This window comes from Micromys minutus (genome assembly GCF_963924665.1).
Source record: "Micromys minutus genome assembly, chromosome: 2".
Taxonomy (NCBI): Eukaryota; Metazoa; Chordata; class Mammalia; order Rodentia; family Muridae; genus Micromys; species Micromys minutus.
In genome coordinates this window covers 59204986-59269035 of record NC_137971.1, presented here as the reverse complement: position 1 = coordinate 59269035, position 64050 = coordinate 59204986, and the positions used below count along the sequence as shown (strand labels likewise).

Genomic DNA, 64050 nt, shown 5'->3' with positions numbered 1-64050 from the left:
CCAGAGTGTCTCTGGTGATACATGTTCCCCTGACCAGGCAAGCACTGTGGGAACCTCTTGAAGGCGCTTGGGGAAAAAAAGAACCCACCAGCTGGGGGATTCTCTTGGTTAGGAAGGGTGAATCTAAGGCCAGATAGAGTCCCCGGCTCCCCCAAATCTCACGGTTCTTTTGGTTTAAAAACAAACAAACAAACAAGGAAAAAAAAAAACAACCAACTAACCAAAAACAAAACACGTTCTTCTATGCTGCAAAGCCAACTATGGCACTATCGCGCTGCCGGAAGAAACTAGGGCTTTGATTTTAGAACACATCCGGAGATTGATTTAGAAAATAAAGTCTGATTAATATCCTAGAGCACAAAATCAGCAATCTAAATCTCTCAATAAATTTGTTTAAGACAGTCAAAAGTACTTAAATAGAGTACAGCTTTGGAGCTAAGTCTAACTGTTGAGCTCAGCCAGAAAAATTAATTAAAAAGTTCTTTTTTTCGTGTAAATTTTGAAGCTGTTTAAAGGGGCTAGCAGAAGGGTCCTGGCTGGCTAGGCCTGGTGTCGCTTTAATTCTTCTATATTCCCAGACTGACCGCTGCTGTCGTGGAAGGCAGCTGTACTCACCATTACGCTACCAACACTTAGCGCTGCTCGATAATGTAACAAAGATGCTCTGAGTTGATTGATAATTGCATCATCAAAACACTGGCAGGAATGCATAAAGAAGATAAACAAGCAAAAGGAATAAAGGACAACATGTTTGGGTTTGAGCTATGTCCCCAAAGGTAGCCTCTGACTGGGAGGAAACCAGAGACTGTACTTAGGTCTCGCCCAAGGAAAGGGACAGGGTTATGGGCCAGGAGCAGGGCTACTGGACAGGGTCCTTCCTGTTAACCAGTGTATAGTCTGACCTTAAGTTCTCACCCTCCCCCAATTCCTAGAGGAATACCGATGTCAGTTCTGAGCAGCTCTGTCCAGTGCAAGCCAGACTGGCTCCCAACTGGTCAAAGCACCAGCTTGAAGGCAAAGGAGGCAGGAGAGAAGCAGAAAGAGACAATCAGAACAGAGGCAGGAAGGAGGGAAGGTGAGGAGGGATCTCTTCCAATAGACATGGAGACCTAGACCTTAGCACAGCACAAACAAGCCCTCCTCCCACCCCCAAAAGGGAAATCTGCAGTTCTTTCTCTCCCACCCCATACACAAATGATCTGACTAGAAAAGAGTCTGGGCTATAGGGTAGGAGTGGTAATGTGAAGGAATATTTTCTGCCAACATAGTGGATGTTCATGTGGGAACTAAAATCTCATTTACATGGGGAGGGATCATTGTCTCTGGCCAGTGGAAAGGATGGAGATGCCTGTGAGCACCACACTTCCCAGCAAGGATGTTCTGTATGCACACATGAGCACTTATAACAGGGTGCCCGAGCACAGACACTTCCCAGCTGTGCCCAAGAGTGTTGGCAAGCCCTCCAGCCTCCCCTCTCTTCTCTTTCACTATTTCAGCCGTGCACTTTCCTTCCTGTGTTGGTTCCTCTGGAGGCTGCCTTTGGAGAGAGAGAATGATCTTCCAGATAGCATGGATCAGAAGGGCTTTCCAGTGAGGGAGGTTTCTGAGGAAGAGCTTGCTGCAGGGGTTGTGCAGCCACCTCTAGCACTTGACAGGATTACAGAAGTGCTCCTCCCACATGCCCCAGACAGAAATAACAGCTTGATACTGCAGTCCAGCATGAATATTAGGTCCACATCGGATGATCTAATTTGTATGGTGGAAGTGAGGACTCAGCCCCCGTCGGACATCAGTGACTTATGTCCAGTCCTTGATGGCATCAACCCTGCATGGTTTTTCTTCCTACTACCTTGCAGCCAGTCATATGCAGCCATTAGTTTGTGGACAATGGGGCCATTTCTGGGCAGTCCTTGTCCAGACAGCTGACTCTCATGCCCCTGTAATGAGTCAACTTCTTCCAAAAGCCTTGGTTACCAGACCCGGGAAATCCCCAAGTCAAATGGGAAGCCAGCAGCAGTCTGTGCCTTCTAAGTCACTGCTGTTGGTTGTGGCACTGGATGGTACTACTCCATAGCAAGAGCCATGCAGTTCCCAGGGACATATTTATTGGAGATTTCCTTCACAACTTGTTAGAATTTTGCTCCAAACACAAAGGTGTATGGTCTTAGTCAGGGTTTCTATACCTGCACAAAACATCATGACCAAGAAGCAAGTTGGAGAGAAAAGGGTTTATTCAGCTCACACTTCCACATTGCTGTTTATCACTCAGAGGAGGTCAGGAAGCAGAAGCTGATGCAGCGACCATATAGGGATGTTATTTACTGGCTTGCTTCCCCTGGCTTGCTCAGTTCGATTTCTTATAGAACCCAGGTCTACCAGCCCAGGGATGGCAGCACCACCCACAATGGGCTGGGCCCTCTCCCCTAGATCACTAGTTGAGAAAATGCCTTACAGCTGGATTTCATGGAGGCATTTCCTCAAATGAGGCTCCTTTCTCTGTGATAACTCCAGCTGTGTCAAATTGACACAAAATCAGCCAGTAAAACTGACCCCTTGACAACTTGACACACAAACACAACACTATTAAGCATTAATCCTTAATTTCTTATCCATCCCCAAGATCTAAATAACCTTAAGAGTTCCACAGTCTTTACAAAATCTTACATATTAAAATTTCAATCCCTTTAAATTATCCAATCTCTTAAAATTCAGAGTCTTTTTTTCAATTCAAAGTCTCTTAACTGTGGGTTCCACTAAAATACATTTTTTCTTACAACTTTATTTTTAAAAAGAGATACATGTACAGATTTTAAAAAGCATTTTGGCATAAAACTATATGAATATATAAAAAAATTAGTATTTGATTTTTTAAAAAATGTTTGATAGTATGCATTGAAATCTTACTAGTTACCATAAGCATAAAGTACATGTAAAACAAAACATGGAAATAGTCAAAGTTTTCTTGATGTGTATAGATTAAACTTAAATACCAAAAATTGCCACAAGGCTATCTTCTTAGCTCTTGAGTTATTAATGATTTAAGGTCTAGGTGTACCCCACTCTGAATGGCTGCTATAAAAATACATTCTTTCTTCAAGAGGGAAGAAAAATATTAGGGCATAGTCACAATCAAAAGCAAAATCGAACTCTATCCAGTGTGTGGGATCCTCTCATGAACTTCTGGGTTCCTCCAAGGGTTTGGGTCACTTTTCCAGCTCTGCCCTTTGTAGCACACACCTTGTCTTCTAGGCTCCAGCTGCCTGTTCTTTACTGCCGCTGCTGTTCTTGGTGGTCATCTCATGGTACTGGCATGGCTTTAGTAGTTCTGATATCTTGTTGATCACAGCTGATTCTTCACCTCCAGCTAACCAAAACCACAGAATCTTCACAGTCAAAACAGCAACAGCCCTGACAAGAGTCTTTAATCTTCCCTCTGAAATTTTACAAGCCAGGCCTCTATCTTCTGCACTGTTCTCAACATTATCTTCCAAGGTCCTACAGAACATCCCACAGAGCTCTTAACATCCCAGAGGTTCTTCTAGCTCAAAGTTTCAAAGTCCTTCCACAGTCCTCCCCAAAACATAATCAGGTTGTCACAGGAATACCCCACTATACTGGTACCAATTTGTCTTAGTCGGGGTTCCTATTCCTGCACAAAACATCATGACCAAGAAGCAAGTTGGGGAGGAGGGGGTTTATTCAGCTCACACTTCCACATTGCTGTTTATCACCAGAGGAAGTCAGGACTGGAACTCAAGCAGGTCAGGAAGCAGGAGCTGATGCAGAGGCCATGGAGGGATGTTACTTACTGGCTTGCTTCCCCTGGCTTGCTCAGCTTGCTTTCTTATAGAACCCAGGTCTACCAGCCCAGGGATGGCACCACCCACAACAGCTAGGCCTTACCCCCTTGATCACTAGTTGAGAAAATGCCTTACAGCTGGATTTCATGGAGGCAGTTCCTCAACTGAGGCTCCTTTCTCTGTGATAACTCCAGCTGTGTCAAGTTGACACAAAACCAGCCAATACGGGTATTTTACTCAGAACTCTGAAAAGACAGAGATCAGTTCAGAGGAGCTCTGGAAGCTAGCAGCTGTGATTAGGAACTCATTGGAAAATTAGGTACATTAGTAGGATCTAAAATGCACAGATAAGGCACAGGACAATAATGAATTCAGGTTTACAAGATCATCACATGAAAAATGGATTTCTAAGAAATAAGTGTTGAGGAGTGAAGAGTTGAAGATGCCAACTTGGGAAAGAGCAGACTTTGAATCACTGATTTAAATTTTTTTTTAACAAAAAAAAAAAAAAAAGATTTATTTATTTTATGTATATGAGCACACCATTGCTGTCTCAGACACACCAGAAGAGGGCATCAGATCCCATTACAAATGGTTGTGAGCCACCATGTGGTTGCTGGGAATTGAATTCAGGACCCCTGGAAGAGCAGTCAGTGCTCTTAACCACTGAGCCATCTCTCCAGCCCCACTATTTCAGATCTTAGGGGAAATGAAGATATTTATGAATCAGGAGCAACAAAGATCAGTAGTAAATCTTTCCCCAGATCTTAAGTCTGGTGTTAGCTGAAGGTAGCAAATTTCTTGTATGACGTTCTCTTGAGATCACAGTGGTCCGGCTTTGAGTCGATTCTAGGGTTAAAAATTGATTTCCATGATCAGATCAGAAAACAAGCAAGATCACAGGGCTATAGACAACTCCTGGGAGCCAGAAAGAGAAACAGGAGCAAAGCAAGATGGAGCCACTGGTGGTCACAGCTCCCTCGTTGGCCCAAAGGAGGGCTGTGAAAGATGGAGGCACAGGAGACTCCTCAGTCCATTCCAGTGACTATTCTGAGGCTGAGATTGATAATAGCTGTGGGTCTTCAGGACGGGGCTGTCTGATGCATCCTGAAGGGTGGGGCCTGGGATTTGCGTTTAGTTTTAAGTCAATTTTGTTCAAATTTTATTAAGGAATATGTTTTCTTACTTCTGCATACTTGTGATTTTTGGTTTGTTGTTGTTCAGTGTTATATGATAAGTGAATCACATTGTTCGGTACTAGATATTTTTGTATATCTATAAGTGATTGGTTTCATTCAATACACTTCTTAAGGCTTGTGATCTTTTTAGAGGTCTGAAATTCTCTGCTGTCTTGACTCTATATAGGGAGTGGCAGCTTGGGGAAGATACACATTCTAAACAAACATCAAGCATTAGCTCAGAGGATGTTTTGAAATAAATAGTTCTGGAAGGTATCTCTTCTCTACGATGCTCTGTGGTGACACATATGCCAAGGCATCAACCATGCACGGTACTTTCAAGCAAAACTCCAAGTTGAAGAACTTCAGTTAGCAGCAAGTACTTCAACAGCCCCTGAAGACATGCTATCAAATCATTTACTGGTTATATTGACTTGTTCTTTATTTATTCATTATATAACTTTTTCATACAATGCATGAAGAAATGTATCCTCTGGCAATTCCTCCCAGATAGCAATCTTCTTGCTCACCCAACTTCATATTCTTTCTCTCAACAAAACGAAACGAAACAAAACCAGGAAAACCAGCAAAGCATCAAAAGCCAAAACTCAAGACAAACTTAAACAAAGAAAATCAGTAAGAGAAAAAAAAAGCCAAAACCAAACAATAACAGTACAGAAACACTTGTGTTGCTCAGCTACTGTTGGGCATGAGGCCTGCCCTGGGGTGAGGAGGACATATCCAGTTATACTCCACTGGAGTACTCCTGTTCCCAACAGGTATGAATTGCAAATAGCTCCTTGATTAGGCATGGTACTTCAAGTCTATTTTCCCTTTTCAGTGCTGGGATTTTTGTCTGGTTTGAACCTGTACCAGTCTTGAGCATGCTGTTGGAGTCTCTGTGAGTGCGGATGTATATCAGTCTGGTTGTATCTAGAAGACACTCTCTGCTTGGAGTCATTCACTACTTCTGGCTCTTACAGTCTTTCTGTCTCCTCTTCTGCCTATGTTCCTGAGCCTTGAAGAGATTTGATAAAAGGATTCTATTTAAGGCTGAGTGTTTCAAAATCCCTCTCTGCACAGTGCCTAATTGTGGGTCTCTTTGTTAATTAACATGTACTGGAAGAAGATGCTTCTCTGATGAGGGCTGAGTGATGTTCTTTTCTATGGGTATAGCAATATATCATTAGGAGGCATTTTGTTGCTATGTTCCTTTAGCAGACTAATAATAGTAGGTCTCCCTTAGGTATATGTCCTATCCAGTCTCAGACTCTTGGCCACATTAGCATTGTCATATATGGGTTTCATCTTGTGAAGTAGGCCTTAAATTCAATCTAAAAGTGTTTGATTATTGCTATAACAATTGTGCCACTATTACATATTTGGTTTTTTGAGACAAGTTCCCTCTATGTAGACCATGATGACCATTAATCCATAAGATTTAATCTTAGATTAAAGGCACGAACTACCATGAACAGTTCCTCATTTACTTTAAAAAACTTAGTTTACTATTATTGTGCGCACGACTGGGAATCAGCATTTGCCAGGGCATAGAGATGGAGGTCAGAGGAGGATTTTGTGGAGTCAGGTTCCCATCTCTGTCTGCATTCCTTTGGTTGTCGGTACCCCTGAGCCTTCTTGCCACGTACTGCTCCACCCCCATTCATTTTATTTTAAAAACAATTGTAGTTTATTTTATAAAATTTTAAAGCTTTTGCTTTTTTGTGGTTTAAACACAATCTATGGGGGAAGTAGATATGCATAGAAATTTTACAGTTGGCAGCTTGGGTCTTCTTCACACTGTATTCTCAGGTCTGGTCTGCATTCTTTTTGTTTGTAACAGAAATCTTTCTTGTACCCTGTAACTCTAACTTCTGTAGAGCCAGCCCTGTGAATCCATCTGGGCTATTGGGCTCCAGCATCTATTCCAGGCATCTTCAGATTGTTTAACTCTTGCTGGGCCAGTTCTTGCACACAGATGATGCAAATTATCAGGATTATTCTTGGGTCTGTAAGCCCAAAGAGAAGTTTTGTTGTTGTTGTTGTTTTGAGGCATTGCAAGACAAATACATTTGTGATCAGGGCTTGAAAAATGGAAACAAGGACATATTTGTGGTCATAGTAGATGACAGTCCCACCCATAACCCCGATGAGTAGGAAGCCTTAGGGCTGGGCTAGGGTAATAACAGGTTAGGACATCCCTGGAGAGCCTGGAGATCCCTCACCTGGATAGAAGCAGTGTTGCCTTTCCCAGGGATGGGGAGGAGGAGCATGCAGCCCCTAGTGTGATGGACAACACAGATCCTCCCATTCCTGGACCCCCAAAGTTCCCATAAGCTATGGCCCCCAGGTTGGTTTGAACTCTACCCTTCTCCGGACTCCTTGAATCTCAAGAGCAGATTCTTCTCGGGGACTGCAAAGAACGACCCCAAAGCCTGCTCCAGTGCACAGGCACGGTCGTGAGCCTCCAGGCGTGCCGGACATCAAAACCTGGAGTCAGATGGGCATGAGAGCTCCCAGGCTGAAGGACAGGGGAGATGGCGCTGTTCACAGAAATTTCTGTAGCATCCTGGAAGAGGTTGCTTAGTCCTATGGGTTAAGGGTGAGGGTGCTTGTGTCATAAGTGGGGACGAAAACAGGGCTCTTGAGTTGGCGATATCCCAGACTCATGATTGACTAGATGCTGTGGGTCCTTCCCTTCCCTTGCTAACGTGGGGTGCTCTTAGGTCAGCTGAGAACAGGGTGAGGAGGGGTCAGAGGACACCCTTTTGATTCAGCCTTCTCACTGTCAAGGGAGCTCCCCAGCATATCCGGTCCTCTTCCCCAGCCCCTCCTCGGCCTGCTATGGAGCGGTAAGGGGGGGTGGACAGTGCTCGTCCCTCCTACTGTCAGCTCTATCAACCAGCCCGCCCTAAGATCTTCGGCTCTCCTTCCATCCACGTAGAGATAGTCCCAGTGGTCGCCGCACCCTGCCACCTCGCTGGCATCTGTAACCGAGATTTTGTCGCGATGCGCTGACGGCCGCGCCCCCAGTGGCGTCCAGATGTTGTGAGCCTGGGGCTCCTTTAATCACTGCCCGGCGGCTGCGGGCGCTTTGTTCCGGGTTCGGCAGGATTCTCCCAGGCGGCCCCGCCGCGCAGGGCACTGTTCAAAGGGCCTGGATAAACAGGCGGTACACTGCGCGGACAAAGCCGGGCCGTCTCCGGCGGGGCGGGACCTGGGGAATCCGCGCCGCCGGCCGCCAGGCGCTTTGTGCGCCGCTTAATGAGCTGGAAAATACAATTGGCTTCCCCGGCTGTGAAAATCGTTTCAAGGACCGCGGCGTCACTTGGCTGCTGGGAGACCCCGGAATTGATCTTCTTTGTCCCCAGGGCCCCAGCACATCCTTGCAGGGGCGGCGAACAGGGTTTTCCTCTTGCAGAAAAACCCAAGTGGACTCTTAAGTCTGCTTTTTATTCTCTCACTTTCACTCTCTCAACCCGCCTACCCTATCCCTGCCTAAGCTGAAGATTGGTGACCTGGGGCTTTGGTACAGAGGGGCTACCAAAAGGGCGGAGGTATCTTCACGCAGATCGGGGTGGCTGCTTGTTCTCTCCTGGAGTTCACAGCTAAAACACTAGAGTTTCATTCCTGGAGTTTCCCAAAACCCAGAGAAACTGGAATCACTTTGGGAAGAGGCCTGCAAACCTGGGGAAGGGCCTCGGGAGGGATCCGGTACTGGCCTTGGAAAACTGAACGGACCAGAGCGAGGCCTCCTCGAAGGTGGGAGGAAGAAAATGCTTGAGTGCAGAGCTATTTCTTCTTGCTGGGTTCTCAGACAGGCACCGTTGGGATTCTGTAACCCCCACCCCACAGTTACCTGGCAACAGCCAGGTACGCTCTGCCCCAGTTACCTGGCACTATAAAAGGTCTGCTTGCCCCTCCTCTCTCTCTTGATCTCTTGGCCTCTTGGTCTCCTCCCCCTCTGCCCCTCCTCTCCCCATTCCCTTTCCCCCTCCCCACGTGCTCATGGAAGGCCTCTACTCCTCTATTCCTATCTTTTCTCTCTCTGCCTCTACTATCCTCTTAACTTCCCCCATGACCTGCATAAACTATTCTGTATTATACCGTCGTGTGGCTGGTCTCTCAGGGGGAAGGGATTCCCAACATGGGTTCCCCAGAGGCATCTCCCTTGCCCCCATGCCTCACCGCACCTCCACGGGCCATATGCCCCACTCTCTTCATCTTTTTCCTAACATTGGTGCTGAAACCCGAGACATCATCTTTTCTTTTTTATATATACATCACCGGTGCCCCGTGTGAGAAGATTAGATTTTCTCACTATTAGACATCTCTCTTTTCTTTCAGGCACACTGCTGCTTTAGACCCATAGTTCAAACACAAACAACCTTCACTCTGGTTCACACCATTTTCATTCCCTGCAGGGTGGGCTTCCTTCCCTTTGTCATCCTGAGGAAAGAGACTTTCTTCCCTATCAGCTGCCTCGAGTGGATATTATATGCCAAGAAACAAAGCCTGAAGTTAGGGCTGTCTGGGAGTTCTGCACAGAATGTCCACTTAAGTTTAGGCCTTGGGCAAGATAGGCAGGAAACAAGCTCCTTCCTCAGGACAGGGGTGGGTTCAGATCAGCCTCTGTCTATAATTGGAGTTGGAAGAAGTGTCTACTTTGGATCCCTGCTAGTCTGGGCCACTCTGTGTCCTAAGCTTTGCACTGACTTGGTCACAAGCCCAGACCCAGCACCAGCTGAAGTCCAATTCAAATGTCAGTTATAGCAGGATTTAAGGAGTAGGGTGAACATCATGGGGGAATAGCACCCATGTATGTAATGGAGAGGAACACATCTTGGTTTGTTTGCTGTTCTGAGAGAGTCTTTATATAATAATAGCTCTAGCCCACTCTGGCCTCTACCTTGAAGTTATCCTCCTGCCCCAGTCTCCTAAGTGCTGGCATTTCAGGTATGCACTGCCAGGCATACCAGGAATGCATTTTATAAGTAGAAAGCTTACAAAAAAGGCTGGATATGATCTTTTCCAATGGTCCTAACACTCCAGAGGATCATGAGTTGTAAGCTAACTTAAGCTGCATAGTGAGACCCTAAGTGGAAAGGGATAAAGAAAACATAAGCAATTTTGTATGTTGTGGTCATTAAGGCCCTGCCCACCTCTTCCTTTCTTGGACCTGGGCAGGGAGATTTATAGTGTATAGAAAAGCAAGAGCCACTGGGTTGCCACAGTCAGTCCTACACCCAATACAGAGAGGCCTCAGCCCACTGGGGACATGTAATCCGGCTTAATCCTGTCAGCAGCCCATCCCTATCTCTGCAGGCACTAGGAGGCCACACACAGTGGATTTAGCTGATCAGAACCAGACTTTTGATCCCTGCAGACATTAGGCCCCATGGGACTTTGGGGCTGTGGGGGGGGGGTACAAGGAGCGTGCCTGCTGACAGGCAGATGTGGGGCCTTGCCTACTTTATCTGGAGTAAAGTTGAATACAAAAGGCAGTAACACTATCTTGGCTTGGCTAAGGCTGAGCCCAAATAACAAAGCAGCAGTTTCTCTAACTATCCTTACTTAGATGAGCAGTCAGTATCAACAGGGTGACCAAACTGAACCAGAGTCTTGGAAACAAGGACATCACACTGGGCATGGTGACATACTCCTTCAATCCCAGCACGTTCAGAGTGAGTTCCAGGACAGATTGGGTTACACAGAGAAATCCTGTCTCTGTCTTGAGGAGGAAGAAGAGGAGGAAGAGGAGGAGAAGAAACAAAAACAAGACACAAACATAGTGACTAAGGTCATATAGCCTGTACTTCTAGGAATGGCCAACTTAAAGTCATTTGGATGTGAGCTAAATGAAAGGCAGATAGACACCTTGACTGTGCCATCCTGGCCAGATCATGAAGCTAGGCTAAAGGGAAAGGGGATTGTGTGGCCAAGTAAGACCCATCTGCTCTGTACAGAGGCTGTAAGGCAAGTTCCTTGACTTCAAGGACAGTGCAAAATTAGGGCAGTTTCACAAGGAAGAAACGTCAGGGTGAAGACCTCTCTCAAAAGCTATTTGGTAACAATAATAAAAGCGGGCAAAGCGTTTGGTGTGGTCAAGGATATCCTGACTTGGAGAGATTCCATCAGACTTACACGCTACAAGTGCCCGGGAATGGATAAGGCCAGTGAACTGAGAGCAATGAACAGTTATGGAAGCAGAACCCTGGCCTCGGTGAAAACAGTTTCACTTTGTCCTGAAGTGGACGATCAATGGAGGCATGAAGCTCTGGATAGCTATGGTAGATGCCTAGTGGAGTTGGTTTAGAGTAACTATATGGCCCCTGGTCTGGCCCAAAAGACTACTTCAAATCTTTGCGACTGAAAACATTAGTCCTTTAGATCCGGCCTGCTTGGAGGGCCAGACCCAGGGCTGCTCAGCAAAATAGATCAGGTTCTTCCAGGTTAGTTCTACCAGGATATGGAGGCCCGGGGGTGAAAGGGAGGGAGCATCTAGGATACAGGACTCCTGCAGTAGAGCCCTGCGGGCTCGCGATTGGGGGCTCTCGCACAGGCGCTTTTGTCATGCACATGAGGGCTCGGAGGCTGAGAAAGGGTCCCCTTCACTGCTGAGACACACGGAGGGCACTTTTCTTCCCTAGTCTTCGTCTTGGCACATGCCTGCTGCTTCCAAGTGGCCTCTCATTCAAAGGGCCCGGCCCCCATTCTTTGTCCCCCTAGGTGCCCGGCCCGCGGCCCCTGGCAGCTGCTGCGCGTTCAGAGGCTCTATAGAGCCGGCTCTGCAGGTGAGCTGCCGGTCAAAGGAGCTTTCAGGCGTCACCAGGGAGCGGACTTCGAGCGTGTCACCACTTGCAGCGCTGGCACAATGGCAGCGCCACTCAATGGCCACCGCCCCGCCCCTCACGCGCGTGCTTGAGGGCCGAGCTGCAGAACGAGAGGAACGCGCCAGCCGGCGAGTCTCCCGCCTCTCCTACTCAATCCCCCACCCCATCTCTCTTCTCCTCCCCTTTACCCCTTCATTTCCCTTGATGGCCTCCCATTCATCCTCCCTCCTCCGCCTCTTCTCTTTTCTCCCTCCCTCCTCTACCTCCTAATTGCCCCTTGGAGGCTGCACCCTCCGGGCCCCGCCCTGCACAGCACCACAGTTGTTTCACCTCCCTTTTCTCCCAATCCTTTCAATTTGTTTGAGTTCAACCGAGTTGAGTTCAGCTGGGTTAGTAACTGCCCAGCCCACGGCTAGAGGGGCGGGGCCCCCTCATGACTAGGGAAAGACTCCCTGCACAATTCTCTAGCCCAGCAGTGACCCGAGAATGTGCAGCCTTTAGGATATTGACGGCCTTTAGGATATAACATTTGTTGTACTAACGAGAAGAGCAAGATCCTAGTGGGATCTAAGGCGTTGGGGGTTGTGTTGGGAGTCCTGGGGGGGGGGCCCATAGGTCCTGCCCTAAGAGTGCAGGGGATGGCTCCAGAAGGAACCCTTGGGGTCAGGGACTCTTCCCCAGCTGGTACTAGGGCAGCCAGGTTAGTGCCTCTCAAGAGGGCAGAAACGAATTATGTAATTAGTACATAGTAAATTCCAGGGGGTCCTAGGTGCGGAACAGAGTGTGGCAGATAAACAGTGTTCACCAAATGTTTGTCAAAGTTGCTGTGGACAGTGCAGGCTCAGTGCATGCTAGCCTGGGCTACTTGCTGCCTGTTCAGGCTTTTAGAAAAACAATGGACAGTGAGGGCCAGAAAGGCACAACACTAGTCATTACCAGTGTCTGGATGCCTATGTACCTGGGGCTGGGCTGGAGCTATGCAGGCGTGGGGTGTGTGTCCTGTTTAGGCCGCCAATCCTGCCAAGCCTTCTCCCTGTTCTGGAGTTCACTATACTTGACACTTTTCTTGTTATCCCAGCTTCCTGCTCAGGACACCCCCAAGTCCTGACCCATAAGGTCCAGTTCCTCTAATAAATCTCTCCAGCTCCACCTCCAGGAGACAGTGGGTAGGTGCTGGGAGCTCAGCCAGAGGGTTGTGATGTGCTCAGTAATTAGGACGGCACATGAGATTTGCCTTTGGAATATGCTTGATTTACTCATGCAAACATTCCTTACAATAGCATGCTGCTGTCAAGGTCACAGTGGTATGTAAACATCTCACCGAGGTGGGGGAGTGGGCCCAATTCAACTTGTAACTTCAAGTGTGTGTGCCATATAATCCGAGGAGAGCAGGGGTACATAAAAGATCTGCTGGTATGTGTAATTAGAGTGGGGCTGGGTCAGTAGGGGTCTGCCTCCCAAGCATACGTAGGGAGTCAGGCTACCCCACCGTACCTATTCTATCATCATCTTGCGAGCTGGCAACTACTAGTGAGGACATGAAAAGTCCCATTCATGGGTCACAGCAATGTGGATCCCAGCTGGGCCTGCCAGTTCACCAGAACTGGATGCTGATCAAGGGGGCTGAGACTAGCTTTGTGAGGAGGGACTTCATCAGTAGTGTCCTGGTCTCCTAGTCTCTGCAGCTCCTAAGTCTGACAGGCCAGGAAGTCCACCACTCTCTGGTCCAGCTAACACCTTGCAAGTCCCCTGTACATTAGCACCAGAGGGTGTTCCGTCCTGTTCCCATGGAAGACCGCACAGGTCCTCAACAGAGCAACACCAGAGCAACAGTGGAATGGCCACAGGGGCATTCCTTTGCTCTGCCTCTGCCTTTTGAGTGTCCAAGACTAGCCTTTGGATAAAGATATAGGTGAGACCAGGATGGTGAACACCAACCTCTCTATTCTGCATAAGCCTATGTTCCTGTCATGAGATGACTCTGCCATAGGCTCTAGCCTTGTGTATCGGAGCCTCTATACATTGAGAGTCTGCATGGAGATGGTCACAGCCATCCTTTTACATTCTTTGAAAAACTGGCATTTGGGGAGGTGTTTGTTCTCAGCTTACTCTCACTGGGTGAGACAGGTCAGGTTTCCTCACACAGAAAGAAGCAAGCCTGTGTCCTTCCAGTGTTGCCATTCACTACCCATGATCCCTCACTTCTCAGATCTCATAGTGCCACAATTGAGACCTCAGCTGACTGTCATCATTGGTTACTGTAAGTCTGGAAGTGTGGCTGTAGCGCCACCTCCTGGAAGTAGACCAAATTGTATTTCTTCAGCAGAGTGCTTGAGCTGTAAGTGGGATGTATCTGAACACACACACTTGTTTCCTCTCTCTGTCTCTCCCTGTCTCTCTCTGTCTCTCTCTGTCTCTCTGTCTCACTCTGTCTCTGTCTCTCTCTCTGTGTATATGTATGCTTATAGTCAAACCTGGTGTGAATTATGTGTTTTGAGGGTGCAGACAATATAATATCCAAGCAAAGCTTAATTTTCTGGTGCCTACGGGGAGGAGTGGGACAAGATGAGGAAGGAGAATTGAGTATTCCTCTAGCTCCTGCTAGAGTCATTACAGATGCACTTAACTCTGACCCCAACCCCCACCTAGGCAGGACTTAATTTTTTTAACCTATGTATTTTATGCACATGGTTGTTTGGTTTACACCTATGTCTGTGCAGCATGTGTGTGCCTGATGCCAGATGAGGGCATGAGATCCCCTGAGAATGAGCCACAAATGGTTGTGAACTGCCAGCTGGGTCCTGGGAACCGAACTCTGTTCTCAGGAAGAACAGCAGGCAAAGCTCTTAAGCACGGAGCTCTCTCTCCAGCCCCTTCAAGGAAGGAACTTTGATGTAAGCAGTAGACATGGAGGTCTCTTCCCTGGACCTCCTTTAAAAAAAAACACACATTTTCAAGAACAGTTAGTTGAAGGGTGAGTTCCAAAGATAAGCAAATGTTGTTTTATGACATCGACACTAGGCAAGCCCTCTACCACTGGAATGGACCCCTAGCCCAAAGATCAGTTAAAGCTGAAGTCCCACACGAGGCAAATATTCTCAGTACACACCAGACTGCAACCTGTTCCTCCTGGGAACTGGTGAGCAGGCTCAATGCCATCAGCATCTTGAAGCTAAGACTACGCAGGGAGGCTCTCCCTTAGGAGGACAGCATGAGACAGGCTGTGAGGAGCAGAAGGAGAGGGAGACTTTGCATTAGGTAACCGCTTTGGCCTGGTCTGTTCTTGTGGGTAACAACCAGAGCTCCTGTAAGGTCTGGGCTTCCTGGCCAGGAGATGATGATGGTGGTGGGCACTGATGTTCTCCATAGGTCCTGTTGAGATTTTCCAGGGACTCCAGTCCCTGCTCTCTGAGATGTCCAAAGCAAACCCTCAGCCCAAATATCTACCTAGAGAGACTTCCAAGGAGCTCTGAGGTATCTAACAAATCCACAGACTTCTAGGGCATACTAGACTCCATTGAGCTTCATCTGGTCCTCAGACCTGCCTCCCTTTCTGGCGATCATAGCTTTGGCAAGGATCAGAAAGACCATATACTTGAGTGTTGGCTCTTCAGAGAGCTGGCCTTTCATATACACCAGGGCCAGAGCCAGGGACAGCATAATAGATGCCCAGGGCATTGAGAGGTAGATCCACACTATGTGGGAAGTGCCTGCTCTGGCCACAGTTCCACTCCAGACAGGGAGACTAGAGTACAGGGGTCTCATGGCCTTCTGGAGCTGACTCCAGGCTCAGCAGCAGGATATGTGGGGCTTGAGGAAAGAGGCTTGGCTGCCTCTGTGCTGCACACATAAGCATAGGCACACTCTAACATATGTACACAGGCAGGGAGTTGCCTACCTGCATGTACACACATACATGTGCTCACATGCAAACATGCACACACATGCCTCTGCATCTCCTCTGGGCAGTCAGGGACTACAATGACATTCCTGTCCCTGCAGTCAAAGCTTCGTAGCTAGGAGACAGGACAGACAGACAAAAAGGACAGGCACAACAAAGGTCTGTCACTTCAAAGGACCAAGATGTTTTAAAGTCATAAAACAACACATCTGTATACATAATCAAGGGGGAAATATGTAAAACAGGCCATTTTACACTGCCATTGATCTTTCATTTGGGCTATGAGAAGCTCCAGGAGGCACTGTCTCTTTCTATTGTTGACAAGGACAGCAATGTGCCCTGTCTCCAGAAGCCCTGTCTAGCTCTTCCATTACTCCAAATAACATTTTTCCCCCAGGACTGTGTACTCCTGAACCTTGGATTCATGGACCCACCACACAAGCCCTGGACCACCCCCATGTGATTGTGGTTGCACCATACTGGAACATGTGGGAAGGATGCTGAGGAGAGGACATGGCCATCTCAGACTCACCCCAGCCCTAGAAGACCCGTCACACCAAGTCTCTGAAAAGTATCTCTTGCTTACGGACTCTGGAGTGCTGGGACAGATGAAAATACATCACTGGGCTACTGCCACCAGGTTCTCCTGCATGGCCAAGGCAGTCGTGATCTACCTTTTCACTGTTCTGGTCAGGTAAGTGCCAAGCCCTCCTCAGCCCTCCTTGACTGTCCAGTGAGTGGATTTCCCATGAGACAGAGAGGAAGGTACTCTAGGCTCAGGCTACTGTGTCATGACAATATTCTCATTATTAGATTACAGGCCTGACTCAGGTAGAGTGATCTGAGCCCAACAGACAGGATCCAGGACCTTATCGGATGTCCCAGTACTCCTTACCCACAGAACCTCCAATCTCTGTTCTGTCCATGCTCAGCCCAGGGAGTGGCACTGTTGGAGTAGGTATGTCACTGTGGGTGTGGGCTTTAAGACATCATTTTAGCTACTTAAAATACTAGAAGTATTCTGCTAGCAGCCTTCAAATGAAGATGTAGAACTTTCAGCTCCTACACCATTCCTGCCTGGGTGCTGCCATGTTCCCACCTTGGTGAATGAAGTTAAAAATGGTTGTAAGCCAACATGTGGGTGCCAGGAATTAAACCTGAGTCCTCTGGAAGAGCAGCTAGTGTTCGTAACCACTGAGCTTTCCAGCCCACAGCCTTAGCTTTTTATGTCTCCATGAAGCTACAGCACCATGGAATTACAGGAGTAGTTATAGGGTGGGGGTCATTCTAGAATTACAAGTGTTAACATGAAGGTCCTTCCTTATGCCATAGATCACCAGGGAAACCAGGAATGTTAAGCATGTAGGATTGCCTTTTCAATGGAAAAATGTAAAACCTGTTCTTATGTCCAGAAAGCTGGGAATTAGATGTGATTAATAGTCTGGTGATCTGTGTTATATGTTGGACCAAACCATATCAACCTTCTACAACCAGGACCAGAGGTGACTAACAGCCCAAATGACCCTTGCATTATCTATATAGCCAGAGGCTTCCCCAGGCTCTCACAATCAGGACCAGAGGCGACTAACAACCCAAACGACCCTTAAATTTTCTTTATAGCCAGAGGCTCCCCCAGGTTCTCACAGCCAGGACCAGAGGTGACTAATATCCCAAATGACCCTTAAATTATCTTTATATCCAGAGGCTTCCCCAGGCTCTCACAACCAGGACCAGAGGTGACTAATATCCCAAATGATCCTTAAATTATCTTTATATCCAGAGGCTTCCCCAGGCTCTCACAACCAGGACCAGAGGTGACTAATATCCCAAATGACCCTTATATTGTCTTTATATCCAGAGGCTTCCCCAGGCTCTCACAACCAGGACCAGAGGCGGCTAACAGCCCAAATGACCTGTTCACTAAATGCATGACCCAGACCAGTCCAGAGCCTTCCCTAGGCCCTTAAGCTATGCAGGTAGCCTATCTCTAGAACCCATCTTGGAAGAAATGACTTGTGCCCAAAGTTGAATTTTAATGTAATTACTGTTCTTTGTACACCAGGATTGTATTATAGCAGGGAAACCTTCCCCCCCCCCCCAATTATACTGTGTTTAAATTAAATTTGTTGGCAGTAAACTGTCTGGCATCAGACTTCCTGAGATTTGATACAGGTTGATAAAGTTAGCTGGAACCAAGTTTTCATTCTGACCTCTTCACAGACTGATGCTCACCTTCACACCTGCAGGGAACATCGCACAGGGAACCCCATTTGAGTGCCATGAGGCAGGTGAAAGTCCACAGTGTTGTTAAAATCAACGAGGCCTTGTGTTATGACCTTGGAGGTCACCCCCATGTCACACTCATCCTAAAATATCCCACCTGGATGAAGCTGCCGTGCTCCCTTTAAGGTATCCAAAGAGTGAGAGTACTCAGTTTACAGGTACTACAGGGGTGAGGCCCTGAAATATGTGTGAACAGAGGCCAGTGTGGAGCCTGACTCTCAGGAAGGGGCGGCCAGCTGTGGGGGCTGCTTGCAGACCAAGGTTCTGCCTGCCCTGGCCATTTTGATTACCTAGGTGGTGTCTGTGCCAAGGTTAAGCATGAGGGCCTGGGCTGTTTGCTGGGAGAACCATAAAAAGCTTTTAAGTGAACATAGCTTCTCAACCTGCCTTGACCAAAATAACTAAATTTTGTCTCATAAGTCTCTCTTAAAAGTATGTGTTCTAGAATAAAGGATAGTAGGAACTGTGTTTTCTTGATGGGGAGAGAAGTTACAAATAGGGGAAGGGAGGCTGGGATACCTTAGAGGTTCTGTATTGAACTTGAGGTGTCAGCATGAACCCATAAAAATTTGGGAGAAGGCGTGTGTGTGTGTGTGTGTGTGTGTGTGTGTGTGTGCATGTGCATTCGTGCACGAGTGTGTGTGTTTGTAGCCCAAAGTTAGAGGTTGGGTATCTTCTTTATTTGTCCTCCATATCTACACACACACACACACACACACACACACACACACACATTAATTTTCAAGATAGGCTCTCTCACTAAACTCAGAGCTTATTAATTTGACTAGACAGGTTGGCCAGCAAGCTCTAGGGACCCTCTTGTCTCTGTCTCAAATGCTGCCGAGCCCAGTTGTTTTTATTTTTAGTGAGGATTGGGGATCATGCTTCTGTGGCAGTCATGTTAACTGAGCTATCTTCCCAGGTCCCAAGGAGATTTCTCTGTGTGTGTGTGTGTGTGCTTGTGCATACACAGAAACAAGGAGGTACTCCATGGGTTTCTCCACTGAGCACCTGGAAACAACAGGCCCAATGCCCAGATCTCCCAGCATCCAAATATTTTTGAACTCCCAATGCCATGGATGATGCTCCAGATCTCATCCAAGACTCTGAGTTCCACATTAGAACTCCTCCTCCACAACCTCTGGCCCTGATGCAGGGGAATACTACTCGTAATGCTAAAAAGTCTTCATGCTTCATATAGATAGCACCAGACCTCCTTCGTAGAGTTTCCCTGGCCTCTGGGCAACCCAAGTTCTGTCATGATCCTCACTGTCCCATGAATCCCAGGTCCGAGCTCACCTCTCATTAGCTGAGGTGTCAAGGCCCAAGACAGAAGTGATCAGAAAAGAGGTACCAGGGTGAGTTGGAGTCATGCAGAATGAAGAGCTAATTGTGGAGGGAAAAAGAGGGGACAAGGGACTCTGGAAAGTTCCCCCGGGACCTTTAGACAATTTGCCTCCTGTCTAACTCCTGAAGGGAAATAGCTAGGAAGGGAACTGAGGAGGAGGCTTCCAGTGTCCAACTACAGTGTCCCTGCAAGGTCTCATTCCCAACTCACTTCCTTCTTCATTAAGTCATTTCTACTTGTGGGTGACTTACCAGAGGGAAAGAACTCATTGCAGGTGCTGCTAAAATCCAGGAGCTCTACCCAGAGGAACAGAACAATCCTATTGCATGGAGAGGATTCAGAAACAGACCCAGAAACAGGTAGCTAATAGCTGGATACAGCAGAGTATAAACCGGGGACAGTCAGGGGCCACCACAATTCCCCTGAATGGCTTATTCTATTGTGGCAGTGTGACCCTAGGCCTGAAGTGGAGAGGGGCAGGGTCTACTCCTCTTCCTAAGAAGCAGGCACCTTCAGATGTCCTTCTAGGTTCAGGTGCTAAGGAAAGTGCTCACAGAAGGTTGCCACCAAAAGAGAAACCAAGAGCCAGATAGATGGGAATCTTTACTTAAAGAAAAGCAACAGAGCCAGAGGTCCACCGGGGTGGGGTAACTTCAGCAGGGTGCTTTGGGGCAGGAGCACAAATACTGGGTAGAGAAGCATCAGGCGGTGTGCATGTCAAAGTAGCTGGTGGTGGTGGTGGTGCTGTGAAGATAAAAGAGCCAGGGTGAAAGGGGCAGAAAGCTGGCATCCTGGACAGGAACGCAAGCCCTGTGCACAGACCTTGAGGTAACCTCAAGAGAGGATGTACGTCTGGGTAGGTTTCTGGGCTTCACAGGAAGTGAGGGTGGTGGGGAAGCAGGGAGGTTTGTGGGGACGGGGAGGGACAGGGCAAGGCAGAGCAAGCCTGTGACCCTACAAGCCAGCAAGCCCCTTTTTAGGTAGGGCACACTTACCCCAATCACTAGCGGAGCAGGGGCGGGGCAGAAAGTCATTTGGGGGGCTGGGAGGGCACGCCCTCTGCCTCCTGCGGGTCCGAAGGCTTCCCTGAAGGCTCGGTGCCCTCTGCCGCGGCTGCAGCTGTTGCTGCAGTGGACACAGCCATCACAGTTGGGGTGGTACCCTTATTCTCCTCCTTGGCCGCCCGGTAGCTGTTTCCCCAGACAGCGGGCATCTCAGTGCCGTGTTTGCGGCTCAGTGGGTAGGCCCCAATGGCTGCCAGGATGCTGCGGTGGCGTTCAGGGTCCATCTCGGTGTAGTACATCTCCAGGGTCAGTGGGGTGCAGATCTTGTGCTGCAGCGGAGGCATTTTCCGGACAGCGTGAGGGGCCGGGGATCCCGGGGAGTGAAAGAAGAGGAGGAGGAAGGGTCGCAATAAAAACAACAACAACAAAAACCCAGAACAAACAAACAAACAAACAAAAAACAAAACAAACAAACAAACAAAAAAAAAAACCCACAAAAGCGACTTTTGGCTTAGGGTCAGATGATCAGAGGGCCAGAGCCCAAGGCTCCTTGGAGAAAGGAGGCAGGGGTGGTGCCAGTGAGGACTCTCTTAGAACCACGCTGCGTGGGAAAGGCAGAAAACATACAGCCTGGTGTGGTAGAGCATGTTTGTAATTCCAGCACTGGGAAGGCTGAGGACGGAGGACCGATGTGAGCTAGAGGCTAGTATGAGCTAATATTGAACTGCAGATCAGCTGAAACTAAAAAAGTCTTCTCTCCTCTGTGAGCTCCATCCCAGAGACCAGAGGATTAAAGGAAAAAAAGAGAAGACATTATTTCTAAAATATGAAACACTTTAAAAAAACATTTAAAATTGTAACTGTCAGCTGAGCGTGGTGGCCTGTGCTTTTAATCTGCGCACTAGGCCGATCTTTGAGTTCGAGGCCAAGCTGGTCTACAGAGAGAGTTCCAGGACAGCCAGGGTTACACAGCCTGTCTTGAAAAACCCAGTGTGTGTGTGTGTGTGTGTGTTGTCAGTTTTGGAGATGAGATTTTTAAAGTAGAAGGAAATATTTGCTAAATATGCAGAAAACATTAATATCCAAACCTACATTTCAAATCCCTCTCAAGCGGACAAGTGGTAGTTATGTACACCTTTAATCCCAGCACTTGGGAGGCAGAGGCACTATCTCTGTGAGTTCCAGCCAACGGGGGCTACACAGTGAGACCCTGTCTCAGGAAAAAAAACAAAGAAACAACCCTCTTAAAGTCTAAGGAAAAGATAAGACTGCTCAGTAAAGAACCCTGCCAAGTGTGGGTAGGGCTCCTCCCGAGAAGCTGGAGGGTACCACCAGTCCTTCAGTTCGACTAGCACCTCCTACCTTCAGTTTAGATAAAACACCTTCTCTCTCTCTCCTCTCTTAAATTTTACTTTGTGTGTGTGGGGGTGGGGTGGGGTGGGGGTGGAGGTTGGGCTGGAGAGACTGAGAGAAGAGCACTGCTTTTCCACAGGTCCTGAGTTCAATTCCCAGCAACCACATGGTGGCTCACAACCACCTGTAATGGAATCTGATGCCCTCTTCTGGTGTGTCTGAAGACAGTGACAGTGTACTCACATATATTAAGTAAATAAACAAATATATAAAACTTGAAATTTTTTTACTTTGTGTGTCTGTGACTGTGCTTGAGTTGGCCTGAGGACCACTGACCTTGAGACAAGGTCTCTCACTGAACCTGGAGCAAGCTTCAGCACTGTCTTGCCTCACACTGCTGGAGTTACAACAGCCACATCTGGCTTTTTACATGGGTTCTGGGAACTTGATCCCAGGTTTTTATGCACATACAGCGTGCGCTCTTTCCTACTGAGCCACTTCTTTAGCCCTAAAACATTTTTTTTTCCACACACTTTCAAAAGATAGGATCTCATTATGTTCTTTGTAGTAAGGGATAGCCTTGTCATTCAGAAGGAAAAGCAGGGGTGGAAGATGGGAAGCATCCTTCCTCGATGCTACTTGAGAGCCCTCCACATCCTGATATTGCCTGGAAATCATAGGAGGACCATGGTGGTCTCTGCTGTCCCTCAGGCTTACCCGAAGTAGAAAGCCATCTGGGCAGGTGAACTGGTCATACCAAATGGCCTTGTACATGATCAGCACACAGCCCAGAAGTGCCATGGCAAAGGCGATCATCCTTGCAGTGGGCAGCTGGCAGAGGGAAAGAACCAAACAGCGCAGGTGAGATAGGTTGGGGCCAGCCTCCCTAAGGGGATGATGGCCCCTCAGGACTGGGCCTAGGCATATCACCACTGCCCTTACATTTTGTCTCCTTCCTTGAGGTCAGCTCCAGGACCAGAGTCTAGGAGCCATTTCTTTTGCAGGCCTATCCTTGCTGGGATTCTGGAAACATCCATGACCAGGTAAACTGCATTTGGCCAGTGAAGTTGCATGCAGTCAGTTGACCCAGAAGGTGCTATGAGAACAGGTTTGCCCTGCCCATGTTCCCCCTACAGAAGTTGGTGGTCCCACAGCAGGAGTGCTAGAGACAGGGAGCATTGTATGCATCTGTGTGTGCTAGGGATGGTGTGGGAGGCTTCTAGGGAGGCAGGTGCTTTAGTACTACCCTGGGAAGATTAAAAAAAAAAAAGGCAGCAAGGTCTAAGCACTATGGAAGGGGTCAGGTGTTGCTTCTAAAAACGGAAAAGCACTAGATATAGCTAAAAAATGATTAAACGGTTAAATCAAATGATTAGAACCATCACTGACGTGGTTAAAAGAAGACAAAGAGGAGATAGTTGCTAGATAAAAAAGTAAAGCTCATATCTGTTTCACAGAAAGCCTGCAAAGAGAAAGACAACTATGGGCGGGGGCTGGGGTGCTTCCCACGGGCAGTCTCCCACAAGTGCAGGATGTTCAGAAGACAGGACACGGATGGACAGCTAAGGGTCAGCCAGCACTGGAGGTGACATCTGAATAGTGGGACCCAGTCAAGCAAACAAGGCCTGAATCGCTCATCTATCCTCTCCCCTGCCCTAACTCCCCATAGTGAGGGGTGATGTACTTACCCTGCGTCCTTCTTCTGGGTGGCTGCAGGCCAGCCTCTGACCTTCCAAATCTGCGAACTTTTTTGGCTGGTCTGCAGAGGTAAGTTGATATTCCGTCTGTGTTTTGATAACCACCTAAAGGAAGAGATGGCCATAGCATTGCTGGGCAGCTGGCAGGGACCCAGAAGAGCGCTGTACTGAGGGGGTTGGGAACCCTGATGACCATCTGTCTACACTGATGGCCCGTGGAGATGAAGCACCTCAAAGCTGACGTCAAAGGAAGGTTGACATGGTGAGTTTGATGGAAACCTCAGATACTCAAGGCCGAGACAGACCACGGGTAGAGTTCTTCACTCAGTCAGCTGCCTTCCATTAAGGGTGCTGACTCTCTGACCTGAACTTCCCCTTGCACTGCTGGATAATCTGGCTCCTCCTCCAGGAGGTCTATCCTGACCTCCCTGACAGCTTCTCTTGAGCCTCTAACTACATGGGGGCTTAGACACGGCAATTCTAGGCTGTTTGTCTTCTTGAGGGGCAAAGAATAGATCTGTCCACAGAATTTGCTCTTTTTAATGTATGTGAGTACACTGTAACTATCTTCAGACCCACCAGAAGAGGGCATCAGATCCCTTTACAGAGGGTTGTGAGCTACCACGTGGTTGCTGGGACTTGAACTCAGGACCTCTGGAAGAGCAGTCAGTGCTCTTAACCACTGAGCCATCTCTCCAGAATTTGTTCTTAAAGTAAATGTAGCTGAAATCCACCCAGATCACAGCAGAGCTGCCTTGGGCTTCTTGAAGGGCCAGGCTGGACAAGCCTTGATTTATCTCTTGTTTGCTTCTCACTGACTTCTGCTGAAGACCAACCCCCTACTCCCAGTCTTCTGCCCAAGAAGCCCTCTTTTGTGCTCTAACCTAGAGCCTTGCCCAGAAAAGAGTGGTGTACTATCGATGTGTTGAAACACCATAACCAAAAGCAAGATGGGGAGGAAGGGTTTAATTCATCTTACACTTCCACATCATATTATATGACTGAAGGAAGTCAGGACAGGAACTCAAACAGGGAGGGAACCTGGAGGCAGGAACAGATGCCAAGGTGTGCTGCTTGTTGGCTTGCTCAGCCTTCTTTCTTATAGAACCCAGGAGCACCAGCCCTTGGGTGGTACCACCCACAATGGGCGTGGCCCATTAATCACTAACTAGAAAAATGCTCTAGGGGCTTGCCTGCAGACCAATTTTATGCAAGCACTTTCTCAATTGAGGTTCTTTCCTCTTAGGTGACTATAGCTGGTGTCAAGTTGACACAAAACCAGCACAAGTGGTAACTGCAATTTGCTGGACCCTATTAGATTATGTCATAGTCTGAGTGTTTAAATTCAGAGGAATCCAGTGGTCAATTTACCCTGTTTCAGATGGGGAAGGGACTTTGGATGTGAGAATGCTAACCAGGAGGTCTAGCCAGGAGGTCAGACTTGCCTGTAATTAGTTTGGATTTCTGCCCATAAACCTCACCCACACCTTTTTGTCCCAAGGCAAGCCTGAAAAAATCTCCCACATTGGTTTAGGCTACTCACCTGGTCAGGGAATGATGGCTGAAGCTGGCTGACGTCCAGGGGGCTGATGAGAGGGATACTGTCCATGGCAGCCCCATCCTGGTCTCCTGTTTCCTTGCCTGGTTTCCCTGAGAAGCTGCAGCCTAGCTTCACCATGGTGGACAGTGCTCCTTGTCCCAGCCTAGAAACAAAAAAGATCACCACTTCTAAGTCATTCTGCACACAGCCATAGAGCTGGTTCTGGAATGAGGACCCAGAGTGATTCCAATACTCCTCATAAAAAATTCCAGGGATGGGCTGTGGGAGGTCCAGCTCAGGGCTTCTCATCCCTTCCTGACCTCTCAGCGTGCAGGATGGTGCCTCTGGCCAGAGAACATCTTAGAATAGAGCGGAGACATCTTCCTTGGCCAGCCTTCTCCAGCATGCGCTTTAAGTGACTCACATATTCCAAAGGGAAGAAACGATCCAGGGAGCAGTTGGACTGCTGGGCTCAGTAACTGAAGAAGCAGGAGTCCCAGATCAAAGTGAATTTGCTAACTGTTTTAAAAAAACAAAGCAAAGCAAAAACAAAACCAACAAAACATAACAAAACAAAACAAAACACCTCAGAACCCTCAAAATCAAAATCAAAACAAAACAAAAAACCAACCAAACCCTAACCCATGTAGCCTATGCAATAAGGGATGTGTCCACATTAACTGCCATTGTTATCTATGTGAAATTCAAACGAAGATGACAAAAGTACAGAGACCAGGCCTTTGGACAGCTGAGATCCCAGCCTGCCAGCCCGGCAGCCATTGCAGTCTGGATGAGGGTGCCGGGCCCACTAACTCTGGGTAAGTCAAAAGTGAACACTTTCAAGGCTGGAGAGATGACTCAGCAGTTAAGAGTGCTTGCTGCTCCTGCAGAGGACTTAGGTTGGGTTTCCATCATAAATAAATGATGGCCTCATAACCTCCTGTAACTCTAGTTCCAGAGGATCTACTGTCTCTTCCAACATCCACAGGCTTCTGCATGCATGTGGTACACATACACACAGCGACATATAAATGCAAACATAATAAATAGATATTTATAAAAGGAGTGTACACGTTTATCTTGATGTTGATCTCAGAAGGGAAAGGGCCTCTAGGCTGACAGATGGAAGACCCTCTTGAAGCTGTATGTGGTGATGCTTGCTTTTAATCCTAGCACTTGGGAAGCAGAGACAGGCAGATCTTGAGTTCAAGGTCAGCCTGCTATGTATAGTGAGTTCCAGGCCACTAGTGTTGCACAGTGAGACCCTGTCTCAAAAAGAAAAATAAAATACCTCAAAACAATCTCCCCTCATATAGAATTCCAGTCCCAGACAACATCATACCAATATAATCATTTGTTTTTATTTTTTATTCACTTTGTATCCTGATCACAGCCCCTCTCCCTCCTCTATTCCCAGACCCACCCTTACAAATCTCTCTCCCTACTGCCCCCACCTTGTCTCTTCAGAGAAAGGGAGCCCCACTTGGGCACCATTGGGCCCAATTATAATCATTTTTAAAAGGAAATGCTGCAAACCTGTTGTGAAAATTCCAGAGAAAGAACAAAAGCCCTCTTATCAGCTCCTGAGGCAAACCCCTCTTTTTTCCTCACAGTTCCCAAGCACATTCAGGACTTACAGGCCAGTCCCACCCACAGACAGTAGAGACCCTTAGTGAAACTTGAGCAAGCCCCGTTCAGCAAACTATAAAAAGATGGCGGAGGTTGTGTGCATTGCGAGTGCAGAATTTGGAAAGCAGTTCCATGGGGCTAGGGAGATGGCTCAGCTGGTAAAGTGCTTCCTGTGCTAGCCTGGAGACCTGGTTCAGATCCCCAGCGCTCACATAGAAGCTGGGCCAGTGGCTTGCATCTATAACCCCAGTGCTGGGAGGAATGGGCAAAGACATGTGGAATTCTGTGGCTCAATAGCCAGCTAGCCAGCATAACTGAAATACAGAGCTTAAAGTTCAGTAAGAGACTTTGTCTCAAAGTAAGGTGGAGAGTCATAGAGGAAAACACCTAAAGTGACCTATCACACACAGGTAAGTGTCCCTGAACACACAGGCACACATCCCAAACAGACACACAGACACATACACACAAAAGGTGTGTGGAGGTGGGCTGGCACTGAAGAGATGGTTCAGCAGTTAAGAGCACTTGCTCTTGTAGAAGACTTGGGTTCAGTTCCCAGCGCCAACATGATGGCTCAAAATGGTCTATAAAGCCAGTTCCAAGGACCTGACACTCCCTTTTGACCTCTGCAGATACCAGACACTCAGGTTTTTTACATACATACAGACAGGTAGGTTGTTAGCATTTCTTCTAGGCTCTGCCCAACAGTTACTTAGCAACTGCCAGGTTCATGCCTGGTGTCCTTCCTGTCCTTCCCTTCTCCCTTTTTTCTGTCATTCTCTGTCCCCTTCCCTCATCTGCCTCTACACCTTCCTCCAGGTTCCAAATAAATTCCCCTTTATATCACATGGCTTCATTATTCAGGGGGACAGCTTGGCAGTGGCCACCAAGGCACCCACCCCCTCATGCCGTCGTTTTATAAAACACAACGCAGGCCAAACATTCATTCTGACACATAAAATAAAATAAATCTAAATTAAACAAAATAGGAAGGGATTGACGAGATGGCTCAGCAGTTACAAGCACTTGCCGATTTTACAGAGGACCTGGGTTCAGCTCCTAGCATCCACATAGTGACTCACAAGGATCCAGAATTCCAGTTAGGAGGGTCTCCATCTCCCTCCTCTGATCTCCACAAGCATCAGGCATGCAAGTGGTACTCAGTCATACCTTCAGGCAAAATGCCTATACAAATAAAAGAAATGAAGGATTTAAAAAGTAAGAAAAGCTAGCTGGAGAACACCACCTTTAATCCCAGCACTCAGGAGGTGTAGGTGGATCTCTGAGTTTATGGTTTGCCTGGTCTATAAAGTGCGTTTTGGACAGCCAGGGCTGTCACAGAGAAATCCTGTCTTGAAAAAAAAAAAAAAAAACCAAAAAACAAACAGAATCTAAAAAACAAAACCCAACTAACTAAATAAATATAAGAGAAGCTATCTTTTTCACATTAACAGCATAAAGAAGAAAATTATTTAGGCAATTTTAGCAGGAGTCAAAAATATATTTGGGAAGACTTGAAACTCACTTACAATGTAAAAAATCTGCTTGCACACTGAGGGCAGAGGAACAAAGAATATTATTAAAGTCCAGCAAATGAACATAAGTCTTGTTGTTTTTGTTTGTTTGTTTGTTGTTTTGTCCTTTGAGACAGAGTCTCATTATAGCTCAGGCTGATCTTGAACTCCTGATCCTCCTGCCTCAGACTCCTGTGTCCCGGATTATAGGTATGCATCATCACACAAACTTAAATTGAGGTCTTCTGTCTTTCAGAGCACAGGAACACAGATGGCTTTGGCTGATCTGGTGGTTTGCATAAGAATGGTCCCCATAGGCTCATGTCATTAGGGAGTGTCACTACTTTAAAAAAATGATTAGAAGAATTAGGAAGTGTGGCCTGTGTCATTGGGGATGGACTTTGAGGTTTCAAAAGCCCATGCCTAGCCCAGCGTCTCTCTACCTGTGGATCAGGCTGTAGCTCCCAGATACTTCTCTAGCAGCCTGCACGCCATGCCTGCGGCCATGCTCCCCTCCATGACCACGAACTAAACCTCAGAATCTGTAAGCAAGCCTTCAGTTGAATGCTTTTTTCAAACAGGAGTTTCCTTGGTTATGGTCTCTTCACAGCAACAGAACAGTGACTGAGACAGCCAGGGAAGTCCCAGAGACTGTGGTCTGAGAGCTCAGTCAGCACAGTTGCACAGGGGCTAAGAAACCAGGCCAGGGGTTTGGAACTTTTCATGGATGCAATAGCTTTTGTATTTAAATGCAAAAACAAATTTTCCATATGGAAAGTGTGAACATGGAAGGACTCCGGGTTGGTGAGATGGCTCAGTGGGTGAAAGCACCGGCTGCCAAGCCTGACAACCCGAGTTCAATCCCCAGGAACGAGAAAACTGCCTCCTGCAAGTTGTGCTCGGACCTCCACATGTGCAACGTAAGAGTGCTTACTCACACATAATAAATAAGAGCAATGACAGATTTAAGGGATTGGAGAAATAATTCAGTGGCTACAGGAACTGACTGTTCTTCCACATCAATATTCTCACAGATACCGGGGAGTCCAACGGTCTCTTCTTCAGGGGTACCAGAAATACATTTGGCACACACACAGGCATATATGTAAAACACTAATACAGACAAAAATTTAAAAATTTAAACAAAAATTTAAAAATAAAAAAGTCATGCTGGAGAGATGGCTCAGTGGTTAAGAGCACTGACTGCTCTTCCAGAGGTCCTGAGTTCAATTCCCAGCAACCACATGGTGGCTCACATCCATCTGTAATGAGATCTGATGCTCTCTTCTGGTGTGTCTGAGGGCAGCTACAGTGTACTTGTATATATAAATAAATAGATCTTTTTTTAAAAACGAAAAAGTCCAGTTAAATTTGAGTTTCTAGAAAGCAGCTGTATTTCTATGTGTCAGGGCAAGTTTTAATTTTGCTACTTTTAACTATGTGTGTCTCTCTGTGTGATTTACTTATGTTTTGTATGCACGTATGTCTGTGTCCACTTGCATAGGTCAGAAGAGGGCGCTGCCGCCCCGGGAACTGGAGTTTCTCCTGTGTCTGTGTGTGCAGTTGTCCTCAGAAGCCAGGGGTGGCACATCCTCTGGAGCTGAAGTTATAAGGAACTGGGAGCTGCCTGATGTGAGTGCTTAGAATGTAACTTAGATCCTTTCTGCTCTCAACCGCAGAGTCATCTCTCCAGCCCGTTTTTAAAAAATTGTTTTTGTTTTAAAATAACATTGGTTCTCACTATACAACCCTATATAGTTCAAGGCTGGCCTTGAACTCAATATTATCTTGCTTCAGCCTCCCTAGACAGAAACCAGTTAAGATCTCATTTAAATAATTTCAAAGCTTAGGACAGAGATGATGGGTAGGTGCTCTATATCGAAGGCCATGAAATGTTGAGTGGGGAGCAAGGCACGTCTGAATCCTCCAGGCAAAGAAGGCTATCGTGCAGATTTTGGAGGCCTTTATGCTACAACACCTCTGGCAGCATTTGTAGAATCAACAACTCTCAATCAAAATCCCAACACATTTGTTCATGAACTTGAAACATCAAAATTTTTGTGTTGAAGGCAGAAAGACACAGGATGTTTTGACAAAGGAAGTCCATCTGCTGGGTATCTGCCTCGAACACAGTGTACACTGCCTTGCAGAGAGAGCTCATTCAGATCTCAGATCATAGCAGAGAGGCTGCCTACATCTTAATAATTAACGTCTGCTCAGAACGGTGAAGCTGATCTTGTTACTACATGCATGTTTGAATGCAGATGAACACACACGTGTGCACACACAAGGCACAAGTAAATACAGGAATTTGTTCTAGGTGCATGAACATGGAAAACAGAGACAACAAAGCAACCCAGAAACAGTGCAAGAGAATATTTACAATCTCAGGAAGAGAAAGATTTCACCAGCAGCACTCATAGGAAATAAATCTCAAAAAATTTACTTTCCACGTTAAAATTAAAAATCCTTGCCAATAAAGACAAGACCTTAAACGAGGAGAAACAGAAGCCAAAACGGGGAGATATTTGCAACCCACAAATGATGGCAGGGTTGTTGTGGGTTGACCGATGTCCTCACAAAGAGGACCACAATTTTTAACTCTTAGTGCCGGCGAAAAAGACTTTTAAACAGTCCTTACAATTGTAATGGAATTAAGATGAGGTCATATTAGAATGGGTAGGGAGGTGGGGTTTATTCCACAGTGGGCATCCTTACAAGAGGATTTGGATATAAGAGGCACGCTTTCTGCAGATGGTGGCAGAAGTGATGCAGTGTCATCCAACTGCTCAGGACAACTGAGTCTGAAGGAGCAAAGGAGAACCCTCACCTTACAGTTTCAACAGCTCCGGTGAAATCTGGTTTTGGACTTCTTGCCTCCAGGATGGTAAAAATTGTGGTCATTTTGGACAGCCACCTTCAGAAAGCCAGCGGCCCTCCAGATCTACAAGTGACCACTGCTTTTCTTTCCCTACTGGGCAGCCACATAGCCATGACATGGCCCGGGGAACACAGAGGGGATGGTGTTTCAAAGCTGTCCAGTGTCAGGGACAGTTGGGTGCGGAACTTCCCACAAGAAAGTAGAGAAGGAAGGCTGGGTAGGAGATAAGGGAGGGACGGCTATAAGAGGAGGGAAGGAAGCAGGATCTTCATACACACTCTTCCCATCTCAGGCAGGCCCTTTAGGACCCGGTCCTTTTGACGTGTGTTACACAGATGACTTTGTGCCTGGCCCTGCCTTTATGGAGATAAAGCAGTGTCAACAAAGAGCTTCCTTATGGGATGGTCTGGTCCTAGGGAGGGAGCTGGCTCAAGGTTGGCCCTAAGCACTAGGGGAACCATATACTCTGGGGACAACCCGCTGGGCATTGTGATAGAGACGGAGCAGAAATTATAAAGAATGTAAACGGCCCGCCAGGCAATACACGGAGGCAAAAGAACCAGGGAAGAAAGCGGAACCGAGAGAAAATGGCGTCCCACGCATTCAAGCCTCTACAACTGCTCCACAAGAGGATCCCGCCTCCCCAAGAGCTCCGCCTATGGTTGCCTGGGTGACGCAGCCACGAGGGCTAGTTTACATCATCTCGGGTTACCGTGGCAACAGAGGCAGGCCTCTAGCTCCCTGTCAAATTTCTAGTCCTCTGTCTCCAGGCAGAATATCGCAAACCAAAAGTAGACAACTCTCCCCTCCTCAGCACACCAGAAGATTCCATCCTGGATTTTGGGGTCCACGCTGGGAAGACGACAGGGGCCATAAAGGTTTAGAATTGGGAAGGCTTCCCAACACCATCCACAGGTCCTTGCCTCTATCCCATGCTGTCATTTTGTCTCCCAAGGGTTTGTCTCCGGGGGACGGGGCGGGGTATCTCTGGTCACTATCTGGGGGCTGTGCACCAATAAGATGTTGAGAGACAGATGATGGAGGATGCGGATTTTTATTTGAAAGCCCATAAAAGCTGGGGTAGAGTTCGCAGACTCACTCTCACACGGACCCTTTCATGCTGCGTCACACAGAAGTGCATGTTGGTGAGGGCCAGTGCTCTCCTCTCACCTCACTGCCGCAGTGCCCAGGGGGTCGGCTTGCACCTTTAGGTACTGATAGTTTGCCTCCAGTTCAAACGGCTGCTGCTCTGGGGCCCAAGCAAAGAGAGACAGAGAAGAGGGGCACGGCTACTCGTGGGTCCCCACACTCACCACCTGTGGCCAAGCGTCTGGAGCCGAGCCGCGGCAGGTGGTTTGAGACAAGTGGCTGTCATACCTCCTACCATCCTTGAACCTTCACTCAGGGATTCCCATCATGCCCTCCGATGCACAGACAGCTAAACATTCAATGTTTTGGCAACACCTCTTCTGCTGACCCCTTTCTCTCCATCCGGCTGTTTCTTTCTTTCTTTCTTTCTTTCTTTCTTTCTTTCTTTCTTTCTTTCTTTCTTTCTTTCTTTCTTTCTTTCTTTTTTTAACACCCTCTACCCCCAGCAGTTAGACCGAACAGGAGCTGGCATTTTTGCCCCTGGGCCACCTTGGAGATGCATAGCTCCCACTGGCTCTCCCAGACCTGCAGAGGTGGAGCCAGCCCACAGGGAGGGGGTTTGCAGTCACCATGAACTGGGGGAACTGAGGTTCAGCTGTCCCGCTGCCCCGTCTACCATGCTATGCCCAGGACAGGGAATTCCAGATTCATATGAGGTTTGTGCAGGCTGAACAGCCATAATTCTTTCTAATGTCCAGGCTGCCACTGGCCTGTAGAGGTTTCTTGACATACCTTGAGGGCCATTCCACTTCACCTTAAGTCAGCAGAGCTGCTGCCCCCAACTGTCCTGAGATGTCTAGTGACCACCCTCCACCGGAGCCAGAAGGGCGAGCCTGATTTCTAGTGGAGACCACAGGAAGGAGATGGCTGCGCGCCACTCTTCTGGCAGGCGTCGGATCAGCCAAATCACTCCCACACAGGCTCTCAACCCCTACACCCATATCTTTGCACGCACATCCCACAGGCGCACAGTCGCAGACTCTTGCACCCGCCCCCTTTCTCGCACCTCTCACATCCCTGCACCCTTACACACCCACGCACACATGCTGGTCCCCTTGTCCCCATTCCAAAAGGAGAAACGTGGAAATGGCTCACAGGCAGTTGCTGCAGGACGCAGTCGCAGGAGGACAGGGATGCGGTGTGGATGCGGAGGATGCAGTTCCAGACGCTTCACCACCAGGCGGGGCGGGCTAGGGGCTGAAGCCTGAGAGCGAGGCTGTGGTTGCCATGGAGATGCAGGCTGGAGGAGGGACCACTGTGGCTCAGGTGGCCTCATACCCCCCTCCCAAGGCAGACCTCTGCGCTGCCTCTGATCACAGTCACAAACCTGACACACGCACTTCACACACCCGGGACGTACATTTGACAAACTTGGCACACACTTCACCCTCCCCATCTCACATATTGCTATGACACACTTCACACAATTTGCACCCGACACACACAGCATGCAAAGTCATATATCACACCAGCTCTCACATCTCACATCACTTCACTGCAGGGGGGGGAGGGGGCAAATACAAGACCAGAGGAGCCCTGGCTGCTCCTCCAGTCAGGCCACTGTGGTTGGCCTCTCACTTAGAGGGTACTTGCTAGACGTCAGTGTCTGAATTTCTGGGCTGGAAGCTTTCCTAGGATTGGCCTTGTCATGCTTGGTCACTGTTGGTCACTGTTGTCTGTGTAATGGCAATACGCAGAAGGCACTGGACAGATGTTAGGTTCAGAGTATGCCTCACTTCACACAGAGCATCTCGAGTGGACATGCTTCTCCTGGCCTTACACTCGCAAATGCTAGAGAATGGCCACAGCACTCTGTATCTATCCACAGTTCCCCTGTTTTGCTGTTGACTGGAATCCCGTTGCTATCATGACAGGTGTCTGGACTTTGTCAACATGGATGCTGAGAACTGAACTCTGGCCCAATCCAAGAGCATCAGACGCCCTTAAGAGTGGTATCATTTCTCCAGGCCCGACATTTAACGTGTAAAGAAAATGCTCAACTGTTTTATCCGAAGTGGCCGTACTATTTCATGTTCCCACCACTGGCTCTCCATATCCACCGACATTTGCTATTATCTCAGTGACGTCAGCCTGCCAATCTGTCATAAGGAACTGCCACAGACAATTAGTCGTTCTATTCTGGAGGCCAAAGCTCTGGGATCAAGGTGCCTGTGAAGGTCCTGCTGATAGCCTGTTCCTTCACTTCCGTAGAGTGTGTCTGCCAGTGTCATAATCTGCTCTTAAAGGACCCCGACCATACTGGATTAGAGCCTACTCAAAGATCCCATTTTTACTTCCTTCTTCTTCTCTTCCTCCTCCTCCTCCTCTTATCTTCTGTTCTTTTTCCTCTTCTCTTTTTCCTTACTCTTGTGACAGCATTTGCCTTGAATTCTCTGTGTAGCCTAGAATGGAACCCTTGGTCCTCTTGACGCCACACCCTGAGTGCCGTACCGCCATATCCACTTATGTGGTCCTCAGGATGGGACTCAAGGTTCTTTGCATGTTTGGCAATCATTCTACCAGTTAGGGTTGTCTAGCGGAAGAGAACTGATTGGATGAATGTATATGTATATGCGGGAGTTTTAGACTGGCTTAGAGGATGCTATCTGAGTAGTCCAGCAATGAGTGGCTCACACCGGAGGCTGAGGATCGAGTAATTTTCCAATCCATGAGGATGGATGTCTCAGCAGTCCCAAGCGGGTTCCAGAGGCCGGGAGGATTCCTGGCGAGCTGCTGATACCCAGTCTATGACAGAATCTAGAAGCTGGCTCTGATGCCAAAGCCACAGGATGGATGAGCTTGCCAGGGAGAGTGAGGGCAAACGGGCAAACAGCAGCTTCTTTCTTCCTTGTCCTTTTATCTGGACTGCCACCAAGATTTAGGGTTTTCCTTCTTGCATTCAGCAGCTTGGGTTTTAAACAATCCCACACATAGTCAAGTAAGTGGAGAACCAAGATCATTCACCATAATCCTTAACCCTTTACAGCCTTTTATAAAGAATCCTGTCTACAAACACACTCTAAATGAGTAGAACTTCAATGTGGGACTTTAGAAGAGACAATTCAGTCGGTAGCAATATCCCATCAGTGCCTGGTACACTTTGTAGTTCATATCCATATTACTCTAGTTACAGAAGCTTGGCATCTTCTCTTGGGGCCATTAGTCCTTTGCATGTCTTCTTTAGTGAAAATACATTCAGATGTTCTAAATATTTTTTAATCACATTGTTTGTCTTCTTGTTATTGAGGTTTTTTGCTTTTTTTTTTTTTTTTTTTATAAACCAGCTTTATTGGGCACTGTTGGGCTCTGCAAAAATCTAGAAATAACACATTGCCTGTATGTGCCTGCTCATGTATGCGCACAAATGTGCGTGCGTGCGCGCACACACACACACACACACACACACACCCCTTCAAGTACATAGTAAGTAGGAGCATAATAGCAATGTTCAAGTTTGTTACTTTTTTCATGATATGTGGTTAGTAACATTTCGAAAGGCAGGCATGTCTGTTGTTAAGGTAGGTTTCCCTCACTGGCAAAAATTTTCTGAACCTTCAGAGTGCTTAGCAGGGCTATAGGCTTTGGCCAAAAACCTTTAAGGCTGTCAAGGATGGTGTTCTCTGGGCACTCTGCTGTGAAAGCACTGACTGGTTCTCAGCCCATAGGAAGTCTGTTAGAACACAGGAGGTCCAGTCCAGGTGAGCTCTGGTGAGTATCTTAGCAACCATCCATTCAGAGCTACCAGTGGCCTAAAAACTAACTTCTCTCATAGGGAATACATCACAGCCTTTGTCCAATCTTGAACGACTAGCAGCTAGACAGACTTTCTGGTAGACAGACAGACTAGGAGAGGGGCCATGGCTGACTTCCACTTCACTCTCCTGTCCTAAGTAAGACAAAAGCCCATCAGTTTAAAACTTTTTTTCCTGCAGCAGGCTACCTGCGGATGAACTGGTTCAACAAGTTTAAGGCCCCAGGACATGTTTACAAAACAGGACCAATCAACCATCCTATCTTTCTTCAAACTGATCAATCATAAATTAGGGGAGAAGACTCTTCTGAGATTCTAAAATCTCAGCCCTAGAGAAGACATTGATTGGATCCATCGGCTTCCAGAGCACCCTGTTCTCTGCTTGTGTTTGTCTCCTCTTTTTCTTCCACTGCTCTGTCTTTGATAGTTGAGATTTCCTAGCAGCTACCTGTTGTGCTCTAGATTTTCCCTACCATTTCATTCTTTAACTGGCAGAGAAAACTATGGGTTTACTTCAGGCAAGCATGGCCACCAAGGACTGAGGACTACCTGTCCTGAAAACTTCATGCTGTTAGGGAGGTTTGCTTTGTCAAAGCCTTCACATTCCTCTTAATCTAAGATTGTATGAAAACTCTAAGGGGGCTTCCAGCCCCTCACTGGGTAGTGTCTCCAGCACTCACAGAATAGTGCTTGGTCTCTTTCAGGCATCGCTGCTGGAGCAGGTTAATGATTTGTCCACCACCCTAGGGAAGAACTTAGAGATGTAGATTGTCAGCAATGACCACCACCCTTAGGAAGCATTTGGACAAATAAAGTTATTAGTGAAGCCAGGTTAAGGTGTTTTTGCTAGTGGCTTTGGTGTAGAAAATCTTAGGGAACAATTTGAAGTTCAGAAAGGCACACTCTTAATAGTTAAGCTAAGGACTTTTTAAGGTCAGGGAACAAGAACAATGGCAGCGTTGGCTGATGTGACTCACGCTGAGGCTGGACAGGTGATGATTGATTTCTTGTACCTACTTTTGCCCTCAGCTTCCATATTGATTTCATAAAAATTGTTGATGAGTAGAAATACACTCTCAGGAATTAAAGTGGGTATTTCTTTTTATATAAAAGTTTAGGTTTATGATTCCTTTAAGATGCTTATACAACTACTTTTTACGATAAATAATAAAATACCTGATTCTGTCTTTGTAACTGCAAGTTGCTGCCTGCTGGTAAGAGAAGCTGGCCGAGAGAACTACCCTGCTTGCTCACACTTTGTTAATCTATAACAAATTGCTCAGTTATTAATATACCTGGGCTCTTGGGAATAATTTGTTTTCTTTACCTGTACTATGTATCATTATTTCCTGTAAAGGTATTAGGGAACATACTGTTTTTTTTTTTTTTTATTGGCATTCGCTAGAAGAAAAATAGAATGTAATTACATTGTAATTCATTTCTGCTTGAAAGATTTTGCTGGATATGTAAGCTTTAGAAAAAAATACCAAGTGTGTTGGAGCTCCATCCACCAACTGTGTGCATGTGTACATGTATACAAATGTATATATTTATATGTGTTACATGTATGTGATTATGTGTATCTGTGTATATGTATGTGTGTGACATGCTTGTAGTCTGCTTGTTGGAGCTTTGCTCTATCCAATCAAAGTGTGAATGAGCATATGTCTATCTGTCTGTCTGTATGTGATGCATAAATTTGTATGTGTGACGGCACTGGAGACTGCTTTTTCTTCATCCACTGTGTGTGTGTGTGTGTGTGTGTGTGTGTGTGTGAATTTTCTCTAGTCCTTTTCTTTATTCCTGGTCCCTAAGAGTTAAGACTTCTGAGTTTCTCACTGGTCACTGAGAGCCAGGTCCAGTCAAGCTTTGTTCCCTCAGAGAAGTGTGATGAGTGATTTCTCTAATCGCTGGTTGCCAGCAGCAGCAGATCTGTCAGTTTCAGTCAGCACTGACCCCCCCAGCTTCCATCAGCACTGATCCCCCCCCAGCTGCCATCATCACTGACCCCCCCAGCTGCCATCATCACTGACCCCCCCAGCTTCCATCAGCACTGACCCCCCCAGCTGCCATCATCACTGACCCCCCCCAGCTGCCATCAGCAGTGACCCCCCCAGCTTCCATCAGCACTGATCCCCCCCAGCTGCCATCAGCACTGACCCCCCCAGCTTCCATCAGCACTGATCCCCCCCTCAGCTGCCATCAGCACTGATCCCCCCTCAGCTGCCAACAGCACTGATCCCCCCAGCTGCCATCAGCACTGATTCCCCGCCTAGCTGCCATCAGCACTGATTCCCCCCCAGCTGCCATCAGCACTGACCCCCCCAGCTGCCATCAGCACTGACCCCCCCAGCTGCCATCAGCACTGACCCCCCCTCAGCTGCCATCAGCACTGATCCCCCCCCAGCTGCCATCAGCACTGATCCCCCCCCCAGCTGCCATCAGCACTGACCCCCCCAGCTGCCATCAGCACTGATCCCCCCAGCTGCCATCAGCACTGACCCAGATCACCGATGCCACACCTCGATGACTGCCTCCACTTAACCCCTGGATGTCAAAGCTGGTCTTTGACATTTCTTACAAGTAGTGTACCTTTTAACTGCTGATCCATATCTCCACTCCACCCCCATTTTAAGCATAAATGGATACCAGATTTTGTCAAATGATTTTTTTTGTCTATTAAGATAAGTACATGCTCTTTGTCCTTCATTTATAGTTTATAAGATTAAATAGACCAACTTTACAGTCTTGAGATCAATTTTTGTGTACTTGCCAGTATTTTATTTGTGAAGGACTATTGGTGTCCACGTGTCTTTGTTAATTCTCTAATGCTGCGACAAAACACCATAACCAAGGCAACTCATAAAAATGTTTGGTTTGTGGCTTCCAAAGGGTTAGAGTCTGTGTCAGTCGCGGCGGGGAGCGCGGCAGCAAGGAGGCTTGGTGCTGGAGCAGCTGTTGACAACTTATATTTTGATCCATAAACAAGAGGCACACAACACACACACACACACCACATAGACACACACAGACACACAGAGACACACACACACACCACACACACGCATGCCACATAGACACACACACAGAGACACACCATACATACACACACACACACACACACACACACACACACACACACACACACTGAGAGAGAGAGAGGGAGAGAAAGAGAGAAGTGGGGGGAGAGTAAGTAACTGGGAATGGTGTGGACATTTGAAACCTCAAAGCCTGCCCCACTGACACTCTAACAAGGCCATATCTCCTAATCCTTCCCAGTTCTACCAACCAAGGCTAACATATTAAAATATATAAGCCTATGAAGGAGGCGTTCTTATTCAAACCACCACACAAGGCAACCTTGAACTCACAGAAGATACACTGGACCATGGTGGAGGGAGATCTAGGCTTTCTTCCAGTGCTGCTGCCTTTCCTCATCACTCTGAAGAGGATTGTTATAATGATGTTTTTGGTAGCGTCTCATCTCAATATTGTCTGTTTGAATTTCAATAGTCTGGGGCATACCCCCAGGCCAGGTGGCTTCCTTGTTCTTGGGTCTCCCTGAAGCTCTGGCTCTCTGCAGTCACCGCCTATCCCCACCAGGGGACATACATTTCCTGAGCTTTGAATATAGTTGGCTCTCTGAGGATGATGTGCTCATTTATCTGGATTTTGGTGGGGGCAACCCAAGGTACAGCTGCTTCTTGGAGTAACAACTGCTCTATCCTGAAGTCCCAAAAGAAAGGGGTGAGGCTGAGAGGCATAGCAGGGCCTCTTGTTTTTATGATCTTTGCTCTACCTAGAGAATTCTATCCTGGGCCAGCTCTGGGGCCACTCAGCTACAAGAGTATTGGGACTGGCAGTCTGGAGCTTAGCACCATAGAGGGCTGAGGGGGTAACATTTGAAGGCACAAAGCCAAGTGCCTACTTATTCAGGAGAGGGGAACACGGGAGTTAGTGGTGCTATGGAGAGAAGCCTAGTGCTAAAGTGGGCAGGTATTAGTGGTAGAAGTGGCAGGTGGGAGATCAAAAGTCTTCTGGGGGCTCAGTCTGTGCTCACTGCTCACACTACATGGTGGGGCAGGCGTGGCTTATGGCCCAGTGATTGCTGGCCCTTGACCTCTGGTCAGACACACCCATGTAGGAAAGATAAAACCCTAAGCAGCCAGGGTTGGGAGGAAGAGGACCAGGCACCTGGACCCTGGGATCTGCAGCTTCTCCATTCGCCTAGAGCTAGTTCCTCAGCACCGAAAGGGAGCCCCTGTCATGAAGAGGTGATGTCATGGTCTCTGAGCCCTAACTTTTCTTCCCATAAAAGCTGGCAGATGGGGACATTGACCAGGGTGGACCTGACTGTGGTTAGGGTCACACTGGGTCTGAGGCTAGGAGTTCTGGCTTAGAGAGAGGCCCTGAGAGTTATTCCATCTAATTTCAGGGGAGGGTCTTAGGGGAGGAGAGGGAGGAAGAAAGAAAGGGAAGGAGGGAAATAAGGAGGGATGGAGGGTGAGAAGAAGGAAGGAAGAAAGGAAGAAGGGAGGGAGGGAGGGAGGAAGGAAGGAAGAAAGGAAGGGAAAGATCCCTTTTCTGCAAAACACCTACCCTCGGGTTTGCAATTCAGGGTTTACCTCCAAGAGCAGTCAGTTCAAGTGGCCTCCAGATATGCATGAGGGTGGTTTGTCCCATGGGGTCCCTGAGCCAGTGGACCTAAATCTCCCCCTGGGAAGAAGCAACATTCCAGGATGTGATGTCCCAAAAGAAAAGGGACAGTGGCAGGGTAGGGGAGGCAGGGGAATATGCAGTAGGCCTTTGAGGGCAGTGTAGGAATCAGGGAACCTGAGAGTTGGTCACCAGGAGCTAGGGTTTGATTCTTAGGGATGGATGCCTAGGTCCCCTGCAGGACCTTAGTCATCATGGAGGCAGAGGTGGGGGTGGGGAAAATCCAAAAGCTAGGATGAGGGTTTCTATGCTCATTTCTCTTCCCAGCACACAAATAGTCCTCTGCCTAGTGGTCCTGAGGTGAGACATGGGTGCTCAAGACTATGTGGCCAGATCCCTACCTACTGTCCTTTGGTCCCTATCCCAAAGGGCTGAATCACAGAGAAGAGAGTTTTCTTTGAGGCTCTATTCAGTACACATACACACACACACACACACACACACACACACACACACACACACACATGCACACAGATGCACACACAGGTATATACATGCATGCCATATACCAACAAACACACACATACTTCCCATACATGCACATCTCTTTACAACCATGTGTTCAGCATTTCTTCTGTCTCCATGATGGGGCTGGGGCTAGTGACCACCTGAGGGCCCACTAGGAGTTACTCCCAATACCATGGATCATGGCCCCAGGGGCACTGTGACATGGCAATGCGCTATGGCCTTTATCCCCCATCAACATTTTCAGGCATATGTATGTGTGTGCAAGCCCACATGTGTGCCCTTGTGTAGCCTCTGGAATCCCCAGCACTGCCAATGTCCTGTCATAGTAGGATTTGCCTAGGGCATGAGGCGTATTGGCCACAGGTGGAGAACTTGGCATCAAGTCATAGAGCAGGAGTGTCCGGAGCATCCTGCCTGCAGGCCCTTTTCTGTGAAACCAGAGTCAATATCTACCAAGGGATCAGCAGAAACCTACCTTGGTATCTCTGTCCATGACACATACAAGCCACTAGCTCCAGTAGGTCTTAACTAGAGCATCAGGAGCTAAGGCAATTTCTCACCACCTCACATTTCCTCTCTGGTCCTCTAGGTTTCTCCTGGCCACCTGTTTGGTGGCTGCACTGCTGTTGGATGCAGGTGCAATTCCAGCACACCAGGTATGCAGGGGACCCTCTACCTGGCCCCATTTTTGGCTGCCAACCTCTGCCCAAGTTAGCAGGACCAAAAGGGACCTCTTTCTCTCCAACCCCTAAGCTGGCAAGAAGGGAGGCAAGGCAGGTGATGATGTGTGGTGAATGTGGTAGCAGCACCGTGTGAGCACCGACAAGGGGCCTCAGGAAGTGAAGGGTCTGAACCCTTCGGGGGTCTACTGGGCAAATATCCAAGGCACTGAGGTTACCAGGTGAGGACATGGGCTTCTGCAACATCCAGGCAACCCAAAGGACATCGGTCTCCATTGCACCCATGTAACTACATAGGGATATGAGCCTTTGTGACACCCAGTTGACCCCAGGATGGGAGAACATGGTCCTTCATGGTGTTTAGGTAACCCCAGGAATATGAGCTTTCTGACACAGGTGATTATGGGTGGGGACATGGACATCCAAAATGCCTAGCTCATCCTCTTCATACTTGCCTGGACACACTCACTTAGGGCATGATTTATAGACTGGAAACCTGTCCTGGCTGAAAAGGCACTGAGCTTGCCCTGGGCCAAGTCCACTCATTCCACTTCACATGTGACAGCAAGAGGATGAGAGAGGCCCACTCTGCACAGCCACCCCAGCTTCTTGGAGCTGGGCACTTCCCCAGAGTCACCCTGTACCTTACGTTCTCCTTGGTACTTTGTATTCATTAAGGTATTAAGCTCAGAAAAGCTGACTACCTTCTGGGTCACTAGCCAGGATGGGGAGGGGCAAGCATGGCCTTAATTAGTGCAAGAAGCTGGGGAGGAGTGAGGGTGCAGAGTCCAGAGTGAGCCCCGGGAACCAGCTGAAGGGCTCTATTTTTTCCTAAGCTGGCCGGGTGTTCAGGAAGGCTGGCAGTTTGGAAACAGGCTGGTGTCCTAAATCCTCTATCTGTGGTTCTGATTTCCACAATAATCCTTATCCCCTAGAGTTAAACACAGGTTGAACTGTGAAGTTCTACCTGTAGGTGGGTCTCATAGTGGCCTCTCCCTGGTGTCCTCCAACCTTGAGTCACTAACTAGCAAGATCCCCACCTGTGACTCACTCTCGTAGGTCCCTGACAAGACCAAAGGCAAACATGTCTTCCCTGAACAGGAAACAGAGAAGTAAGTGTTGCAGAAGGCAAGTGTGGGCTGATGTCCTGGGGGGGATTGGAGAACATGGCTGTTCAGAAGCTTCTAGGAGGAAGTGATACTTAAACCCCACAGGCATCCCTCCTTGGGAGTTCCTTTCCAGGAGCAGGCACTAGGGACCCCTGCTATCTTCCAGACTCAGTTCTCCTTGAGCCTCCAATGGGCTATGTTTTCGAACAGCATATTATCTGCCGCCCTACCTCCCTTGCCCTTGAGGACCCTGCTCAGGGAAGGCTCTGACCTTACTGTGCCCCATCCCTGCATTTGGTGCATTAGAGATGCTGAGGGCATAAAGCCATGAATGTGCCCCATACTTACTGGGCAGTTGGTAAAGTGGGTGGGTGTGGAGAAGTTTTCCAGGGCCAGCAGCTGCCTGGGGCAGAGAATGTCTTGAAAGTGGGGTTGGCCATGTCCAACTCTCCCCACCTGTGTGTGAACCTTACCCTCCTCATTCTGGCAGGGCCTGGGGTACCAGAGACATGGAGCCTCTTGAAAAGGACAACCAGCTGGGGGCACTGCTTCCTGTACCCAAGCAGAAGCTTCCAGCTGCCAAGGAAAAGCATCCAGGTCAGAGTGGGATCATGGGGTCCATTCGGACAGAAGGCTAGTGGGAAGGATCTTGTGAGGGAGGCTATACCCACTTCTGCCTCTCCACAGATGCCATGACCTGGGAGGAGACTGAGGACATCCTGAGTCGTTTTCGGAATCCTCTTCAGGGTCCAGAAATGGATCTTGACAACATAGACCATCCCATGTCTGAAGATGTCCAGAATGAAGAAGTGCCCCAGACATGGCCCATCCTGTATCGTCAGGTGCTGCAGGGACCAGAGGAGGACCTTGATCACCTTTCCCACCCTGTGGAGGATTCTTGAGAGCCCTAACCACTCTCCACACTCCTGTCCTGTGGTCCAGGCTATTGTGACCACTGACTCTCCCCAGCTAGAAAAAAAATAAATAAACACCTGAGAATTGGTGGAAGGAATGATTGTCTTTAAGATCAACAATTCTGGGACACAGAAGCTGCATTTTAGAAAACTATGTTGTCCTACCTATGGCTCATCAAAAGCTTCTGATGGGTGGGGCACAAGGTTTACCTGACCCTCAGTTCATGAACAATTCTCCTTGGCTTCATCTCTCTGCACATAGGGATGAAGTGATAGGTGTGTCAGCAGTGAGTGTGGGGACCAGTTAGCAGCATCAGCCTCAGAAGGGAAGGCCATTCTGGACTTCCCACAGAAGAGTCTGAGGAAATGCTTGAAGAGGAGGGGAGGTTGGGTAGGACACAGGTTGATGAGTGTGTAGGTACACAGGCACATGGTTTCACATGTACACAGGTATACACATGCACAGATGCATAGTTAAAATGTGCAGGCTCATAGGTACACACATGAACAGGTACATAGTTACAATGATGTATACGGGTGGCGTACATGTGTACAGTTACACTGTACATAGGTACAGAGGTGGGCATACATAGGTACACAGCTTTATGTGTACGTAGGCATAGAGATGTGTGGTATCCATGTGCATTGGTACATAGGCAGATAGATACATAGTTGGACAGGTGCTCAAGAGTGAGTCAGGACTTTCTGTTCTAGTTTTCTGGGAAGTACCTGGATCTTTCTAGGGTGCCTATCCTTCCACATGGCCTGGCTCACAAGGCCTAAGCACAGGTCATGTGAATTACCTTTCATGTGGTACAGGTATTGGGGTGACTACCAATCCCACCTGTGCATTGGAAGGCACTAAAGGGTCACAGAGGCACACATTTTCCAACTCCAATAGCTCAGGCAGAACAGACAGTTTAACAGAGGCCACCAGCTCTCCATCCCAATGCACCCAAACCCCATGCAGCTATATAGGCTGGTTACTGGTCTCACAGACCCTATAACTCTGTGTATGTCTCTTATTACCAACTCTTCATGGACATGATTGGGGGAGTGAAGGCTCTTATGCACCTTGGCCTCAGGGTCCCCACAATGCACAATGTTTTATCTTATAAATAAATCTAGGGTCTTCATACTATTTGAGCCCATTGCACCCACACTGCGGATGAATCCACATCATAGATAGACCTAGCACCCCCACACTACAGCCCAACATTCCATCTTACGGATAAGTCCAGGGTCTAGGATAAACTGCAAGGCTGACAGTGACTGCAAGGTATAGTCTTCATCTCAGAGTCTCCCCACCTGTCATCCTACTAAGAATCTAAATGAATGTGTCCGTGGCCCATACTTGGTAGAACAGCTTCCGCAGAGGACACCACACTGCACTCCTTTCGCATGTTAGCAGTTGTGACCTGTAGCTTAGTCCTGGAAACATTCAGGGTAGGTCTTCTCCTGCCTAGGTACCTCCAGATCTATTCTATGAGTACCTCCAGATCTACTCTGAGGTGCTTTACTAATTTTCCATGCAACTCTCAGTTGAACAGAGTTGCCAATGCAGATTATTATCAAATCTCTTAGCATCATTGCTCCATCAGGTCAGAGATGGCCAGAGACATTAGAATAAGCCAGGCACAGGTGGTCTGGAAGCAGTGCCTTGTGGAACACTCTGTCTAGTGCCCCTGAGATGGGTTGTCTCACTTCCTCATTCCTTGACTCGAAGCAGAGGACCTGCGGATGCTGATATTCCAAGTGCCTGGTGTTTTATTGGGACCAAAAGCATCTACTGGTCCAGGATGGTGACTGTGACCAGGTTTCTTTCTAGCTTTGCCTGAGCCAGAAAGCTCTATGGCCATTTTCTCCTAAAAGACATAACTAGGGCTGGAGAGATAAGAACATTTTACTCACCCACTAAACTCAGGTTTTTTTTGCCCTTTTTGGCAAGTACTGACAAAGCTGCTATGAACATTCACCAATAGTCTGCAGAAAGTGCTGGATGGAGATCCAGTCTAAGCACTCAGTAAGGGAAACTATTTCCTGCCTGCCTAGGTTCTTCCCCTCTTCCTATTTGTGTCTCTACTGAGCCTCAGCTGATCCTTTACCTCCTGGGACAATTGAGGATTCAAAGCTGGGAGCAGCCAGGTTGCATCTGAGTTCCTGGGCCTAACATGTATAACCTACTCATGCATAGGTAGTGGGTGCTCAACCTACCAAACATCTGTATGGGATCCAGCCCACACCCAGACCTCTCTGACCCTGAACCAGAGAGGACACTATACCCTCCCTAGTGGCTGAGCTTTCACCTCTGAGAGTCAGAGTCCTTCTATCTAAGATGTCCAGCCCAGCTCTGTCACTTGCCCTCTGGCTCAGAGCTCAGAGATTGGCCCTAGTAGAGACTCACTGTGTATAATATCCAAGTGGTAATGCAGAAGCTCCCACCCCATACAAGCATCCAGTGCAACCAGCTCCAGCCCCTGCTGTGCACCTTACCCAACATCAACTACTAAGGCCTAGGCCATAGCCGCAGAACCAATCCAGCTCCTAGGCCTAGCTCCTGCTCAGCTCCCAGCCCTTAAACCAGCCCCATGCTTCATTTCTGTGTGGATTTTTAAACTGACAATCTATCAAGGATGGGTAGGGGATGCTTACTTGGGAGCTAATGGCACCCATGGAACTCACCACAAGACAAGTTTCTGAGTACAAAACCTTTAAATTAAAGACCGACAACAACTGTTCTCCCTCCCCCCATCAATTTCACAAGTGGTAGAAGGGGGCATTTGTCAGGGTCAGCAGAGTCTCTCAAGATCTGCCATCTTCTTGAACCCGAGGCTGATGTCCAGGCCTGGTTGCTTCCAAGGGAAGGTGGGCTGATTGGGTTCAGGCACAGCCAGCTATCAGCCCAAAGTGGTCTCTATGAGGGTCCGAGGTCCAGAGTCCCCTTCTTGAGGATGATGTTTCCATAGAGTGCCGTCTCCCTGCAGGAGGGTCAGGGTGCTGAGACTCCAACTTTGCTCTCAGAGAAAACAGACCCCTTTCTGCGTCTATCCCTCCTGCTCAGCAATGTTCAGGGACTCTGCTGCCCAATCCCTCCTGTCTTCATGGGCAAAGCAGAAGTGGAGGCAGTTCCCAGGGACCTGAAGGAGACACCCGGATGCAGCTGCAGCGGACACTCACCCGGTTGCAACAACAGCAAATGCCTTTTTTGCACGTTCGTAAAATTCAAATCTCTCTATCTTCATCAGGGCTTTCTGGGAGACAAAAGGCAGTTGGAGGGACCTTGTTCTCTAGGCGGACTCCTGATCTGAGGCCCCCCACCAGGAGATAGCCAAAGGTAGTAGAACTGGAACTCTGGTCTTCTAGGCCCCAATCCTCTGGTTCTCCTGATGCTGGGGTTTCAGGGAACCAGAGATAAGGGGTATCTTTTATATCCCTGTCTGAACCTGTGAAGGACAAGGTGCCTGCTGGGTAAGGACTCAGCTCAGCAAGCCTTTAGATCAATGATTCTCAGCCTTCCTGCCATGGTTTGAATATGCTTGGCCCCCAGGAATGGCACTATTAGGAGGTGTGGCCTTGTTGAATTAGGTGTGTCACTGTGGGTGTGGGTTTTAAGCCCTCACCCTAGCTGCCTGGAAGTCAGTCTTCCATTAGCAGCCTTCAGATGAACATGTAGAACTCTTGGCTCTGTCTGCTTCATTGCCTGCTTAGATACTGCCCTGTTCCCCTTGTCCTAATGTTGTGACTCTTTAATATCTCATACTGAGGTGACCCCTTAACCATATTATTCTCATTATTATTTTATAACTGTAGTTTTGTACTATTATGAATTACAACATAAATACTTATACATTTTCCTGTCTTTGGGGGTCGAGACCCACAGGTTGAGAACCATCCTTCTAGACCCTTTACACGGCCTTGGAATTCCCTTGCCTAGGACAAGAGTACTCAAGGGGTCCTTCTCAGACCTAATGGCTACTTTAGGTGAATAATTGTGTCCCCTGCCAAGCAGGGCTGTGGGCTGTGTGACAGGCAGACCTTAGAAAGAATGAGGTGGCAAAGAGCAAGACCTAAGGAGAAGGTACACATCTCTAGGAGGTCGGAGGGTACTCTATCATGGAGCCCACAATCATTTGGCTCAAATGCGACCAACTCCCAAGGCAGATAGGTCAAGATTCTTGGAGAAAGAGGCTTTCGAAGAGAGGGAAGTGGCCACAGGGCTCAGACACACCTCTTCCCTTTCTACTCCCACAATTCACCCTTCCAGAGCTGAGCTGCCAGGAGACAGAGGGTTCCACAGTTGGGGCTGCACTCACCTTACAGTCAGCTTTGAGAAGAAGGGATTCATAATGGTTCCATATCGGGGTCTGCAGGCCCTTCTCCTTGTCACTGGGCACCAGGTCCATGACAGCAGCCTGGGGAGACAGGGGTCAGCTCTGCAGCCTCAGGCACCTCCCTGGCTCCTCTGAGGGAGGGGGGCCTTTGTGGGACATAGCCATATGAAGTCTGGCAAAGAGGAAACAGGCCCAGATCAGCAGCAGAGCCTTGGTTCTCACCGGACTTTCCACATAGGTGTCCAGGGGCAGGAGCTTCAGCACAGCCTCCAGGAGCTGTGGGATGTCCAAGCCTAGGAGGGCAGAGCTGGGGTTCAGGCTTCTGCTCTTACCATGACCTGTAACCCCACCTGTCTAAAACTTGCATTTTTTGACCACAACATTTAAGCAACCAGCCAACAGGAATAAGGGGCTAGGACAGAGAGGCCACAGAACCAGGACTCTTTCCACCCCAGAGCTATTGCGCTCACCGTCTGCTCGTATCTCTACAGGCCCGCACTGACAGATGGAGGAAGTAGGGAAATTCGCATCAGCAAGGACTGAAAAGACAGAAAGAGGAAAGATGGGCTCGAAGCAGTGTAGTTCTTCCTCCCAAATGGTTACCTCACATAGCCACGCATATCTCAAAGTCACACATCCCTGAGCATCAGCATAGCCCACCGTCTGGGATATCCATGCACCAGGCAAGTATATCTCTCTCACTCCAGTTAGTGGGGTCAGATCGTGGGTCCCCGTTATCAGAAGGTTAGGGGAAAAAAAGAAGAAAGAAACTGTGAGTGAAACCAGTGTCTGGGACGAGTAACCAATCAATAGTTACAATCCAGCCTCTGTGTTGTTCCCGCCTTGCCCTAGGGCACCAGGCCAGGGATCAAAAGACCGGCAGACCTCGGCAGACCTCGGGGTAGCCTGGGCGGCCACGTGGGAGGTCTGGGAATTACCCCGCTGCTGAACTTGGAATCTGGTTTGTGCTTCTCATAATTCTGAGGCCTGGTGCAATTGCAGGCCTCAGCTGAGTTTTTTCCTCAAGCGCTGGATAGCTTCCTGCTCCGAAGGGCAAGGTGATTGCGGCAGTGTCCCCAGCCTTTCCTGAACCCTGGCGGTTAAGTGGTCCAGCGTGGATTGGACCCCTGTCAGAGGGCCGCGCTGCCAGCTCTCTACACGCTCACCAATCTCGTCTCCGTGCCCCATCCGCGCAAGCGCGAACAACAGCTCAGGGGACAGCACCTTCGGGATGCCCTTGAGTGCAACCATGGCCGCAGAATTGGTAGAGGGCGGGAGTTGTCAGCTGGGCGGTGCCACATGGATTGGGGCGGGGCCAGAGGAGAGGTGGGGCCAACAGCTGGGTAACTGTGTTAGGCCCTTGGCTCTGGGGTGACATGCAAAACTCTGAGGACAGGCAGATTGTGAGAAAGTTCAGAAAATAAGTCTCCGTAGGAAGCAGAAAAATGCCTGAGAAGCACCCGGGAAAACAGGTCAGGCACGGCCTTGGCCCTGGGATCTCTGGTGTCCCTGTCCAGATGGCTCTGATATGGCCACTGCTGTCCAACTTGGTGGCTGTGATGGGTAAAGTGTGAGAGGTAAGGGAGAGCTTTCTGCTTAGTGTGTGAGTAGCTTCAAGGGATTAGGACCAGTCCAGGAGGCAAGTCAGTATAGAGGCAAAACCAAATCAAAACCTCAAATTGTACTGGAGCCAGAGACCAGATTAATTAGCTGAGAGCTTCACCAGGGCTTGGAGGAGCTCCATCTTAGGACAGTCTGCATACATGGAATTTTCCTGAACTCTCTAAAGCCAGGAGCCAGCTAGAAGCTGATGGCTGTGGGTGGATTCCTAGCCTGCTGGTGCAGACACACGGTCTGGGTGTGCAATGCTAGACCCAGGGTTGAGTCAGAATCTCCCGTGCGTCGTGTTAGACACTGTCTCACTTTTCAGAATCAAATGACTGGGATATGTGCTCAGTAAACACACAAAAATTAAACCAGCGAGGGGCTGAAAAGATGGCCACACATTGATGTGAAGGTTCTTGATGCTTTATATGGTTAACACACAAAGAGCCATGCATGGCACGGTAACATATACCTTTAATCTCAACACTTGGGAAACAGAGGCTGGCTATCCATGTGAGTTCAAGGTCAACCTGGTCTATATAGTAACTTCCAGGCAGCCAGGGATACACAGTGAAACCCTATCCATAAGAAAATAATAGCAATAATAATTAAAAAACACATTGACTCTCTAGAGACAACTACAGACAAGTCGAGTGGAAACTAAACTGAAGGAGTTACTTTCATTGACTGCTCGTGCTTGGAATGAGCAGACAGAGACACTTCTCTCTTGACGCTCACATCTTGAGCTGTGTGCTGTGGATAGTGCCCAGGGGAGCGGCTGGCCCAAGCGTGCCCTGCCCTTAAAGTGAAGTTAAAAAAAAAAAAAATCAAGACACCTTGAAAGCTTCCCAGATTTCTGATTTAGGAGACGGTGAAGGCTGCAGGCCACACCATGAGTACCCAAGCTGTAGCCACGGCTCCGAAGCCTTCCCAAGGAACTGTGGCCGACGCTACTACCCTTTTGGATAATTTATTTGCCTCTCAATTGACAGGCTGAGCTTTCTTCAACAGGGTGGCAAATGTATAGCCGCCAGCCCTCAGTGGTCTTTGAAGCTGGCCTTCCTTTTCTCCACAAACGCAGCCATTCCTTCTCTCCGGTCATCCTGGCAGGAAAGGAAGAGAGGTCAAGTTTGAATCTTCCCGTTGAGTCCCTGTGCTGACTGCCTGCATCTCCAAGGTGCTCTTATGTCTCCCTCCTTGCCTGCTTTCTGAGCTCATCAACAAGACAGTGAGTGACTCTGCAATGAGCCCATGAAAGACTGGATTCCCCACAAACAGTGCTAAGCTTGGGACAGGGGACCATCTAGGGCACAGTCAACCAGGAGCGGTAACACAGAAACTCATGCTCACAGCACCTACGGATCTGGGAGGGTCTGAGTTGGGAATCTCTCATAGAGCTGTGGGGCAGCAACAGAACCCTGCTTTACACCTGCCCCTTCCTTAGCCAGTAGACACACTATGTGCAAGCATCTTCACTTCTTCCGTAGAGGTACAAACCATTTGAAATATTTTTATTTTTAAGTGGTGTGTGTGTGTGTGTGTGTGTGTGTGTGTGTGTGTGTGTGTGTGTAACACAGAGATTATAAATGAGGTATCAGAGGAGCTGGAGTTGCAGGTGATTGTAAGCCATCTGGTGTGGGTGTTAGGAAATGAACTCAGGTCCTCTGAAATAGTGGTATACGCTAAGCCATCTCTCCAGTTTCTTAAATGTTTCTTTTATAAAACACTGGGCCAGTGGTGTAATACATAATGCATCTGATGACCAGAAGATTCTTTAAAACACCTAGATATGAGCGTCTGATAAGAGGTGAACTGCAGTCAAAGAGGGTGGCACATTCCTTTGATCTCGGCTGGGGCAGACAGATCTCTGTGAATTGGAGGCCAGTCTAGTCTACATAGTAAGTTCCAGACCAGCCAGGGCTGTATAATGAGATTCTGTCTCAAACAAATAAACAAAGTAAAATTTAAGAACTAGGCAGTGATGGTGGTGGTTAGAGATGGCTCAGCAGCTAAAAGCACTTGATACTCTTGAATAGGATCTGGGTTTAGCTTCCAACACTTAAACGGTGGCTTCCTTTTCTGGACTCCGCAGGCACCAGACATGCATACAGTGTATTTACATATATGCAGACAACACATATGCATACGAGATAAATACTATTTAGACATGGTTTCTCTGTGTTGTACAGGCTGGTTTCAAACTCTTGGGCTCAAGCAATTATCCTTGGCCCCAGGCTCCTAGGTTCTGGAACTACTGTGGCCAGCTACAAATCCACTTCAAATACAGGAGCAGATGCTTAGTGGTGTAATTCACAGGGCCTTTTTGCAGTTAAGAGGTTCCCAGAAGCATCTGCGACAGAAACATACTTGAATCTTAAACAGAATATGTTTTACTCACAGTGGCAAAGGTAGAATAGAAGAGCTTCTTCTCCAGCTTATTTCCTTCTGTTAACGTCATTTCAAAGGCTGAAAAAGGAACCCTGGGGTCACCAACTGAAGTGCTGAATGTGAGGTACTCATGTTGAACTGACTGTGACCTACAGAAAGGGCTATAGGCTTGGCATAGCCTCCAGGCTGATTCAACTCTCCCCACTTCTCAAGCGTATGGCCTATGTTGGTGTAGCCATATGACCACTCTGCTCTCCTAGGCCTTTAGCAGTGGTCTAGGGACCTCAGAAAAGCACCAGAATTGAACAAAGGACAAACTTCAGAATCGCCCAGCTATGAGGACCTGAGGTGACTGGTAAGACTGAACAAAGACAGTAAAGAACAAGCAGAAGAGGGTGGCTAGGCAGCAGGGACACAGCACCTGCTGGGCTCTTCTTCCCCAGTGATGTACATATCCACAGGCAGCCAAACACTTACACGCATAAAAATAAAAAAATTAACTCAACCATGAAAACTACATTCAGGAGGTATCCCACAAATTCTTGTAACTCCAGCCCTGAGAGATCTTCTGGCCTCCACATATGAAAAGGCACACATACCAACACATATACATGTACAAAAATTCACATACATGTTAATAAATAACATAATTATATTAAGACCCAAGCTGGATGTGGTGATACATGTCTACAATCCTAGCAACTAAGGCAGGTAGATCCAGAGTTTGAGGGAAGCTTTAGTTATATAGAGACCTTGTCTCAAAATCCAAACAACAGGATCAGCCAGATGGCTCAGTGGATAAAGACGCATGTCGCCTGGCCCAGTGACAACTGGGATTCAATCTCTGGAACCCATGTGGTGAAGGAGACAACTGGCTCCTCAAATCATTCTCTGACCTCCACATGTGTACCATGGGTTACCCCCTCATAAGTTAAAATGTGAAATAAAGAAATAATGAGTACATTCAAAGGGAAGAAAGAAAAGGTTGGGGCAGCTCTGATGAAAGCGAGTCAGACCAGCCTCATGAGGTGAGAGGACCGATGTAATGCTTCATATGAGCTACCTACAGGCCCCAGGCTACCGCTCACTTGCATAACCAGAACATGAGCTCAGGAGGGAACCATTCAATCCAGATCCCCAGAGCCAGCTTTCCCATGCACCATAGACCACTGGCTTCAGGAGCTGTGGCTACAGTCTTCATCTCCCCTCTGTGCGTCACACTGCCCTGTCATTATATGCCAGGCCTGGCCCAGTCTTGGATCCTGTATAAAGAGATACTCAGAATATCTTCTCAGACCATTGAGTGATCAAACCACTGGGACACTATGGCAAACTGCAATCCTGAGAACTTTCTCATTGCTGCCTGGAACAAAGTTTGGAACCTCATGACGTCACCTATGCAGCCCTGTGGACTCCTCCCAGCAGACTCCTACCTGCATTCACAGATTCCTTTGCCATGGCTACTATGATCTTGGAATTGCTGGCAATTTTTTCTGCACATCGGATGGCCTCTTCAACCAGTGTTTCAGCAGGAAAAATCTTGCTTACAAGACCTAAAATACAGAAAGTCTGAATAGCGTACATTGTCCACTTCCTCTGGAACCCAGTTCTCTGGCTGTCTCCTGAAGTGAGTGACTCTGCTCTTCACTGCCAGGCTCCGGTCACTGGTCACTTAAGTTGCGCAGGCAGGCCATGCTGTCTACAGGATCAAACGGAACAGAGGACTTAAGGACTTTGGTCACTGCCAAGGGCAGGTAAAGGGCAGTGGGTAGAGGTGCTGTTATTATTTCTAAGCTGAACATACGTTGCCACTTTATTGTGCACTGTGTATTTCAAGATATAAAAACCAGAGACAAAACCTTGGGGCACCAATGCCAGTTACTCAAGGGAACACCTGAAGTAGTCCAAGTCTTCCCCAGCTCATACCATCAGATACCCCACCTGCTTGCTTGGCATCCTGTGCTGAAATTCGGTCGCCAGTGAGGACCATCTCCATTGCTAGCGATTTGCCGACTGCTCGGGTGAGTCTCTGAGTGCCTCCTGCACCTGCAGGGAGAGACGCGTGGTCTCAGCTGGCCCTTTGTCAGGTGACACTGAGAAAAAACCCAGGGCTGGGATGCAGCTCAGCCATAGAAGAGGCTTTAGCATGCACAAGGCCAAGGGTTCCCTCTCAGCATTAAAAAGGAAGAAAGAAAAATCAAATCAGTTCCTTTCTCACCATTCTGGAAGGTTCTGGGTCTGCCTGAAAGCCCAAACTGGATCGAATCTCAGCCCTGTCTGCCTTCTCCAGGCAGACCTGCACAAATATACTGAACTCACTGTCCAGAATCTCAGAACAAGCCTGGTCAATCCTCAAGAGCAGCAGAGGCCTCCTCTGAGTGTGGTCTCTTCCCTGAGGGCTCCAGTCCCTTCTCTGAGTGTTTACCTCCTCTTACCAGGTCTAACAAAGGACCCCTGGAGGACAATGCTATTGCTTCCTCAATATCGTAGGGCTTTCTTAAGCATCAAAAAGTGAGAATTCCCCAGTCTGCTGTGCTGAACTCCCTGACCTGCTGTGCCAATGGCTTGGGTGTGGGCAGAGCCAGATTCACATGGGACTTAGTTTACTCATCTTTCTCCCAAGCTTCTGGCATACAAAGCTCTGAAAGATGTATGGATCATGGGAAGGAAAGAACCATTGTGGCTCGAGCCAGTGAACTCTGTGTGTATGATATTGTTGCATTTAGGATCTATTAAGAGATGGACAAGTCTTGAGGCTCCCAGACTGTGCTGAGCTTCACATGCTGTCTTTTAGGTGCTGGTTGGTAGAGAGAAAATTGAACAGACAAGTCATCCATCTGTAATTGGACACAAGCCATAAGGCCGAGACTCGGGCTCGTCCTGATACAGCTCACACATTCTCACCTGGGATGGTCCCCAAGAGGATTTCTGGCTGTCCGAACTGGGCTTTCTCACCAGCATAGATGATATCACACATCATGGCAAGTTCACAACCCCCACCAAGCTGGAAAAAAAAGAAAATCCACCAGATGGATTTTACCAGAGAAGCCCAGGCGGAAAACCACTCTATCTGCTTAAAAAAAAAAAAAAAAAAAAAAAAAAAAAAAAAAAACAAACTTTTCTGAAATCCTGAAGCAGAGTCAGATAACAGCAAATGTTAACCTAGCAGAACAAAACTAGATTAAATGGTAGGATAAATATAAGGGTAATGTTGCTTAGCAGGAACTCATAGACTTTTATGCAAGGGCCAGGAGTAAATATTTTTGGTTTTGTGGTGAATAACTCAGCCTGGCACAGTGGCTCCAAATCAGCCACAGAGGGTAAAGGCATGAATCTGGTGGCTGACCACCCCCACTGGGATGGTTCTTATTCAATAATCAGCATGTATAATAATCACATGTTTTTTCCATGGGCTAAGCTGGTGCTGCATTTCTCAATAGCCTAGTGAAACAGGAACCCTAGTGGGCACACAGAGTACTCACAGCCTTCACACAAGTAGTTTAGCCACTGCAGCAATTAAAAAGAAACAGAAAAGCTCATTAACTCATCTGGGTACTAGCCAATGGGCCTCCATCATACAAAGCAGATAGTAAAAGACAATATTGGCTTTTTAAAGGCACAGGTCCTTCTACCTTGCACAGGAGGCCTGTGGGGCTGACACTTACAGCATAGCCATTGACTGCCGCGATGACCGGCTTCTTGATCCGGGTGATATGGTCCCAGTGGCTGAGGAACTTGCTGGAGTAACATTCCTGAAATGTCCGGTTCTGCATTTCCTTGATGTCAGCTCCAGCTACAGGTAGAAGTGAAGTTTCAATTACCAGATATCAAAGAACTCCTCAGTTCCGTATCCTATGCTCAAAGCTTAGGAGCACTTTTCTCCACAGTGGGAACAGCTGATACATGGACCAATGACTCAGCAAGCTGTCTGTTTTAAGAAGGTAATGTTGAGGGCTGTGGCTGTGGCAGGTAATGGATGACAGGTATACCGAGAGGAGGCCTGGTTTAGGCCAGAATTTACCTGACCGGAAAGGAACTGAGCATACCTGAATGTTCAACACACGCCCTGCTCTTCCACACAGCTTACTTCACATCTTAGTATATCTTAAGGCATCCCTTCCCATCACAGAGAAACTGGTCCATTTTGCTGCTTCCCACAGGCCACAGCATCCCCCTACTGTCTACAACCATGGCTGTGCAGCACACCTGCAAAGGCCTTCTCCCCACCAGTGAGCACAATGGCGCCCACAGCGGGATCTTCCTCAAAGGTCTCCAGTGCTTGGTTGAGCTCCTCAATCAGTCCATTGCAAAGTGCATTGAGTGCTTTAGGGCGGTTCAACTGGATCAGCCCCACGCTGCTATTCTTTCCTTTCTTTTCAGTGATGATGTACTGAAAGTTAGCACCTAGGTCAAGAGGACAAAGTGGAGTGTCATCACAAAGATATTAAAGGTGCCGTGGTAGCTAATCTTGGTTATCCGCCTGAGCATGGGAATCAACTAACACCCAAGCCTTACCTGCGGAGGATTTTCTTAAATGGCTCTTTTGAAGTGAAATGACCCAACCCTAGATTCAGGCCATACCTTCCGTTGGCAGCCCACATAAAAGGACATGGAAGGAAGAAGCTTTTGCCTTTTGCCTGCGCACCCTTACTCTCCACGGCAAGTTCATCTAATCTTTTTTTGTTTGCTTGTTTGTTTTTTTGCTTTTTTTTTTTTTTTTGATTCAAAGTTTCTTTGGTTGTCTTAAGATTTCACTGTATAGACCAGTTTGGCCTGGACTCAGAGATCTGCCTGCCTCTGGCTCCCAAGTGCTGTGACTAAGTTTACGCCACCGCCACCACTAGGCAACTATTCTTAAGACACCTCTTCTCTGGTGTTTAAACCTAGTTCTTTGGGATTCTAATATACACTTAAGACCCTCAGCTCTCTAATACTTCTGGATTCCAAAACCAGATTGGGCCTGATGAGACATCTAGTCTCTTGGACTGAATACAGAGTCCTTGGCCTTTCTTTCAGGAAACATTCATTATTGGACTACTCAGACCACAGCCTGTAAGCCGCTTTAATACCCCCTTTATATATATTAATATATATATATATCTATATATAGATATAGATATATTTATTCTGTCAGTACCGTGCTGAAACAGGTATAGGCAGGGAATTCTGTACCATCTTTACCACTTCAGCCTTTGGCTCTGGCTGTGATCTGTTCAGTCATGGTGGTGGTGACACATGCCTTTAATCCTAGCACTCAGGAAACAGATGCAGGTCTATCTTTGTAAGAGTTCAGGTTACCCTGGTCTAGTTCCGGGTCAGCCAGAGCTACATAATGAGATACTGTCTCAACAAACAAACTAAAACAACAACAACACAAAACCCTGGCGCAGAACATTCACCCTTCTTCCATATGCCAACATTTTCCAGACCACGACAGCAGGTGAGATCGGACAAAGCCCAGACCTGCTAAGGCAAGTATGTCTGGTGGGACAGAGACTGATATAAAGCACCATTTTGTTCTAGGAGATCTTGGAGGGCCAACCAACTCAGACTTGGGAGGTGCAGCCCATAGACTTAGGGTGAGGAAGATAAGCCTGAAAGTGAGTGTCTTTTCTGAGTGACTCGTTCTGTAAGGGGCACTACTGAATGGGTGCCTGCCATTCAGGGGAACCAGGACAAGACGGCCAACACCGGTTGGGATTCAGGAGGAGCCCTTGTCCCAGGGCATGGTCAAGAATTCACAGTAACAGTGGAGCATTGGTTGGCTGCAGGGGAATCCAGCTAAGGAGTGAGAACGGAGGGACTATTCAGCAGGCCGGGAAGGAAGGTGGGTGTGTCAGTATGGGTTACCCTGATTGGATGGTTTGAAGGACATACTCAGGAGAGGCTGTGGACACAGGAGAGGCTAGACAGGAGGCACTATGGACAAAGCTTTCCCAATATTCAGGCTGTCTTGCTTAACATATCTTCACATTCTCTAAAAGCTAGCTAAACACATGGGATTTCATAACCAACATGCATGCTCCCAGCTGGCCAGAGCTCCTGACACTCACAAAAGTTCCAGAGTTGAGCAGCTGCCATTACACCCAGGGCCCTCCTATTAGACAGGGCTTCTGGAGGTTTTGATCTGGCTGGGGTTGTAAGGTGAGACTAAGGTCAGATTGAGGGGCGGGGAAGGGGCCAAGGAATTGGGTAGGAGTCAGTCGAGCTGTGGAGCTGGGGGCTCCGAAGGAGGAACAGGGTGTGAGGAACTCCAAGCTAAAGTCAGCGGTCACTTGTACGAAATCTGGGTTTAGTGTGGAGATGCACACTCGAATCCAGGGTCTAGGTACTTCAGAGTCAAAAGTTGAGAATGCGTGTTTATGGAAATGGGGGTCAGACAAAAGATCTAGAGTCAAGAGAGAGAGTCCAGGGGTCAAGTGAGGGTACTGCAGGCCGGGGTTTAGGGACTACCCAGAGTTTGTAGGTGGCGAATCCATCCAACGTGGGGTGACGCACCCCGCCGGTGCCCGCACTCACCCGAGGCAAAGCGCCGGAGTTCTGGGCAGCGGACTGAGGACAGCAGGGAGCTGCTGGCTCTGGGAAGCAGAGCACGCAGGGCCGCCATGGTGGAAGACGATCTGTCCCGCCCACAGAATCACTCCGCCTGCAGAATCGCTCCGCCCCAGATCCCAGCCAAACGTAGACGGAAGCTGAAGGGAAGGACCCGTGACCTGGGCGGAGTGATACAGAGGGCGGGGTGGGGCAGTTTGGGAGGTAGATCAGAGGCTCTTGGCTGCGTTTTTTTTTTTTTTTTTTTTTTTTTGAGTAATGTGTTAATTGCATCATTTAGGTGGTATGCCCTTGGCGGGTGCCCAGTTTATAAAACCGGGCTGGGAGACGTGGCTGTGCCCTTTCCCCTGTGGTGGCCGTGCTTTCGGTCTTGACTACTGGAAGGCGCGGTTGCAGGATTGCAGATACAGCAATAGAGCAGCATAAATAGGCTAGCCTGGAACTCTCCTTAAGGGCCAGGCTGTTTTTCTGTCCCAGAGATCCGTTTGCCTCTGCCTTCCGAGTGGTTGGAATAAAGGCACGCGCCATTCACTATACCTTGTTCCAGAGGCATTCTTTACATGACAACAGACTAGCTTCATAACTCCAGGTTAGGAAGAGCTGTGCTTTTACAAGATGAGAAGATTTCGCATACATTTAAAAGGAAGCCAGTATTTTGTTCACATAAATTATCTTGAATTGTAACTTTAAAATGTTTAGCAAGCACTATCCGGCCTTTATTTGTGTTCTTGTCCTGGTCCTGGAACACTAGGATAGAGATAAGGACAGAATCTACAAACAAAAGCAAACTTGATACTGTTGCTCCGGGAAGCGTTTGTGAACCCCTAAAGACCACCAAGGAGCAGTTTCTGATGTAATAGTATTAGGGTCTCTTTATCACAAGCTAGGGCTTGGGCTTTCCTCCAACCCAAATGCTGACACAGCAGGGCTGGAAAGGAAGATGGAGCAGCCTTGAGCCCTCAGCAGGACAAAGTTTTATAAGAAATGGAAGTGAGAGAATGTCTATCCTGGCAAGTATCTAACTGAATGTCTATGGTAAACTGACAGGTGGGTGCTCTGAAGCAAGACTGTGTACAATCACACAGGGTCTGAAAGTACATCTGAAATAATCAGATTAATTACTGTTGTTAGGAAGTAGCTACAGAGTAACACTGGCCAAGGACAAGCCATGGGGTCTTTCTTGGTATGTGGGTGCAGCTTGGGTTCTGCTGTAGGTCAAGTTCTCAGGCTTTTTTTTTTCTCCTTTTCTTTTCTTTAAGATATAGGCTAGTCCCGAGATGGAGTAGGTTTGGCTTCTCAATACTTTAAAGAAAACAATCCAAACCAGGATAGAACAGTCAGCAAACTTTATTTCAAGACTAAGGTTGAACACAAACAGGAACAGATCACCAAAAAATCTTTACTCCAGGTCTCTACTAGCATAGGCTAAGCAACCATGACATAGTTCCAAAATGAAATGTCTCAAACACTGTTTATCAACCCAGGGCTGGTGTTGAGGTTAGGTACCTACTATTCTCTGAGTTTAGGAGCAAGGGAAGAAAAACCTAAAGAGTGAGAATATTGTATGTGTCAGGGTTCTCTAATGGAATAGGAGTGATAGAATATGAACTCACGCGCGCGCGCGCGCGCGCGCACACACACACACACACACACACACACAGGCGCATTTTCTGTTTGTCTGAGATGCTTTAAAATCTTCAAATATTGGGCTGGAAAGATGGCCCAGAGGTTAGGAGCACTGGCTACTCTTCCACAAATCCTGAGTTCATATCCCAGCAACCACATGGTGGCTTGCAATCATCTATAATGAGATCTGGTGCTGTGTGTGTGTGTGTGTGTGTGTGTGTGTGTATCTCCTGATAGCAAGTTTGAGAATACAATAGTTCAGTCCATAAAGCTGAAGAGCTTAGCTGGTCTTCAGTATAGTTGGAATCCAAAAGAAGTAGGCTCATGATCAGGATATACAAACTGGCCAGTGAGAATGAGGGTAAGCAGGCAAAAAGCAAAAGCTTCTTTATTCTGTGTTCTTTATACAGGCTGCATGAGAGGGTCTGGTCTAGATATAGGCTGGGCTTCCTGCCTCAAATGATCCAATCAAGAAAAACGACTCAGGCTGGAGAGATGGCTCCGTGGTTAAGAGCACTGACTGCTCTTCCAAAGGTCCAAAGGTCCAGCAACCACATGGTGGCTCACAACCATCTGTAATAGGATCTGATGATCTCTTCTGGATTTGTTTGAAGACAGCTACAGTGTACTCACATACATAAAATAAAAATTAAAAAAAAAAAAAAAAGAAAAAGAAAAACGACTCACAGATGTTCCCTGTGATGTAGTCACATTGGCAATTAAGAATAGGCATCACAACTATCAAGGACTTTAGCAAAATTTAAAATGTCTGTTTCAAAGGAGACCGTCAAGTTTGAGACACAAGACACAAACAGGATGAAACAAAATTTTCGGCAGGTCTTACATCTGGTAAAGGTCTTGTGTCAAGAACACATAACACACTCTTACAACAGACTAGGAAAAGACAGCTGAGCTACAAATGACAAAAGATGAGCATACATCTCTTCAACAAAGATATAATTGTTTGAGGGTTATCAGAAGATACCCAACATCATTAGCTTTCAGGGAAACACAAATCTAACCAACTTCAAGCTTATAAAGGTTGACTATAATAAAGAATTTAATAAGTCAACAGTGAGTGTGGGAAATCATGTAGGAAAGTTGGAGCCTTTGACATTGGTGGGGTTTGGGAATAGTTTTGGGTAAGCACTTGGACATCAGTGAGAGTAGAAGAGAGAGGAAGTCACCAGTGAACAGAATCCAGGACAGCTCCTGAAAGGCTTCGATGCTGAGTCTAGTTTGTATTTCCTTGTATATTCCAAAGCCACAAGGTGAAGTGGGCAAGCAAGATTTGCACAGGAGCCTATGTGGCCGTCAGCAGGTTCTTAAGGGCAATGACTCATTGTTTCAGATAGCAAAAGGCAGAACAAGCAGTGCTTTGTGTATGTCACCAAATAAATCAATAAATCAGTACCTAATAACTTGTCTTTCCTGCCTTATTCTATTTCAGTGATGGGAGCACAAATTGGCGTGGTCACTTGGCCTTTGTGAGGTATGTGTATATGTTCTTGGATATTGAACTATGGCCTTACACTACCTTGTTATAGCCTGACCTTGTCTCAAAAGTTAAAACAGCAAACCAACTCCTAGGTGCATACTCAAGGGAAACGAAAATGTGGCCCCACAACATCTCCTAGGTACACAGTAGCATTAATCACAAGAACTAAGAAACAAAAAAAACCCAAAAAAACAAAAAACTGAAATAGCCTAAATGTCCATCAAACATTCTATATTTGTATAATGGACATCTTAGGGTTTTTTTTTTTTTTTTTTTTTTTTTTTTTTTTTTTTAAGATGGGGTCTACTATAAAACTCTTGCTGACCTGGAATCTGGCTAATCTTTGTCTCACAAATTCTGGTGTTAAAGGCAAGCAGTACCATACCCGGCTAATAAATACCTTTGAATGTGCTAGAATGTGCTATGGGGACTGAAGATGTAGCTCAGAGGTGACATTCCTGACTAGCATGCACAAAGTCTTGAAGACCACCATAAATATGACATATCTATGATGAAAAGGCATACATACTGACACACACTGCATGTAGAAAACCTTGAAAGCATGCCTTCTGTCTAACTCTTTATATGAGCCATCCAGAATAGGGTGATGAAGAGGTTTTGAACTCAGTTATGGTGATGGCTACACAACTCTGTCAATATGCTGAAGGCCACTGCCTTGTACATATCATGCGGGTAAAGTGCATGCAAATTCCATATTGATAAGGCTATTTTTTTTTTTTAAATGAACAAGCCTGATTTGGTTTAGTCACATGGGAGATATCATCTGTGATGTCAGACACAGCCCTCCAGCCTTTGGACAAGCATGTCATGGTATTTGCATAGCTTCCAGTGGTCTGTTTATGAGCAGAGCAGCTCTTGATTCAGACTGGTGTGCTATATCTAGGGGATAAGAAGCACTATTGTCTGCTTGGGGCCAGCTCTGGCCCACTGACAGGGTGGCCCAAGAGGAGATAAGGAGTTGGCCAGGGAGCAGTGAGTCAGGTGCAGGGATCAGGGGAATCTTGCAGCTTTGGCTGACTAGCCTGGGCTTAAGACCCTCACTGTAGCTGCCTGGAAGTCAGTCTTCTACTAGTAGCCTTCAGATGAAGACATAGAACTCTCAGCTCCTCCTGCACCACACCTGCCTGGATGCTGCCATGTTCCCGCCTTGATGATACTGTACTGAATCTCTGACCCTGTAAGCCAGCCCCAATTAAATTTTGACCTTTACAAGACTTGCCTTGGTCATGGTGTCTGTTCACAGCAGTAAAACGATAACGAAGACAGACTAGTTGTCAGTCTGTCCTAATTGCTACCCACCGCAGAAGAAGCATCTCTGGCCAAGGTTGAGAGCAGCACAGATCAGTGGGTAAAAATAAACATTTAAAGGCAGTTTGATAACATGACAATTTGGCAAAAACAGCAGAAGGTCCCTGCTTCCCTCCAGGGCCTAAGAGTTCCTCAGCTTTAGATCTGGTTTACTGTAACAAGTATGAATTCCCTCCTTTGGAGCAGGCCTCAACTCTACTCCAAAAACTGTTATCTTCATAACCTTTGTGCCACTGTTGTGCCAGTGTGCCCCTCTTACCTGTCAGGCCAGTATTGTAGCGTGTGGGAATCAACACTGAGCAATGCCACCGAGGACTTTTCTCCTACAGCAGCCTGCAGAGCAACCTTTGGCACTATGTAAACCAGCCAGCAGGAAGGAAGTTTTCCTTCAGTTCCAACTTGATTTTCTATGTCTTGTGAAACCAACTTGATAGAAGTTTTAAGAGTAGAGGAACATGGTAAGTATCAAAGACTGGCATTTTGAATGAGCCAGGGTAATACTTTGTCTCCAGGTCAGTTTCATTGATGTAGTGTGGGATGCCTTTGGTATCTTTGCTCTGGAGGGGCAGCTTCAGCTCCCAACTCCCACGTTCCAGTTAAACACTAACTTAGAAAGTGAACAAGAGCTCTAGTAGCCGAGGGGAGGGCACATGCCTTCTGCTCTTTACAATATATATGCCCTCTTCAGACATAGATTTATGCATAGGATCACAGTCCCCAATCCGTGTCTGAGCCGTTGCTCCCTCTAGTGAATTTACAACTAGTGAGTTTTATTTCCCTATACCACCTCTACTAGCTCTGAGTGAGGGGACCGAGTGCGTTGGGCAAGGACATTTCTGCTCCTCTCCCAGCCTGCGAGTGCTGTTCTAACAGTGGTTGGCCAAAAGCAATATTCTCAGCTTACAGGATCCCTGTCCTCTTGCTTTGGGTCAGCATGGGGTCCAGGACAGAACGCATCTTCTAAGCAGGATGT

At 47.6% G+C, this 64050-nt stretch overlaps 4 protein-coding genes across 7 annotated transcripts; 1 reads left to right on the top strand and 3 right to left on the bottom strand.

Moving 5' to 3' along the window:
* Window positions 1-20373: 20373 nt before the first annotated feature.
* On the bottom strand, window positions 20374-25075 carry CALY (calcyon neuron specific vesicular protein; the record flags this gene model as incomplete). The annotated part of the gene is made up of 4 exons (XM_080911700.1): window positions 20374-20676; window positions 22418-22531; window positions 23389-23502; window positions 24941-25075. The coding sequence occupies 4 exons, from the start codon at window positions 25073-25075 to the stop codon at window positions 20374-20376; spliced, it is 666 nt and encodes a 221-aa protein (XP_080767826.1).
* Window positions 25076-25651: 576 nt separating this feature from the next.
* On the top strand, window positions 25652-43736 carry PRAP1 (proline rich acidic protein 1; the record flags this gene model as incomplete). The annotated part of the gene is made up of 6 exons (XM_080912981.1): window positions 25652-25755; window positions 39445-39552; window positions 41635-41701; window positions 42785-42837; window positions 43325-43431; window positions 43522-43736. 6 exons carry the CDS (start codon window positions 25652-25654, stop codon window positions 43734-43736), a joined length of 654 nt encoding a protein of 217 aa, XP_080769107.1.
* Window positions 43737-46447: 2711 nt separating this feature from the next.
* On the bottom strand, window positions 46448-49337 carry FUOM (fucose mutarotase). Of its 4 annotated transcripts, none has more exons than XM_080911523.1 (6): window positions 49246-49337; window positions 48550-48618; window positions 48302-48372; window positions 48062-48160; window positions 46926-46999; window positions 46448-46726 (listed from the first exon to the last, which is right to left on the bottom strand). In XM_080911523.1, the coding sequence occupies exons 1-6, from the start codon at window positions 49328-49330 to the stop codon at window positions 46663-46665; spliced, it is 462 nt and encodes a 153-aa protein (XP_080767649.1). In that variant the 5' UTR covers window positions 49331-49337; the 3' UTR covers window positions 46448-46662. The 4 variants fall into 4 exon arrangements, with proteins under 4 accessions (XP_080767649.1, XP_080767652.1, XP_080767650.1 ...); XM_080911526.1 differs by lacking the exon at window positions 49246-49337 and adding an exon at window positions 48740-49005; XM_080911524.1 differs by lacking the exon at window positions 46926-46999 and having other exon boundaries at window positions 46448-46885.
* Window positions 49338-50638: 1301 nt separating this feature from the next.
* On the bottom strand, window positions 50639-58719 carry ECHS1 (enoyl-CoA hydratase, short chain 1). The gene is made up of 8 exons (XM_080913616.1): window positions 58592-58719; window positions 56279-56476; window positions 55738-55865; window positions 54977-55076; window positions 54014-54118; window positions 53506-53625; window positions 52083-52150; window positions 50639-50787 (listed from the first exon to the last, which is right to left on the bottom strand). Exons 1-8 carry the CDS (start codon window positions 58677-58679, stop codon window positions 50722-50724), a joined length of 873 nt encoding a protein of 290 aa, XP_080769742.1. The 5' UTR covers window positions 58680-58719; the 3' UTR covers window positions 50639-50721.
* Window positions 58720-64050: the final 5331 nt, after the last annotated feature.

Coding starts and splice junctions, on each gene's coding strand:
- FUOM (XM_080911523.1), bottom strand. CDS start 49,330: ATGGTTGCACTCAAGGGCATCCCGAAGGTGCTGTCCCCTGAGCTGTTG. Junction 48,619..49,245: donor GGGGCACGGAGACGAGATTG/GTGAGCGTGTAG, acceptor CTGTCTTTTCAG/TCCTTGCTGATGCGAATTTC. Junction 46,727..46,925: donor TTTGCTGTTGTTGCAACCGG/GTGAGTGTCCGC, acceptor ACCCTCCTGCAG/GGAGACGGCACTCTATGGAA.
- ECHS1 (XM_080913616.1), bottom strand. CDS start 58,679: ATGGCGGCCCTGCGTGCTCTGCTTCCCAGAGCCAGCAGCTCCCTGCTG. Junction 55,077..55,737: donor CGGCAGTCAATGGCTATGCT/GTAAGTGTCAGC, acceptor TTTTTTTTCCAG/CTTGGTGGGGGTTGTGAACT. Junction 50,788..52,082: donor TCTATTCTACCTTTGCCACT/GTGAGTAAAACA, acceptor CTTTCCTGCCAG/GATGACCGGAGAGAAGGAAT.